The following is a 59,057-nucleotide window of genomic DNA, read 5'->3' on the forward strand; positions in this document are numbered from 1 at the left end:
GTTGTTAAAAGTCTTCTTGATTTTAAAATGACAGCAGGGATTATGTGTTGTATTCCTAATCTAGAAGACTTTGAAAGTCTTCCCTTAGAATATACCAGCTTTCAAAGTTATTTAGCAGAAATGTTATTTGTTTAGGACGGTTGTGGCAGTTTTAGGTAAAATTAATTCCCAATAATAGAATTTGTTCAAACTTTGTACATGAACACAGTGTCATGTTAGAAACAGAATTATGAAAAAAAAATTGAAAGTCACCATGCTTGTTCAGGAGTTATTATGTCTCCCCCAGGAGACATATTGTTTTTGCCCTGTCCGTCCGTCCGTACGTCACACTTCATTTCCGAGCAATAACTGGAGAACCATTTGACCTAGAACCTTCAAACTTCATAGGGTTGTAGGGCTGCTGGAGTAGACGACCCCTATTGTTTTTGGGTCACTCCATCAAAGGTCAAGGTCACAGGGGCCTGAACATTGAAAACCATTTCCGATCAATAACTAGAGAACCACTTGACCCAGAATGTTGAAACTTCATAGGATGATTGGTCATGAAGAGTAGATGACCCCTATTGATTTTGGGGTCACTCCGTCAAAGGTCAAGGTCACAGGGGCCTGAACATTGAAAACCATTTCCGATCAATAACTAGAGAACCGCTTGACCCAGAATGTTGAAACTTCATAGGATGATTGGTCATGAAGAGTAGATGACCCCTATTGATTTTGGGGTCACTCCGTCAAAGGTCAAGGTCACAGGGGCCTGAACATTGAAAACCATTTCCAATCAATAACTAGAGAACCACCTGACCCAGAATGTTGAAACTTGATAGGATGATTGGTCATAAAGAGTAGACAACCCCTATTGTTTTTGGGGTCACTCCGTCAAAGGTCAAGGTCACAGGGGCCTGAACATTGAAAACCATTTCTGATCAATAACTAGAGAACCAGTTGATCCAGAATGTTGAAACTTCATAGGATGATTGTACATGCAAAGTAGATGACCCCAATTGATTTTGGGGTCACTCCATTAAAGGTCAAGGTCACAGGGGCCTGAACATTGAAAACCATTTCCGGTCAGTAACTCGAGAACCACTTGACCCAGAATGTTGAAACTTAATAGGATGATTGGTCATAAAGAGTAGATGACCCCTAACGATTTTGGGTTCACTCTGTGAAAGGTCAAGGTCACAGGGGCCCGAACATTGAAAACCATTTCTGGTCAGTAACTTGAGAACCACTTGACCCAGAATGATGAAACTTCGTAGGATGATTGGTCATGCAGAGTGCAGAGTACAGACATGATTTTTTTCCGCTTTAAAGCGGAAATCCGCTTCTTACTCCCTCAGAGACCGATTTTTTATGATCGTTTCCGATTTTTTTATGACCACTGAAAAATCCGATTTTTGAACCCGTTCGGTATTTTATATACTTTTATCCCCAACTACACTAAAATTTTGTAAGTCGTTTTTATCGGCGAAAATTTCCACCGCCGATGGATTATTAGATCTGAATGTATATCGTGGCCTCAACGCGAAACTAGTCTATCTGCTTCTATTTCTATATACATATAGACTAGTTTCGCGTTGAGGCCACGATATGCGTTCTAACCACCGCTTCTAGAAACGCCGCAATCGGAACATCTCAGATATTACCGTTAGCGTCGGTCATCGGGAATTTTCCTTTCCAAAGAAAAACCTTTCTGTTCCGGAATTATAATAATAAGCCGATTCGCGGAACGAAAAAATCGGAAATATTGTAACTTAAGTGGAACGGCTCACAAATAATTTGCGCGGTCGTCGCGTTCATTTCAATCGACTCGAAAATTTCAATCGCGTTCATTTCCGTCCACGCGTAAACATTTCTGTGCGCCCAACATTTCACTCGCGTTGTTAAATTTCAGTGAAGAAAGTTTGAGATACAAATGAACTAAAGCAGTTCGTTTGGTTCTTTCACGTGCCCAATGTAAAGCATTGATACACGGGGAGGATTTTTTAAGCATCTCCCAAGTGCTTCGAAACAAAGTGCTAATCATACCTTTAGGTGGTATTTTCGCTATACAGTAATATGTATGGTCTGGATTGTGAATTGAGATTTATATATAATGCAATTTAAAGCATTTAAAAAGCTTTTTTAAAAGTCATAAAATAAAAAAACACAACTCTACTTTTGATAAATGACCTTATATTAAGTTTGAAATACAAAGGTCAAAAATAAAGAACTAAATATTAATGCTTAATAAACAACTAAGTAGTGAAAAATACCCATTAAAGGGAGATAATTCAAAAATTGCAAACTACTAAAGGAATAATTATTTAATTAATTATTATTATATCTCTTTTAAATGTGAATGAATTTTTATGAAATAACAAAAAGAACCACTTAAAAAACATGAGTTTTGAAATTGAAATTAGATGCCAGGAGAAGCCTAGAATGCAGGATTTTTCACCATTTACCCAAGAGCTTCTGGGGGCCTTAAGCGGCCCCCAGACCCCCGGCCGTAATTTTCAGCTTTTTTGCCTACGTTGCAAAATCATGTCTGAGAGTAGATGAACCCTAACGACTTTAGGGTCACTCTGTTAAAGGTCAAGGCCACAGGGGCCTGAACATGGAAAACCATTTCCAATCAATAACTTGAGAACCTCTCGACCCAGAATGTTGAAACTTCATAGGATGATTGTTCATGCAGAGTAAATGACCCTTATTGTTTTTGGGGTCACTCCATTAAAGGTCAAGGTCACAGGGGCCTGTTCATGTAAAATCATTTTTTGGAAATAACTTGAGAACCACTTGACCTACAATGTTGAAACTTAATAGGATGATTGGACATGCAGAGTAGGTGACCCCTATTTATTTTGAGGTCACTTGATCAAAGGTCAAGGTCACAGGAGCCTGAACAGTGACTTGAGAACCACTAGGCCACTAGTGTTGAAATTTAGCGGGATGACTGGACATGCCAAGTAGATGATCCCTATTGCAGCCAACCATCAGTGTCTCTTTGACTTTCGCTTCTGACCCCTATTGACTTCGTGCCTATAGGACTTTGCATTGGGGGAGACATGCGCTTTTTTACAAAAGCATTTTCTAGTCTTCCCTTGAATATTCAAATTTGAAGAAAAACCCTGTTTTAAGGTTAGGTAACTCCTAAACAAACATGTTTTTGCATTTTTCTGTTTCTAACGTAACTGTATTCATATAAAAAGTTTGAACAAATTCTATTATTGGAAATTTTTTGCCCCGCTGTCATACAAGAAACTGCAGCAAGTGTCTTTAAAACCTGCTTAAACTATGAAACTCTGGAGAGTCACCATGGCCAACTTGAGTTATGTAGTGAGAACATGAGTAACTTGATTTTGGATAGTTTAGTTAATTACATTCATTCTTTTTCAGCTTGAAGAAGGTGAAATTGATGTTAGACTGAATTCCTTCAAAGGTTGTGTTTCTCAAAGAAAATAGAGGTTCACAGACTTACAAAATATATTCAGTTCCAGTAGTGTACATATCGTTCTGTCAATTTGCTATCGTTCTTGTTAATGATTTTACCTACATGTATGTTTTAATTTCTGTCAAGAACACAAGAAATAATTTTTGCTTTACTGCTAGCACCACTCATAAATAAAAGCAGCTTTCTTGCCAAAGAAAAGACAGAGCAGTGTTTGCAAATTTGAAAAATGGCTGACGATTCAAGAAATGATTTCAGAGGTCCAATAAATCCCATTAGAGTTAATGAGATAGACGGATTAATAAAATACCTACAAAGTATAAACTGGACGGAACCTTGGTTCTGCGGTCTTGCTGCTTTCCATCTTACATGTGCAATATTGACTGTGCTTACAAGAAATAAGGGAGTGCTACAAGCCATTTATTTCAGTGTTTTAATGATTCTGGTATTCTGTGCGGAATATATAAATGAATGGGCAGCTAAGAATTTTAAACTATTTGCCAGTGAGCAATATTTTGACAGTAACGGTTTGTTTATCTCGATTGTATTCTCTATGCCGTTGTTGATGAACTGTTTAGTGATCGTCATCTCGTGGCTGTGGGACGTGGGAATGTTGATTCACAATGTTAAACAGTTAAAAATAAAACAGAGAAGTAGACAGGCTGAGAAACAGAAAGGGAAGGACGCCAAGGAGGAGAGTACAGAAGAGGAAACTGACCAGGATTCGCAAGAAAATCCAGATAGTGAGGATAAGAAAGAGAAGTGATTGTTGATAAATATGCTGGTGTGATTAAAATTTAAAGGCATTTGATTCCTTGAATATGTGTTAGAATATTCAGCAGTTGTGCATACTTTGATATTGTTACATTTTGTGAACCAGAGTAACAACTGTGTTTTGTAAAAGAAAAGATGTTATATGTATACTCGAAGAAATTTTTAATTTGCATTAATTTGTGCATAGTTCAAGATCAAGAAGGAAGGGGAGTGAATTGAGTGAATAAAACACAGCTAGATTTAATCAGTCTTCCAGTAAATCCTGTTAACTGTGTATATATAAATTATTTGCTAGAATTCCATTTCAAGTTCTTCTAAACATGGTTAATTTTGCAAGCTGGTTGATAATTTCAATTGAAATAATGAATTAACATTGGGTTTTATGTATATAAGAGGGTTTAAAGTAAGGAACACTGCATATTGTTTTGGGTTATATGGTCTGTATGTTTGTCACTGAAGCTGAACTATTTTAAAAATTGAAATGGTGCATGATTGTTTTCTTAATTACATGTCATAGGTATCTTGAGTATCCACAAATGCTTTTATTCTACATGTATATTTAAAAAAATAATAAGTGTTAAGAGTATAAACTTCTAGATTTTGTTGGTAACAGAAATAGACACTTGTTCCTTTTGTTTGTGAAGTTTTGGGTAGTGTTTCATATTACAATAAATGCATAATAATATGACATTTTTCAAACTGAGTCTTGTTTTTAGCTCACCAGAGCCAAAGGCTCAGGGTGGGCTATTCTGATCACTCACTGTCCGGTGTCCGTCATCCGTAAACTTTTACTTTAAATGACATCTCTTCATAAACCGCTAGGCAAATTTCATCCAAACTTCACAGGAATGTTCCTTGGGTGAAGCTCTACAAAAATTGTTCAAAGAAATGAATTCCATGCAGAACTCTGGTTGCTATAGCAACCGAAAGGAAAAACTTAAAAAAATCTTCTCCTCAAAAACCAGAAGTCATAGAGCTTAGATATTTGGTGTGAAGCATTGCCTAGTAAACCTCGACCAAGTTTGTTCAAATCATGACCCCGCCCCAGGGGTCACTTGATTTTACATAGGAAAATCTTAAAAAATCTTTTTCTCAAAAACCAGAAGCCCTAGAGCTTAGATATTGGACATGTAGCATTGCCTAGTGGACCTCTACTAAAAATGTTCAAATCATAACCCCAGGGTCAAAATTGACCTCGCTCCAGGGGTCACTTGATTTTACATAGATTTCTATAGGAAAATCTTCAAATTTAAAAAAAAAATAAACCAGAAGGCCTGGAGCTTAGATATTTGACATGTAACATTGCCTAGTAGTCTTCTACAAACTTTGTTCAAATCATGACCCCCGGGGTAAAATTGGGCCTGCCCAAGGGGTCACTTGTTTTTACATAGGAAAATCTTCAAAAATTTTCTAAAACTAAACCAGAAGGCCTAGAGCTTAGACATTTCACATGTAGCATTGCCTAATGGACCTCTACTAAAGTTGTTCAAATCGTGACCCCGCCCCATGGGGTTACTTAATTGTACATAGAAAAATCTTCATAATTTTCTAACAAGAGTGTCATGATGACCCTGGATCACTCACCTGAGTAATATGAGCTACATGCTTCAAATGTCAAACTGATGATAAAATATTAAGAAAGTCAGTAGGTCATATTCATGGTCAATGAAATTCAGTTTTACGATTTGTGTGCAGAACTGTGTATGTTGTCAAAATTTCAAGGCTGTATCTTAAAAAACAAGAAAGTAGGTCAGTAGGTCAAGGTCACAGTCAAGTGACATCATATTACTTGGGGTCATCAGGTAATTATAATTGAACAGTCTTGGAAATAGGATCAGATGATTTTTAGCTCACCTGTTACAAAGTGACAAGGTGAGCTTTTGTGATCGCATGGCGTCCGTCGTCTGTGCTTGCGTCCGTAAACTTCTGTTTGTGACCACTCTAGAGGTCACATTTTTCATGGGATCTTTATGAAAATTGGTCAGAGTGTTCATCTTGATGATATCTAGGTCAAGTTCGAAACTGGGTCAAGTGCGGTCCAAAACTAGGTCAGTAGGTCTAAAAATAGAAAAACCTTGTGACCTCCCTAGAGGCCATATTTTTCAATGGATCTTCATGAAATTTGGTCAGAATGTTCAGCTTGATGATATCTATGTCAAATTCGAAACTGTGTCACGTGTGGTCCAAAACTAGGTCAGTAGGTCTAAAAATAGAAAAACCTTGTGACCTCTCTAGAGGCCATATTTTTCAATGGATCTTCATGAAATTTGGTCTGAATATTCATCTTGATGATATCTAGGTCAAGTTTGAAAGTGGGTCACATGCGGTCAAAAACTAGGTCATTAGGTCTAAAAATAGAAAAACCTAGTGACCTCTCTAAAGGCCATATTTTTCGATGGATCTTCATGAAAATTGGTCAGAATATTCACCTTGATGATATCTAGATCAAGTTTGAAAGTGGGTCATGTGCGGTCAAAAACTAGGTAATTAGGTCTAAAAATAGAAAAACCTTGTTACCTCCCTAGAGGCCATATTTTTCAATGGATCTTCATGAAAATTGGTCAGAATGTTCATCTTGATTATATCTAGGTCAGTTTCGAAACTTGGTCACGTGCGATCCAAAACTAGGTCAGTAGGTCTAAAAATAGAAAATCCTTGTGACCTCCCTAGAGGCCATATTTTTCAATGGATCTTCATGAAAATTGGTCAGAATGTTCAACTTGATGATGTCTAGGTCAGTTTTAAAAGTGGGTCACATGCGGCCTAAAACTAGGTCAGTAGGTCTAAAAGTAGAAAAACCTTGTGACCTTTCTAGAGGCCATATTTTTCAATGGATCTTCATGAAAGTTGGTCTGAATGTTCATCTTGATGATGTCTAGGTCAAGTTCGAAAATGGGTCACGTGCGGTCAAAAACTAGGTCAGTAGGTCTAAAAATAGAAAACCTTGTGACCTCTGTAGAGGCCATACTGTTCTGGAGATCTTCATGAAAATTGGTGAGAATGTTCAACTTGATGATATCTAGGTCAGATTCGAAACTGGATCACGTGCGGTCAAAAACTAGGTCATTAGGTCAAATAATAGAAAAACCTTGTGACCTCTTTAGAGGCCATACTTTTCATGAGATCTTCATGAAAATTGGTGAGAATGTTCATCTTGATGATGTCTAGGTCAAGTTCGAAACTGGATCACGTGCCTTCAAAAACAAGGTCATTAGGTCAAATAATAGAAAAACCTTGTGACCTCTCTAGAGGCCATATTTTTCAAATGATCTTCATGAAAATTGGTCAGAATTTTTATCTCGATGATGTCTAGGTCAAGTTCAAAACTGGGTCACATGAGCTCTAATACTAGGTCATTATGTCAAATAATAGAAAAAAACGACGTCGTACTCCGTTCAAAATGGGTCATGTGGGGACAGGTGAGCGATTCAGGACCATCATGGTCCTCTTGTTTAAGTATTTTTCCTATATTACTCACATAATAACTAAGTGACTTCAGGGCCGAGCCTCTATCTCCAGGGGCATAACTTGAACAATTCTGGTAGAGGACTACTAGACAATGCATCATACCAAATATCAAAAGCCTAGGTCGTATAGTTTCAGACAAGAAGATTTTTAAAGCTTTTTCCTATATAAGTCTATATAAAACTTGGGACCCCAAGGGCAGGGCCTCTTTTCATCCAAGGGGTACAATTTGAACAATTTTGGTTGAGTACCATAAGACAATGCTACAAACCAAATCAAAGGTCTGAGTGTTGTGGTTTCAGACAAGAAGATTTTTAAACTTTTTTCCCTATATAAGTCTATGTAAAACTTGGGACCCCGGGGCGGGGCCATATTTGACCCTAGGGGGATAATTTGAATAATCTTGGTAGAGGACCACTAGATGATGCTACATACCAAGTATAAAAGCCCTAGGCCATGTGGTTTTGTACAAGAAGATTTTCGAAGTTTTCCCTGTATAAGTCTATATAAACCATGTGACCCCCGGGGCGGGGCCATATGTAACCCTAGGGGGCATAATTTGAACAATCTTGGTAGAGGACCACTAGATGATGCTACATCCCAAATATCAAAGCCCTAGGCCATGTGGTTTTGGACAAGAAGATTTTCAAAGTTTCCCCTATATAAGTCTGTATAAACGATGTGACCCCCGGGGCGGGGCCACTTTTGACCCTAGGGGGATTATTTGAACAATATTGGTAAAGGACCACTAGATGATGCTACACACCAGATATCAAAGCCCTAGGCCCTGTGGTTTTGGACAAGAAGATTTTTTAAGTTTTTCCTTTCGGTTGCCATGGCAACCAGAGTTTTGCATGGAATTCAATTCTTTGAACAATTTTGAACGGGGGGCACCCGAGGATCATTCCTGTGAAGTTTGGTGTAATTCTGCCAAGTAGTGTCCAAGAAGAAGATTTTTTTAGAAATTGTTGACGGACGACGGACATCAAGCGGTCACAATAGCTCACCTTGTCACTTCGTGACAGGTGAGCTAAAAATAAACCAGAAGGCCTAGAGCTTAGATATTTGACATGTAGCATTGCCTAGTGGACCTCTACAGAATTTTTTCAAATCATGATTGTACATAGAAATGATTGCTTTTAGAAAATTACTTGATTGTACATAGAAAAATCTTCATAATTTTCTAAAAGTAAACCTGAAGGCCTACTAGAGCTTAGATATTTGACATGTAGCGTTGCCTAGTGGACCTCTACAAAATTTGTTCAAATCATGACCCCCGGGGTCAAAATTGACCTCGGCCCAGGGGTCACTTGATTTTACATAGGAAAATCTTAAAACAATTTCTCAAAATAAACCAGAAGGCCTAGATCTTAGATATTTGACATGTAGCATTGCCTAGTGGACCTGTACAAAATTTGTTTAAATCTTGATCCCCCAAGGGTCAAATTGACCCAGGCCCAGGGGTTACTTGATTTTACATAGGGAAATCTTCATAAATTTGCTAAAAATGAACCAAAAGGCCTAGATCTTAGATATTTGATACTAGTATGTTGTAAATGACATTACCTAGTAGACTTCTACAAAATTTGTTCAAATCATGACCCCCGGGGTCAAAACTGACCCTGCTCCATGGGGTTACTTGATTGTACATAGAAAAATCTTCATAATTTTCTAAAAGTAAACCAGAAGGCCTACTAGAGCTTAGATATTTGACATGTAGCATTGCCTAGTGGACCTCTACAAAATTTGTTCAAATCATGACCCCCAGGGTCAAAATTGACCTCGCCCCAGGGGTCACTTGATTTTACATAGGAAAATCTTTAAAAAAATTCTCAAAATAAACCAGAAGGCCTAGATCTTAGATATTTGACATGTAGCATTGCCTAGTGGACCTGTACAAAATTTGTTCAAATCATGACCCCCTGGGGTCAAATTGACCCCGCCCCATAGGGTTACTTGATTGTACATAGAAAAATCTTCAAAATTTTCTAAAAATAAACCAGAAGGCCTAGAGCTTAGATATTTGACATGTAGCATCGCCTAGTGGACCTGTACAAAAATTGTTTAAATCTTGATCCCCCCAGGGTCAAATTGACCCAGGCCCAGGGGTTACTTGATTTTACATAGGGAAATCTTCAATAAATTTGCTAAAAATAAACCAAAAGGCCTAGATCTTAGATATTTGATACAAGTATGTTGTAAATGACATTGCCTAGTAGACTTCTACAAACTTTGTTCAAATCATGACCCCTGGGGTAAAATTGGTCCCGCCCAATGGGTTACTTGATTGTACATTGGAAAATCTTCCAAAAAATTTCTAAAAATCATTAGTTTGACATTTGAAACATGTAGCTCATATTACTCAGGTGAGCGATCCAGGGCTATCATGACCCTCTTGTTTTACTTTTAAATATCATTTGTAATTGACAAAATAAGTTCTGCTGTTTGGTTCACCTTTTCTCCAAACTTTATTTCTGTGGTTTCTCTTTACATATGACATTATACATTCTAACTTGGCTCAATTTGATCGCCAGGTAAAAAAAAGAAGTCCAAGTTCTGTATATTCTGCATTGACAGTTGATGTGCAAACTGATAAGAGACTATTATTTCATCAGTTATGACATCAAATTGCTGAATGACGTCCAGTTCATTACTATTCGAATAATTGAAGCCAAGCATAACTGTTATGAAAATATTTCAATGAATATGTAAGAATGTAAACAAGGCCTTCTTGTGGTTAATCTTCTTATTTAACACGGTTCCTCGTTCAGATGCTTCAGTATTAAACCACATTGTCTAACTCCCTCGTGGTTCGATTCCTTTGCATCTGAATTCGGAACTGTGATATATTAGACGCCAAACCACTCGAAGACCTTGACTATTTGTTAAATAAACATCAGTCTAAAGATGGTGGCAATAGGAACTTTTTTGTACCCCCTGACAACAAAGTTGTAAGGGGGGATATACTGGTTTCAGGTTGTCTGTCTGTCTGTCCGTAGACGCAATCTTGTGCGCACCATCTCTCCTTATCCCCTTGACAGAATTTAATGAAACTTCACACAAGTGATCAGTACCAACAGTAGTTGTGCATGGGGCTTGTTAGGTTCTTTTAGAAAAAAAATTTGCAGAGTTATGGGCCTTTGTTTTTTTGTTACTATACTGTATACATAGACACAATCTTGTGCGCACCATCTCTCCTCATCCCCTTGACACAATTTAATGAAGCTTCACACAAGTGATCAGTACCAACAGTAGTTGTGCATGGGGCATGTTAGGTTCTTTAAGAAAAAAAAATTGCAGAGTTATGGGACTTCGTTTTTTTGTTACTATACTATATACATAGACACAATCTTGTGCGCACCATCTCTCCTCATCCCCTTGACACAATTTAATGAAACTTCACACAAGTGATCAGTAACAACAGAAGTTGTGCATGGGGCATGTTAGGTTCTTTCAGCGACAAAAATTGCAGAGTTATGGGACTTTGTTTCTTGTTAACATACTATGTACATACAGTCTGCATATGCAATCTTGTGCGTGCCTAATCTACCAAACCCTTGCACACAATTTAATGAAACTTCACACAAGTGATCAGCACCAACCCTAGTTGTGCATGGTGCTTGTTACATTCTTTTAGATAAATATTCTTGATAGTTATGGGACTTTGTTTTTTGTTACTATACTGTATACATACAGTCTATATACATACAGTCCACATAATTATGCAATCTTGTGAGCGTCAAATTGCAACGTACTGTGTCAGTGCATGCGGGGGGTACATTCATCACCTTTAGTGATAGCTCTAGTTAATTTTCAAAATATCTTCATTAGTTTAGAAATGTCATCAGTAATCTATTTTGATGGCCAATTTTTATATTGATAAAAATACATTCTTGGTCATAACTTGACATTAAAGATACTTTAAAAAGATTCTACTACTACCTTCGAGGCTTTAATAATGATGTATTTATATCTGGATCTAGCACAACAAGAGGGCCAAGATGGCCCTAGGTCGCTCACCTGAGAAACACACCATAACAGTGTAAACATGTTTGACCTAGTGATTTAATGGAAAACGAATATTCTGACCAATTTTCATTGAGATTGGACCAAAAATGTGGTCTCTTAAGTGTAAACAAGTATTTTCTTCAATTTGACCTAGTGACCTAGTTTTTGAGCCAAGATAACCTACATTTGAACTTGACCTTAATTTCATCAAGGCAATCATTCTGACCAAATTTCATGAAGATCAATTGAAAAATACAGTCTCTATTGCATACACAAGGTTTTTCTTTGATTTGACCTAGTGACCTAGTTTTTGAACCCACATGACCCATATTCTAACCGGACCTAGATTGCATCAAGGCAATTATTCTGACTAAATTTTATGAATATCCAGTGTAAAATGCAGCCCCTATTGCGTACACAACGTTTTTCTTTAATTTGACTGGGTGACCTGGTTTTTGAACCCTGATGACCCATATTCAAATTCCTTCTAGATTTCATCCAGACAAACATTCTAAAATTTCATGAAGATCCAGTGTAAAATGCAGCCCCTATTATATACACAAGGTTTTTCTTTGATTTAACCTAGTGACCTAGTTTTTGACCCAAGATAACCCATATTCGAACTTGGCCTAGATTTTATCAAGGCAATTATTCTGACCAAAATTCATGAAGATCAATTGAAAAATACAGCTTCTATCGCATACACAAGGTTTTTCTTTGATTTGACCTAGTTTCTGAAGCCAGATAACCCATTTTCAAACTTGACCTAGATTTCATCAAGACAATCATTTTGACAAAATTTCATGAAGATCAGTTGAAAAATACAGCCTCTATCACATACACAAGGTTTTCTTTGATTTGACCAAGTGACCTAGTTTTTGATCCCAGATGACCCATTTTCGAACTTTGCCTAGATTTTATCAAGGTAATCATTCTGATCAAAATTCATGAAGATCAATTGAAAAATACAGCCCGTATCGCATACACAAGCTAAATGTTGACAGACAGACGCCGGACATCAAGCGATCACAAAAACTCAACTGAGCATTGCTCAGGTGAGCTAATAAAGCAGACCACTAGCTTCCATCTAGTTTAAACAAGACAATACACACTGGAAAAGTTGAGCAATGTGCAGTATATAACAGACTAATGTGAATAAACACTGGATGTCCCTGCCAGAATGCCTCAGATCAAAGTCAGTGATGACTGACCTGCTTACGATTTGTTAAAATATGTTTCTAGCTCCCCTGAACTTGAATTAAGGAGAGCTTTTAGTTAGGTGGATGGTCCATTGTCCTGTGTCCCTAGTGCTGCATCAAAATTCTTACTTAAAGATCTTCTTTGAAATTACTGGTCAGAATAAGATCTGAATTGGTCTTTACCATTATGTGGATCTCTTTCCAATTAATTCAAATAGATCCAGTTAGGTGATTTTGGGGGCTTCCACAGGGAAAAAAATCGGGAAAAAAAACCACCCAACTTTTAAATAAGTTTCATTTAACTGCTTAAGGTAGTTCTGCATGTTTGATAAACTGGAAGCGATGGAGTAATGTCATTCATCTGGATAATGTAGAATAAAGCATGGATTCGGTGTACAGAAATGAAAATCATTTTATGAAGTATAATGGCAAGCTGTAAATAAATTTATTACAATGGCACTGTTACTCTCTTTCTAAAGTTAAAATTTGGTATTAAAACATCTAACACATTAAATAATTCAAAATAATACCTTAAAAGCAGCTTGAAATGTGCAGATTATTTTAATCAATCTCAAAAACAAACACATGGACCTATACATTTTATTTCACCATTTCATAAGTCATATGTTTATTTACGACTGTGAGAAGTTTCATTTAGATCTACATTGTAGAAAAATTTCTATTCGCGAAACTGTTACGAAAGTTATGATTTTTCAACAGCCTTCCATTATGAAAACTGGCGCAAGGTCCAATTTTTTCAAATCAGCCTAGCAAAGAATCGAGCACGCGACCTTATCTTTTTATTTGCTAAATTTTCTTAGTATATTCTGGAGTTTTGAAAAATCAGTGTTTAATCAAATTCTACATTGTAGAAATTTTTTGTCCTGAACATGCAGAACTACCTTAATGGATGTTTACCAAACTTAGAAGCAAGGTTAGAGTTCTCCTCCAGGCCTCTAATCTTTGTTTAGCTCCAATTTGCTGTAATGCAAAACTTGATCCGACTTTTGAGGAATACATGTTAGGATACTACAAACAAAGTTTGATGAAGGTCAGGCATGTGGTTCAAGGAAGTCGTTCATGAATTTTCTATTTATAGACCTATGTGCAATAGAGAGGAAGCCTTTTACAGAATAATAAAGACTAGTGAAGACAAATGACTTAAAAGATGTTTTTAGCTCACCTGTCACATAGTGACAAGGTGAGCTTTTGTGATCACCCTTCGTCCGTCGTGTGTCCGTGCGTGCGTGGGTGCGTGCGTGCGTCCGTCAACAATTTCTTGTCTGCACGATAGTGGTTTCATTTATGATTTTATTTTAACCAAACTTGCACACGACTTGTATCACCATAAGATCTAGGTTCCTTTCTTGAACTGGCCAAATCCCGTTATGGGTTCCAGAGTTATGGCCCCTGAAAGGGCCAAAATTAGCTATTTTAACCTTGTCTGCACAATAGCAGCTTTATTTATGATTTGATTTTTACCAAACTGGCACACAACTTATATCACCATAAGATCTTGGTTCCTTTCTTGAACTGGCCAGATCCCATTATGGGTTCCAGAGTTATGGCCCCTGAAAGGGCCAAAATTAGCTATTTTGACCTTGTCTGCACAATAGCAACTTCATTTATGATTTGATTTTAACCAAACTTGCACACAACTTGTATCACCACAAGATCTTGGTTCCTTTCTTGAACTGGCCAGATTCCATCATGGGTTCCAGAGTTATGGCCCCTTGAAGGTCCAAAATTGGCTATTTTGGCTATTGCAGCCATATAGAGACTTCTTTTATGGTTTTATTTGATACAAACTTCCAAAATATCTTCAACTACAATAAATCTTGGATTCCATGACAAATCAGATCCAATCGTAGGTTCCAGAGTTATTTTATATCTGATTACCTCCCCTGATTGTAGTCAAAATGGATTTATATCAGTAAGTACTTATAGGACTTATTTGAAATTTCATTATTATCATTAGTTGGACTAAGACAATCAGGGTAGATAACTATGGACTGATTTTATGTCAAATTACCTCCCTTTATTTCAAATTAAAATGGGTATATCTCCGTAACTAATGAAGATACTGATCTGAAATTTCATTTATGTCAACAGATTTATTTGGCAGATCCTTCTTTTGTTCACTTACAATAATTTTCATTTTAATTACTTCCCTTTTACGTTAATATAAATAGCTTATTTTTAGTAACTTTTTTATTATTGGCCATAGGGAAAAACCGAGACCACTTTTCTGTGGTACAACATGGATGGTACCTCCAATTTTTAGGTGTATTTTGACATATCTGTACCTTGTAAGAATTTTTTTTTCTTTTAGGTTAAATTTCTTTCCTTTGTTGTTCCTGTCCTTTGGACTTAGATATTTTTTCCGAGGACCTTCTTGTCCTCAAGTGCAATGATAACAGGTGAGCGATATAGGGCCATCATGGCCCTCTTGTTTCTTTCTACCTCTTACAATTTGAAAGACATGCAGTGTTTAAGCAACTATAAAGTGAGGGCCATGCACGAGTTTTAATAGCCACCTTGTTGATAAAAATTGTTTAAACTAAATATAACCATTTCTTAAGGTCATGTCACCAACAATAGCCCATAACTGAACTGGTATATACTTTGGCTCTTCATTTTACTAATAGCAGACCAGGGATTCAGTCTAAAACCAAAAGCCTGAAAATTCTAGTACCTGAAATGTCCTCTTCAATAGTTGTATAGGGAAATTCTGGCAGTCAAAGGCCTGAAATCTGGACCAGTCCTGAAAAATACCAGCCAACCCTGACATATGAACCTAAAATGTTCAGACCGCAGACAACAGCCCTATGAAGATATATGTTCATGGCCCATAAAATATTCCAGTCACAGATTAGAAATGTAATTGTCCATGTGGCACCAAAGTTAATAGGATTAATCTATTTTCAACATGTAACCAACTATAGTTTGATGCATGGCTGGCTGCTTAGCTCAGTGGTTAGAACACATATCTAAAGTTCATGGGATCAGCAGTTTGATCCCCCGTCAAAGCACATGTTCTCTATGACAATATTAAGATGTCTGAAGTAAATTCATTCTCCATCTCTTATTCCTGTGAAGAAGTTACAGATCAGTACTACATGTAGTACAGATTCCAAGAACACTGGTTCGGTTATCTGATTGCCATTACATAACTGCAATTCTGTTCAAAAACTGCGCTCTTCCAAAAAATAGAACAAATGGTGCCATTACAGCAATGCCTGTTATTGACCACCGTCAGTTTACAGGTAATTTTAACTTTGACCTACTGCCCTATATATGGATAGGTACTTAATCATATTGGCAATGATAAGAAAGAACAAGCATTCATGAGCTTCTGCAGAATATGATTTTTAGAATACACAAGTTTTATGACTTGATCAAAGAACAAAGAGTGCATATAATTGTATCTACTCTCTTCAGGAAATCTTGATTCTATGATTTAGGGCATGTGTAACAGTGTATTTTCAAGGTCATCCAAAGAATTGCAGTGATTCACCTATGGACATCCAACAAAATTAATTTTTGAAAGATTGCATTTACTGGTAAAATGGAGTTTGTGACAAAAACTACTTTTTGATCACCTCAAGGCTTAGACGTTCTCAGTTTTCTTTTAGTTGGTCCAAGCACTGTGGACATGTGCCTTCCGTCTTAGGTAGAATCATTGGTGCATAGCAAGAAGTGTCAAGTACCTCTGCAATAAATTACAAGCATGCGATCCCCATAGAAAGTAGGTGTGCACAACATGATGAGGCATTAAAGTTATTGCCTCAACTGATCCTAAAATCATACTGTATGCTCATTTTCACTTTAAATGTATGTTGATTACATGTTCCAAGCTTTAAAACTGGAAGTGGTTTGCACAAGATGTCTTACTGTCCTCGATAAAACCCTATTGTGGGTACCCACTAAAATATTTAGATCAATGTGAGGTTGTAGATTAAAAGTTCTTTCGTTAGCAGTTTATCCTCCAGTACTTATAATGGAATGGATCTGAAGTGTTAGGCATAGTAGGCTGTATATTGCCACATCAGCAATTATAAATCGCACATTTTTCTGCCAGTCAGCACAAGCACTGGAAAGTTCTATCTTAAGTTAATATTTTCACCTTCATTACAATTATATCAGTATTTTCTTCAAGGTAATCATCTTGGTAAATAACATAATTTTTTACAGGACTGATTACCTCGAGGATAGGGTGTGAGCCAGGTAAGTCACGAATTCAAGAGCTTGTAACTAATTAATTGTTGTTTGCATCTAAATGTTTCTTTTGTGACATAAAAAATACTTCATAAAAGTAAGTTAAATTCTCCCTACTGAAAATTCCTGTAATTCTCAAAAATAAAATGTTGACAATGACACAAGCTGCTACATGTACGAGTTTCAACAGAAATTCAAAATCTAGGAAGCAAACATGCTTGCAATTTCCAAATTCCAGTATTTCTAGTTTTAAGTTAAAACTTAATGCTAGACTATTTGAATTGTTGTCCGAGAAGCAGGAATATTACCCTAAATACTATAATATCTATAGTGTCAATCCAGTATCTGCATTACTTTTTTGGAGATAGTAATTTGCACGCAAAACTTTATCCAGAGGTTCTAAGTTCATGAGGGGACATAATTTTGCAAAATACATGCCAGTTACTGGGCTTGATGCTATCACTAGTTTTATAACCATAAACCCCCAAAGACAAATGATTGTGAAGTTTCAATTCAATACCTGCATTAGTTTTGGAGACAGTAACTTGCACATAAAACTAACCAGGATTTTCTAAGTCCAAAATGGGGCATAATTTGGCCAAAATACATGTCAGAGTTATGGGACTTGACCCAGTCAGGTTGGTAATTGACCTAGAAAAAGCAAAAACAAATTTCGAAGCTATATGCCTTTAAATGACAGCTATATTTACTTGCATGCACATCTTTAACCAGGGTGTGGCACCGGTGCCGTGCCAGTAGAATAGCGCGGACTATTCTTATAGTCGAGCTGAAAACTAGCTTTGAATGCATGTACCCAATATCAATCTTAGCTGAAGTGAAATTAGACAGACTATAGTCCTAAGCAGTCATTTTCAGACACATGAATGTGTATCACGTGTCTTATTTTGAAATGGCTTGTGTGGTACAACAGTTGCACTTTATTTCGTGGCCATTTAGTATCGTGAACTAGATTTAATATTTCAGCTTCAAACCTGGACAATAAACAGAAGAAAGAACCAACAATATGGAGATTTTGACATTTACTTTTAGACACCATTTACTCTAAATATAATACATGACATTCTTATTGCACTGTCATTCATTCTTAAAATCATTTCATGTTACAGAAGTGACGGAATATCAGCTGATGAAAGGTAGCCAGATATAGAAAGAATAGAGAATATAATACAGAGGTGACACATACAAAAATAATATGAAATTGCATAAAACAGAGGTTTTATCAGTTTCTGAACACATTAGGTGGCACACTTTATGTATATTAACACAGATCCCTACTGTATACATCAATTTCATGAGCACTGAATAATACAATAAACATGTATTTTGGGAAGACAGCCTCACTTCAATACATAACCATACAACAAACCAGGTCAGACTGAACATCATTTATTTTACATTTTTCAGGGAGATACTAGAAAGGTATCGGTGAAATAAAACTGTTACCATCACTACACCTGAATGCAAAAGAATATGAATTATAAATAATGGCAGGTATTAGTACTTCAGTGAAGTTATAGATGTTATGGAAGTACCTACACAGACAAACATTTATGCAATGAAAATGAAATCTAGAATTCTCACAGAACTGTTTCACATCTGTTTCTTTATAGAAAGTGTGATGCCATGACGCAATGCATTAGATGATGCGTGGATATAGTTTAATCCAATGAAAAATATATGATATAAAAAGAAACTTTGTTTACTTTACATGCAAGACTGAAATAAATTTCACTCGTGTACACCATATTTTACATTTTCACTGTCTGCGCCAATTCCTGAAAATATTGCAAGTCGTGTTCATTCAGAGCAATATATATATTACAATCTTACACTAAAAGACATAAATATCTATTTCGTTGTTTTCCTAATTAAAATACTAATAAAATACCTGCATGAACTGGTTATGCTACACAAATTTATAAACAGCAGTATCAATGTTCATAATGTTATCCTTATATAATTGTCTTCACTGGTCCCCTTTGTACTTTCAATGCCCGAATAAATAAACCTGCAAATATCATTAAAGTTCATGTAACCATCAGAATACATAGATTGTATGAGTTTTTGTCACTAGGCGACTTCCTCTAATCTTGCTCTCTTGTTCACTCCAGCTTGCTTCTTTTTAGCATTGGCTGCTTGGTTGTTTTCCTTGCCATCATTTGCCTTGTTTGCATGTTGCACATATCTTGTTACTGTTGACACACCATCCACAAATTTGGTTTTGTAGAGAACATTAGCGTTGTTGAACATCCCATCCTTGAGGGATACAACAATGAACTGAAATAAAAACAAGCAAATTCGATGAATTGATATCCCCTGCGGAAAGGGCTTTTGGTGAGGAATGGCAAATATATAACTGGCAAAAAGTTGAGGATGTTACTAAGAAGCAAATAATTTCATTAGTCAAAATCATTTTAACAGAAAATGAATGTTTTTTGGTTTTTTTTTTTTGGGGGGGGGGGGGGGGGGTGACCAGGTGAGGGTACAAAATTTCACATGTTGATTATAAATACTGATGGAAAATTTAAAAAAAAACAATACAAAAAAAAAACAAGAGCTGTCTCCATAGGATGACACATGCCCCCGATGGCACTTTAAATGAATAGTTATGGCCGATGTTCGAGTTTAGGACCTTTGACCTACGGAGCTGGGTCTTGCGCGCGACACGTCGTCTTACTGTGTCACACATTTATGCGTAGTTATTTTAAAATCCATGCATGAATGACAAAGATATGGACCGGACAAGCCCATCAATGCACTATCATGAAAAAAGACCTTTAACATCTAAGTGTGACCTTGACCTTTGAGCTACGGACCTGGGTCTTGCGCATGACACGTCGTCTTACTGTGGTACACATTCATGCCAAGTTATTTGAAAATCCATCCATCGATGACAAAGATATGGACCGGACACGCCCATCAATGCACTATCCCTTAATGTCTAAGTGTGACCTTGACCTTTGAGATACGGACCTGGGTCTTGCGCGCGACACGTCGTCTTACTGTGGTACACATTCATGCCAAGTTATTTGAAAATCCATCCATCGATGACAAAGATATGGACCGGACACGCCCATCAATGCAATAACCTTTAATGTCTAAGTGTGACCTTGACCTTTGAGCTACGGACCTGGGTCTTGCGCGCGACACGTCGTCTTACTGTGGTTCACATTCATGCCAAGTTATTTGAAAATCCATCCATCGATGACAAAGATATGGACCGGACACGAAAATGCGGACAGACCGACGGTTCAAAAACTATATGCCTCCCTTCTGGGGCATAAAAATGGGGGGGGGAGGGGGTGGGGTGATGCATGCTTGGGGTGGTGGGCATGACTGGGTGGAGGAGTGAGGTGGGGGAATGGTACAACTTTGCATGTTGATAAATATTCATGGAAGGTTTGAAAAAAGAAAAGAAAAAGGAATGAAAAATAATCTTTCTTTTTTTTTTTGGGGGGGGGGGGGGGGGGGGGGGGGGGGGGGGGGGGGGGGTGTGACCAAGGCAAGGTGGTGACCAGGTGTGGGTACACAACTTCACATGTTTATAATAAATGTTCATGGAAAAGAATGAAAGACGTTTAATGAAATTCTACCAATTGGTTGGTTTGTTATGTACAAATCTGTAGATTTTTAAACAATTAAAGGGCAATAACTCTAAGGAAAATTAACCAATTAAAAAACAAGAGTGCCAGAATGTCACAATATACGCCCGTCACAGCAAATTTCTTTACTCTAGCACCTGTATTTGCAAATGGAATTTTAATTTTGTGGTTGTTTAGTAATCATTGTAAGTCATTTGTTTTTCTAAGTCCACAAAAAAACTCCTTACCAGGTAGAGATACCTTAAAATACATCTAAAATTTGAAAGTAACATCTATGTTGTACCACAGAAAAGTGGTCTTGTTTTTTCCCTACGGTCAATTATAAAAAAGTTACAATATAAATTATTTATAGTAACAACTAAGGGAAGATAATCTTAAAAAAAAAAAAAAAAAAAAAAAAAATCAAAAAAAAAATTGTAAGCCCACACAAAAATCTTTACCAGGTAGAGATTAGTCAAAATACACCTCATAATTGGATGTAGCATGCATGTTGTACTACAGAAAAGTGGTCTCGATTTTTCCCTACGACTAGTAATGAAAAAGTTACAATATAAGCTATTTATAGTAACAACAAGGGGAAGTAATTCTAAAGAAGGGAACTGCGCATGACACTTCGTCTCATGATGGTGTATAATTGTGCCAAGTTACATCAAAATCCCTCCATGCATGAAGAAGAAATGCTTCGGACAAAGTCATTCTTGTATCTGACCTTTGGCCTCTAAGTGTGACCTTGACCTTGGGACCTGGTTCTTGCGCATGACACTCCGACTCGTGGTGGTGAACATTTGTGCAAAGTTATATCAAAATCCCTATATGCATGAAGAAGATATGCTCCGGACAAAGTTTTCATTCTTGTATCCTTTGACCTCTAAGTGTGACCTTGACCTTAGACCTAGAGACCTGGTTCTTGCGCATGACACTCCGTCTCATGAGGATGAACAATTGTGCCAACTTTCATCAAAATCCCTCCATGCATGAAGAAGATATGCTCCGGACAAAGTCATTCTTGAATTTGACCTTTGACCTCTAAGTGTGACCTTGACCTTAGACCTAGGGACCTGGTTTTTGCGCATGACACTCCGTCTCATGATGGTGAACAACTGTGCCAAGTTTCATCAAAATCCCTTCATGCATGTAGAAGATATGCTCCGGACAAAGTTTTCATTCTTGTATCCTTTGGCCTCTAAGTGTGACCTTGACCTTAGACCTAGGGACCTGGTTCTTGCGCATGACACTCCGTCTCATGATGATGAACAATTGTGCCAACTTTCATCAAAATCCCTCCATGCATGAAGAAGATATGCTCCGGACAGTCATTCTTAAATTTGACCTTTGACCTCTAAGTGTGACCTTGACCTTAGACCTAGGGACCTGGTTTTTGCGCATGACACTCCGTCTCATGATGGTGAACAACTGTGCCAAGTTTCATCAAAATCCCTTCATGCATGTAGAAGATATGCTCCGGACAAAGTCTGTGGACGCCGCCCGCCCGCCCGCCAACCTGCCCACCCTCCCGCCCGCCCGGGGCGTTCCCATAATACGTCCCGTTTTTCAAACGGGCGTATAAAAAAATGACGGGCATCATCGAAGTATGTTGGTTCATATTTATTTCAAGTTTCATGAAATTCTACCAGCCTGTTACTGAGAAATTGCTGCAGACGTGGATTTTCCATTAATTCAAGGGCAATCACTCTAAGGGAAATTGACCAATCAAAAAAAAAAAAAACTTGACGGGCATCATCACAGTATGTTGGTGCATGTTTATTTCAAGTTTTATGAAATTCTACATGATAGTTACTGAGAAATGGCTGCGGACGGACATTTTTCATTAAATCAAGGGCAATAACTCTAAGGAAAATTGACCAATCAAAAAAAAAACTTGACGGGCATCATCGCAGTATGTTGGTTCATGTTTATTTCAAGTTTCATGAAATTCTATCAGCTAGTTACTGAGATATGGCTGCGGACGGACGCACGCATGGACGGACAACGCCATTTCAATACCCCATTCCCGATTTCATCGGCGGGGGATAAAAAAATCAAAATGTTTATTAAACCGCTATTTTATATGATAGCAATTTCATGTGAAAATGCCATTTATATATGGGAATCAAGAGAAGTACCAGTAATTCTGCAATCAAACATTTTTAGAGGCGTCATGAAAGAGAAAGTTGTAGACTTCATGGAATTACGTATGAATTAAGAACGCAAGGGCAGGAAAGAAAACAAGAGCTGTCAGAAGCGACAGTGCACTTGACTATTCTACACTCGATACTGAAACAGGGCATATTTAAGAAAACAAGAGCTATCACTGGAGTGATTAACACCCCTGATGCGACTGATGATGTAGGACAACAGTAAAGTCTGAGTCAAATCCATTTAGTAATAACCGAGATAATATGTGAAAGTGCATATAAACATTTAACTGGATTTCTAAGCATAAAAGGGACATAAGTATAAAACAGACATAATCCATTAAATATCTGCACCACAGTTATAGACCTTGTATCATATAATGTTGGTGAGTGTTATACGTCAACTTTTTTAAGTTAAAAGTCAAATTCATTCAAGTAATTAATAACAGAGATAAAGTGAGAATGTATCAAAACTTAAACCTGAAATTCTAAGTAAAAAGGGGGCATAATTCATAAAATACTGGTGCAACAGTTACAGACCTTGTGTAATATGATGTTGGTGATCATGCAGATCAACTGTTTTAAGTTAAAATCAATAAAAAGAGATAAAATGACACTGCATCAAAACTTTTGACACTGATGCCAGCATAAACTGGATAGCTCTCCAGATATTTAACACTTGAGCTAAAATTGAGGTAGGTCCTGTTCTTAACCGGATCAATTTATTCTCTGTAACTGTTCGAATATTTTGTATCTAAACTTTCAAAATACTATAAAACAAGAAGCTGCGTTCAATAAACGCTTGATGCCCCCAGTGGCATCCTTGTCGATACAAAGCAACCTAAGTCCAAAACGAGGTCAAGGTCAAACTGAGGTCAGGTGATGTCTGAAGATGAGGAATGGTCACAGGTTACATCTGCATTAGTATCAAGTCATTCTAGTAACACATCCTATTACCTGATGTCCACCACGCCGAGGGAGGCGGCTGCCACAGAGGTCAGAAATCAATAACGATGAGTAGTGGTGTTAGTCTTTTGAGCTGTATTTTTTCATTTCGACTTTCCATGAAGATATTCTGGTGCAAGCATACGTGTAAATGCCTTAACATATTATATAATTAATCCTGGTCGCCAACTTTGCGAAATAAAGAAGTATTCAGCAGTTTAAATTGGACGTTTATTAAAATTGATGCGAAAATCATATTCAACGGCCCAATTCGAAGTGTTTACAAAATATTTTGATCGAATTTACCTCACAAGTCAAACGACCAATCATCTGGGGATAATCCTGGCAAGTTTCAAGTCTGTCCGTACGTCTACACCGACGTTATGACCCTCCAAAGGGACCCGGGTATAGTCACGTATGATAAACTTTACCGCAGAGGGCATTTTTAAATGATGCCCATCCCACCGAGGAGTCAAAATATAGGATACCGTTTACGACAGAGGGGAATTTGGTGTAAAAAACGTCTATTTTGGCTGATTGTTTCGCTTTTAAGTCTTGGGAGATCATGGAATTATTTGCAGTATGCATTGTTTATATACTTATGTTTAATAATGGGCGATTTTCAATGGCGAACACCGCTGTAACACAGTGTTAATCAGTCTAGATTGTATTTCTATCTCCGACATTGCATACTATCTGCTACATGTATAGATTGGTTCTGCTGCTGACTGTAAATGTTCATTTTGTAAATTCATTTTTGTTTCAATTTCTTTTATGATGAAATATACAGAAATAATGATATCTTAAGTCCTGATACTTGCGTTCTTGCAGGATTCTGTGTTGAAGTTACGGTTAATATTAGGTATTAAATCGTTTTGCATTTATTTATACAGCTTTCATTTAAATACACATCAGATCATATAGTTAAACACATTTGTCGAGTAGTATATTTAAGCATATATATTTGAAATGCATGAGAATTGTTTAAAAAAAGCTAAGACACGGATTTGCAGCTTACGCTAGAGTGATTGACCATTTAAGTACATGGAACTGGAATAAGATGAAAACATTTGGAATGCTGGATATAGGACAGAAAACATATACCGACGTGATTCCAAATGAAGGTGAAATATTCATTTCTAGTGACCAGCGTGTGGGCATGTATCGAAGTTATAGGGCAAAATATCAAAATTGAATACATCTTTAAAGTTTTCAAGAGAGATCGATCAGAATGAAATCTTCTTTTCAGATAGTAACTCGGTAATAACGGATGGTTTAGTTATTTCCATTGCATTTTGATAGATCTCTCTTGACATGACAATTAATTAAATGGTCAATCACTCCAGTGTTTACTTCAAAATCATTGTTACAGTAATAACACGTGTATGCCTTCATCTTTGGTTCTGAATTGAATACAAAATAAATTGTTTAGAACATTTCTGTAAACGATTAATGAATAACAGCTTTATTTAGAACGATCACTTGACTTATGCCACTGACAACAAATATATTTAAATTTTCTAGCCTACGGATCTTTTATGTAGAACTTGTTACTATCAGTAGCCTCTTAGTATGAAAGCTTGATAATGCAAAACAATTTGATATTTATATTAACCTATATTCAACACTGAATCCAGCAAGAACGCAAGTACCAGGACTTAGGATTTCATTGCTGGCAGCAAATGTCTGTATATTATGATAAAAAAGAAACAAAAATGATTTTACAAAACAAAGACTTTCAGTGGCAAAACAACTCTATACATGTACAGTATCAGATTGTATGCAATGTAGGATATATATATATATATATATATATATATATATATATATACAATCTAGACTGATTGCAAAACGATTTATCATTTAATATAAACCGTAATTCACACTGATTCCAGCAGAACGCAAGTACCGATTACCATCAGGACTTACGATATCATTATTTCTGTATATTTCTGATAAAAGAAATTGAAACAAAATTGAGTTTACAAAACGAAGACTTATAGTAGCAAAACAATGTCGGAGATAGACAGAAGTTCAATCTAGACTGATTACCACCGGGTTACAGCAGTGTTCGCCATTGAAAATCGCCCATTATTAAACACAAGTATAAACAATGCATACTGCAAATAATTCCATGACCTACCAGGTCTCAAAAGCAAAACAAACAGCCAAAATAGACATTTTTACACAAAATTTCCCTCTGTGGTAAACGATATCCTACATTTTGACTCCTCGGCCGAATGGGCATCATTTAAAAATGCCCTCTGCGGTAAAATTTATCATACATGACTGTACCCGGGTCCCTTTGGAGGGTCATAACGTCGGTGTAGATGTACGGACAGACTTGAAACTTGCCAGGATTATCCCCAGATGATTGATCGTTTGACGTGTGAGGTAAACCCGATCAAATTATTTTGTAAACACTTCGAATTGGGCCGTTGAATATGATTTTCGCATCAATTTTAATAAACGTCCAATTTAAACAGCTGCATACTTCTTTATTTCGCAAAGTTGGCGACCAGGATTAATTATATAGTATGTTTAGGCATTTACACATATGCCTGCACCAGAATATCTTCATGGAAAGTCGAAATGAAAAAATACAGCTCAAAAGACTAACACCGCTATTCACCGTTATTGATTTCCTACCTCTGTGGCAGCCGCATCCCTCGGCGTGGTGGACATCAGGTAATAGGGTGTGAGTAAGGGGTATTGATGCTAGACGAAACGGTCCCATTTGGTTAACCTCGTACGGACGGACGAACGAACGGACAGGACAATCACTATATGCCTTCTGCATCAGTAGATGCCTGGGGCATAAAAATAGATTGGGTAAAATTTGGTGTGTGTGCGTGTGTATGTTTTTCTTAAGATTTGTAAAGCAGGACTTCTCAATTTAAAAGATTGTTGAACATTAACTAAAATTATGTCGAAATACCTCACCAATCGGGAATCGCAAACTACAAAATAAACCCTATAAAAATAAAACTACACAATCTACAATATAAGTAAGAAGGAAGAAGAAATTCTTACCTGTGAATGTTTGAAGTGAGATTTGATCATCTGTCCTATATTTTGTGTATGTGAGATATCTAGTGCAGCGTCCACTTCATCCAGGATATAGATAGGTGCTGGCTTAAACAGCAACATGGCCAAAATAAGTGACAACGCAATTAGAGATCTGAAATGTATATAGTGTATTCAACTTGTAAATCAATGATGTACTTCTTACAATAAAACAAACCAATAGCAGTTCTTATTAACTTCTGGCATTTATCTATAAACACTATGATAAAAAGTGACGGAAGATGAAATGATAAAGAGCACTAAATAACATGTTAATTAGGTAGAAAATGAAGATCAGCCCACTGACTGCATGAAGTACTTTTTGGGACATGATATGAAACTGAACAATTTAGTGGCATTTTTTTTCATTTGGAAATGGCAACATTTATCACCTCTCCTCAAATGTTATCCATACTACTACTGGAGAATATCTCCATACTTCACTTCCATTTACCAAACCTATCTTACCTTTGTCCTCCTGATAATTCTGACAGAGAATCTTTCCACACATCACCAAAGCCCACTTTCACCTCCAGTCCATCCAGGACGGTCTGACCCTCTGGAGGGGCAAGCTTGGCTCGAGCACCAGGCAGCAGAGTAGAGTATATACTGCCAAAATCCTGAAAAACCAGAATATGTCTCAGCTAAAAAGTATGCCTATAGGTTTCTAAAATAAACAAGAGGGTCATGATGACCCTGGATCGCTCACCTGAGAAATATGAGCTACATGTTTCAAATGTCAAACTGATGACTTTTAGAATTTTTTTGGAAGATTTTCCGATGTACAATCAAGTAACCTGGGGCGGGCCAATTTTACCCCGGGGGTCATGATTTGAACAAAGTTTGTAGAAGTCTACTAGGCAATGTTACATATCAAATATCTAAGATCTAGGCCTCCTGGTTTATTTTTAGCAAATTTATGAAGTTTTCCCTATGTACAATCAAGTAACCCCTGGGGCTGGGTCAATTTGACCCTGGGGGGGTCAAGATTTGAACAAATTTTGTAGAGGTCCACTAGGCAATGCTACATGTCAAATATCTAAGCTCTAGGCCTTCTGGTTTATTGTTAGAAAATTTTGAAGATTTTTCTATGTACAATCAAGTAACCCCATGGGGCGGGGTCAATTTGACCCCGGGGGTCACTATTTGAACAATTTTGTAGAAGTCTACTAGGCAATGCTACATGTCAAATATCTAAGATCTAGGCCTTCTGGTTTATTTTTAGAAAATTTTTGAAGATTTTCCTATGTAAAATCAAACTAGAGCTATCACTAAAGGTGATGAATGTACCCCCCGCATGCACTGACACAGTACATTGCAATTTGAGCACACAAGATTGCATAATTATGTGGACTGTATGTATATAGACTGTATGTATACAGTATAGTAACAAAAAACAAAGTCCCATAACTATGCAGAATATTTATCTAAAAGAATGTAACATGCACCATGCACAACTAGGGTTGGTACTGATCACTTGTGTGAAGTTTCATTAAATTGTGTGTAAGGGTTTGGTAGATAAGGCACGCACAAGATTGCATATGCAGACTGTATGTACATAGTATGTTAACAAGAAACAAAGTCCCATAACTCTGCAACTACTGTTGTTACTGATCACTTGTGTGAAGTTTCATTAAATTGTGTCAAGGGGATGAGGAGAGATGGTGTGCACAAGATTGTGTCTATGTATATAGTATAGTAACAAAAAAACAAAGTCCCATAACTCTGCAATTTTTTTTTCTGAAAGAACCTAACATGCCCCATGCACAACTACTGTTGTTACTGATCACTTGTGTGAAGTTTCATTAAATTGTGTCAAGGGGATGAGGAGAGATGGTGCGCACAAGATTGTGTCTATGTATATAGTATAGTAACAAAAAAACAAAGTCCCATAACTCTGCAATTTTTTTCTCTAAAAGAACCTAACATGCCCCATGCACAACTACTGTTGGTACTGATCACTTGTGTGAAGTTTCATTAAATTGTGTCAAGGGGATGAGGAGAGATGGTGCGCACAAGATTGTGTCTATGTATATAGTATAGTAACAAAAAAACAAAGTCCCATAACTCTGCAAATTTTTTTTGTAAAAGAACCTAACATGTCCCATGCACAACTACTGTTGGTACTGATCACTTGTGTGAAGTTTCATTAAATTCTGTCAAGGGGATAAGGAGAGATGGTGCGCACAAGATTGCGTCTACGGACAGACAACCTGAAACCAGTATACCCCCCCTTACAACTTTGTTGTCGGGGGATACAGTGACCCCTGGGGCGGGGTCAATTTTGACCCCGGGGGTCATGATTTGAACAAATTTTGTAGAGGTCCACTAGGCAATGCTACATGTCAAATATCTAAGCCTTCTGGTTTATTTTTTTTTAAAAAATTGAAGATTTTCCTATAGAAATCTATGTAAAATCAAGTGACCCCTGGGGCGGGGTCAATTTTGACCCCGGGTCATGATTTGAACAACTTTAGTAGAGGTCCAATAGGCAATGCTACATGTCAAATATCTAAGCTCTAGGGCTTCTGGTTTTTGAGAAGATTTTTTAAGATTTTCCTATGTAAAATCAAGTGACCCCTGGGGCGGGGTCAATTTTGACCCCGGGGTCATGATTTGAACAAAATTGGTAGAGGTCCACTACGCAATGCTTCACACCAAATATCTAGGGCTTCTGGTTTTTGAGAAGAAATTTTTTTAAGTTTTTCCTTTTGGTTGCCATGGCAACCAGAGTTCTGCATGGAATTCAATTCTTTGAAAAAAATTTGTAGAGCTTCACCCAAAGAACATTCCTGTGAAGTTTGGATGAAATTGGCCTAGCGGTTTATGAGGAGTTGTCGTTTAAAGTAAAAGTTTACGGCCGGACGCCGGACGGTGAGTGATCCTAATAGCTCACCCTGAGCCTTTGGCTCTGGTGAGCTAAAAATCAGTAGAAAAAGGGTTTTTTGGGGTACTTTCAATTATCTCTAAATTATCTACATGAAACTGGCAAAAACATTTTGGCTGAATCGGGCCACAGCCAATTCCCCGAAACTTCCAATATGCGGAGCTGTGGCAGTTTTGTAATGCAATCACCAATGCAACCATATCACATAAGATGATCAGTATGTCAAGTGTTACACATTTTAAGTATTATGTGTAAACATTCTGGAAGAGCACTGACAAGTGACCAGTTTTCACTTCTTAACACATATGCTGCATGTATACAAGTGTCCAAGGTTATAAAACTAAGACTGAAGACCAGTTTCAAAACTCTGGCTTCTGATTGGTTGATTTTGAATTAAGTCTGGAAATTAACCAATGACAAAGCTTAGTTCTGAAACTATTCTCCAACCTTCGACCCAGAATATAAATAATTCTCACTCCATCTGTTAAGTTCCTAGTCTGTTTCAGAATGTACAACAGTATCTTACCTTATTCACTTGTTCCCAGGCTTTCTTCAGTGCCTCATTCTTCTTCTGATCCAGTTCAGCAATAACCGCCGAGATCTTGGCCTTGTCATTCAGTACAATCTTACGTTTCTTCATCAGATCTTGGTACTATAAACATACGTGTAAAACTGTTCAACTATGTGTGTTTAACAGTCAACTTGATGATAAAAGCTATAGTACCTCTTTAAACAACGCATCCAAGGAGTAAATATCTCTCTACAAAGCTATTATTTAACACTGGACAACCCCTGAACAACATACAAATTTTACTTTTCTCTGTTGTGTTGCTCTGCAGAGGTTTCAGTGTACTGTGAAGGGGAGAGGATGAAATACTTCTGATAAAATTGTTACCTGATGGAAGTGACAAATTTTCATCTTTTTCCGAAACAACTATCCGAACCCTGTCAGATAAATGAATGAATGAGCTGGACCATCTCACTACTTTGATGCAAAAATGTCATGTATCATAAAATTCAAATTACTGCTGCAGTTATCATTTCGTACACTATTTTAAACCTTTTTATGTATATAATGTATTTCAGTTGTATTTACCTGTTCCTCGGCTTTTCCCAGCATGTTCATGGCTCTCATGTTGACACTCTTAGCAAGCTTCTCTTTCGTCTCTGTAAGTTTCTGGATCCTTCTTTCACTTTCTTTCGGGTCATTTACCTTAAAGTCGTATGCCGTGTTTGGCTGGTTGAAATATTTCTTTTCGTCTACAATCCAGTCATACGTTTGTAGCATGTTCTCAACCTGTATTTAAAGATACGACAGAATATTTTGTAATATATACTCTAGACTGTGCTTCTTATTGAGTTTTTGTTTCACTAATGAACACTTGAGCCATATATTTACTAAAATCATCCCATATAGCCGGTTATAATTTAAGAGAAAATGCTTCTTGGTCTTTCTGAGACAGGCACAGGCCTCCTAGCAGGCCTGAAAAAAAATAAAGGTTTTTATAAAGGCTCCAATCTATGGAAATAAAGGCCTTTTAGTGTAAAATATTAAAAAACAAGAGTGAAAGAATGTCACAATATACGCCCGTCACAGCAAATTTCTTTACTCTAGCACCTGTATTTCAAAAAAAAAAATTGTAAGTCCTCACAAAAATCTTTACCAGGTAGAGACTGGTCAAAATACACCTCAAAATTGGATGTAGCATGCATGTTGTACTACAGAAAAGTGGTCTCGATTTTTCCCTACGACTAGTAATGAAAAAGTTACAATATAAGCTATTTATAGTAACAACAAAGGGAAGTAATTCGAAAGAAGGGAACTGCGCATGACACTTCGTCTCATGATGGTGTATAATTGTGTCAAGTTACATCAAAATCCCTCCATGCATGAAGAAGAAATGCTTCGGACAAAGTCATTCTTGTATCTGACCTTTGGCCTCTAAGTGTGACCTTGACCTTAGACCTAGGGACCTGGTTCTTGCGCATGACACTTCGTCTCGTGGTGGTGAACATTTGTGCCAAGTTATATCAAAATCCCTCTATGCATGAAGAAGAAATGCTCCGGACAAGGTTTTCATTCTTGTATCCTTTGACCTCTAAGTGTGACCTTGACCTTAGACCTAGAGACCTGGTTCTTGCGCATGACACTCCGCCTCATGGTGGTGAACACTTGTGCCAAGTTATATCAAAATCCCTCTATGCATGAAGAAGAAATGCTCCGGACAAAGTTTTCATTCTTGTATCCTTTGACCTCTAAGTGTGACCTTGACCTTAGACCTAGGGACCTGGTTCTTGCGCATGACACTCCTTCTCATGATGATGAACAATTGTGCCAACTTTCATCAAAATCCCTCTATGCATGAAGAAGATATGGTCCGGACAAAGTCATTCTTGAATTTGACCTTTGACCTCTAAGTGTGACCTTGACCTTAGACCTAGGGACCTGGTTCTTGCGCATGACACTCCGTCTCATGATGGTGAACAACTGTGCCAAGTTTCATCAAAATCCCTTCATGCATGTAGAAGATATGCTCCGGACAAGGTCTGTGGACGCCGCCCGCCCGCCAGGGGCGTTCCCATAATACGTCCCGTTTTTCAAACGGGCGTATAATAAAGAGTAAATAAAGGCTATTTTTGTCGGAATTCTCGTTGAAAACACATAAAATATATAGGTATTTACTACATGTATGTGGTCTGGTGAACACAACTGTTACAGCATCCTGAAAAACTCAAGATGAAAGATACACAAGCAGTATCCTAATAACAACACTTAAAAGGGGGGAAGAAATGCAGTAGTATAACCATTACTTGCTTTAAACTGGCACGGCAAGCAGTCTGAACAAAAATATAGGTTTTGAGTGAAAATTACAGGCTATTTGGCCATTTTAAAGGTTTTTTCAGAAGATTTAAAGGTTTTAAAGGTTTGCTCTGAAATTAAAGGTTTTTAAAGGTTTTAAAGGTTTCACTAGGAGGCCTGCAGGCAAGAAATACTAAGAAACAAAGAAAAAACTATGTTAACCTGTCTCAGGTGTAGTTACAAAGGTGTGAATTTACAACTTCAACAAATTCTCTACACGTTGTTTAGGTAACTGTAAAACCTCTTTCTGAAAGTTCTTTATTATAGTAGAAAATTTTCATGTGAACAGTTTGAAAATGCATCTTGTATCACTTAATAAAGACGTAAGCATATCATTTTGTGTTTTGAAATCATAAATTTGTACATTATTTATACATCTTTCAACTGTATCAACTGCTGAGGCCCTATCTGGATTTTTTTCACACAATGTCAAATTTGACGCCAGTAAAACGGGCCATGTTTTGAAACAGTGGTTGTTACCATTTTTGCAGCATCTTTGGAATCTTTCTGAAACTTGACAATTTTGTTATCTAGTTCTTTAATCTTGATCTCAGCAGTATGATGCTCCTTCTGTAAGGTTTTCTGTTCCGCAACTTTAGCACCAATATCTTTATCACATGCTTTCAACAAAGCTTTCTGTTTGTTCACTTCTTCCTGGGCTGCTTTTACAACATCCTGTAACACAATCGGTAATATAATTCGTCCCCTTAATGCAAAAAGGTACCATGAGCATATGAATAAAGAAGGCACTTGGTACCTTTTTGCATTAAGGGGACGAATTATTATGTAGATAGATAATTCAATGCAAAGATGCTAAAATTCAGAATGAGTGTATACTTTAGATAAATTATTGAAAGACTTACATTCCAAGATCTATTGCATTTGGTTTGTGAAATTATTAAGTTTTAAACAAATCTGAGTAAGACTGCAGTTTCATGTTTAAGTTTGATGAAAATCTGGCAATTTATTTCAGAAAACTAACAGCTTGCAGTGCACTTCAACACTTCTAAATTATGCATAGGTCTATTTTGACATACAAATGACTAATAGCACGTATGACATAGGAAATTGCCATAATGCTTGTGATATCTTAATCTTATCTTCCTGATCAGAAATACTTTTTTGCACATGCGAACATAATACATGTACATAGTTTTTTTCTGAAAAACAAGAGCTGTCACTATTGGTGACAAATTCCCCCGAAGCATGCCCAAGAATGCTACAGTTGTCTGCACAAAAAAACAAACACACATCATTTTGTGACCTTGACCTTGACCCAGGTCATAAGCGTGACACACCTTCTCAATATGGTTAACATTTGTGTCAAATTATTTTCAAATACCTTGATAAATGGCAGCTATTGACCAGACAAGAAACACCTTTGACTTCTAAGTGTGACCTTGACCTTGGAGCTAGGCTCTGGGTCTTGCGCATGACATGTCATCTCAATATAGGGATCATTTATGCCAAGTAATTTCAAAATCCCTTCATCAATGGCAGAGTTATGGACCGGACAAGAAACAGACCATGTTAACCTTTAACCTCTAAGTGTGACCTTGACCTTAGAGCTAGGGGTCTGGGTCTTGCGCATGACAAATCGTCTCATTATGGTAAACATTTATGCTAAGTTGTTTCAAAATCCCTTCATGGATGGCAGAGTTATGGAATGGACACGAAACAGACCCTGTTAAACTTTGACCTCTTAAGTGTGACCTTGACCTTGGAGCTAGGGGTCTGGTTCTTGCGCATGACAAGTCATCTCATTATGGTGAACATTTATGCCAAGTTATTTCAAATCCCTTTATGGATGGCAGAGTTACAGCCCGGACAAGAATTTACACGGACAGTGTAATTTTAATATGCCCACCTTCGGGGGCATAAAAACTATGTTATACATCAGAAAAAAACTATGTAATACCCACCTTGGCCTCAGCAGCTTTTTCATCTAGTTCCTCAAGCTGCGCCTGGTACTGTTTGATAGTTTCCTCAACTGTCTTCAGCTGTTCATCATATGAGGTGATTTCCTTCTTCAATTCCTCAACCTCAAGCTTTATGCTGTCTACCTCCTACAGGATAAATGGAATCTAAATGATTATCCTATCAAATAATGTATTTTTTAATGGGACAGTTGTAAACTTTCATGTAAAGAATGTGAAATTTTTACCATCTACATTTGGAAACCTGGTTAATAATATTCTCCGAGCTATGAATAAAACTAAAATAAACTCCTGTTGTAAGTATTCCAACAATAAATTACTGCATCCAGCAAGAATTAAACAATATCAACTTAAATTTTAACCAGTAAACATTATAAATATGAAAAATATACAATTAACTATGTTAACTTATTGTTCTTCTCTCAACTGATAAGAATTAAAGATGATGCTTTTTTTATAAATAAAGGAAATGTGGCAGTGAAATTATATATAGAATAACACAAGCAAAGAAATTTTTGTTTTAAGTATTTTGTTTGTTTGTTGGGTTTAATGTCACACCGACACAATTATAGGTCAAATGGCAACTTTCTAGCTTTGATAGTGGGGGAAGACCTCAGTCGCCCCTCCGTGCATTATTTCATCACGGTCAGGCACTTGGGTAGAGCCACTGACCTTCCGTAAGCCAGCTGGATGGCTTCCTCACATGAAGAATATCAATGCCCCGAGTGAGGCTCGGTGAGGGGCAAGTGATTCAAAGTCTGACATTAACCACTTGGCCACTGAGACCCTTGTTTGAAGTATACCTGTGATTTTTGTTTCATTATTTTGCTAGACTCCTCCGTCTTTTTCTTTGCTTTTGTGACCGCTTGTTCAGCATCTTTCAGTTCTTTCTCTCGTAACTGTTTGGCATTCTTTATCTTGTTCTCAAGATCTTTCACTTTAGTTGAGTTTTTCTTCTTAATTTCTTCCGTCCTTTTTGCCGTTTCTTCATACTCAACTGTAAAAAGTATCATCAGATAGAAATGTGTAACTTGGTTAAATTAATGCCAATATTAGGTCACAATTCAAACCTGATATACATGTAGGTAATTTATCTTGCCTTCTACAAGTTTACTGCATTTCTATTTGTCAATAAACGTCATGTACAGACAGGATATATTCCATATCCTGCTAGTAATTTTCCCGACATGAATTTTGATTAAAACAAAATGGCTGCCGCATCGGTGGCATAATCAAATCAAATCACAAATCAAGAGTATTAGCTCCAGCTGTGATTTAGCTCCAGCTGTAGATATCATTTCCGACAGTAAATTTAGTGTTTTCTTGCCGTTTTTATTCTCTTAGTTTAGGTTCATGAAACCGTAAGACGCGGAAATAGAACAATAACTCTGTATTGGAGACATGGCAATGGTTATGTTGAACTGATGTTTTAAGTTAACTCATCGTAAAGCAAAGGAATTAACATATTAGTTACTCAGCAGTTTGTTGTAGGATCATTAAAGCTACGTGCAAGATAAAGGATTTAACAGGAAATAGGATGAAAGCCGAAGTTTCAAGACATTTCTGACATCGTGAAATCTGATGATTTTCAGAAGGATGGAACATAAAGATTTTTTGTGTTAATGAATAAAACCAGTTCATAACCTGTATAAATGAGCTTTTGTGTTTTGTGATTCAGTCAAAATACAGTTCATTGTGCATTTTATGGCTGGTGTTAATCATCTATAAACAAAACACAGTGTCATAACACATATTATGATTGCAAGATTCCAGTCTGCAATGTGTAAGTAGCTTTGTTAAAATACAAAATGTGTTGACTATACCATTACCCATCAGTTTGATAATATTTAGCCTGTATCATTTTATGATCACTTTCCATTTGGTTGTCTAAGATTTATTCAACAAATATTGATGTATAGAGAAGTCGCCAATATAAGGATTTTGTTTATTAGTAATGTCCAAATTTAGAAAATACTGAAGTAAAGGGTAGTGGCAAGATAAAATACACAGCTTATTGCTGACAGCATATGGGATATACGCTGTCTCGAAAATCCATATCAGGCTTGAGTTTCACTCCCGCCTGATATGGACTTCCTCGACCGTATATCCCGTATCTTGTCACCAACAAGCAGTGTAACTAATAATATATGAAGACACCCCACCCCGTAACTTCTGAAGAAATTTCTTTCCAGACTTAAGCGAACCAGAAAGTACCTAATTTTCATAACACTAGTTACAGTCGCAGCAGGCAATAAATTATAGTCATTTTTCACCTTCTCCTAAGAAAAGAACACATGCAAATCATGGAGAAATGTTCTCAAGTTGAGAAAATAAACAATAAAATAACTAGAAGACGCTTTTGCAGAAAAGCACATGTCTCCCCCAATGCATAGTCGTATAGGCAAGAAGTCAATAGGGGACAGGAGCGAAAGTCAAAGAGACACTGATGGTTGGCTGCAATAGGGATCATCTACTTGGCATGTCCAATCATCCCACTAAGTTTCAACATTCTGGGCCTAGTGGTTGTCAAGTTATGAATTAGAAACAGCTTTCCATGTTCAGGCCCCTGTGACCTTGACCTTAGCTCAAGTGACCCCAAAAACGATAAGGGTCATCTACACTTTAAGTCCTATCACCCTATAAAGTTTGAAGGTTCTAGGTCAAATGGTTCTCAAGTTAATGACCGGAAATGGATTTCCATGTTCTGTCCACTGCGACCTTGACCTTTAATAGTGAGGTCAAAATCAATAGGGGTCATCTAATCTGCATGTCCAATAATCCTATGAAGTTGCAACATTCTGGGTCAAGTGGTTCTCAAGTTACTGACCGGAAATGGTTTTCCATGTTCAGGCCCCTGTGACCTTGACCTTTAATAGAGTGACCCCAAAATCAATAGGTGTCATCTACTCTGCATGTCCAATCATCCTATGAAGTTTCAACATTCTGGGTCAAGTGGTTCTCAAGTTATTGATCGGAAATGGTTTTCCATGTTCTGGCCCGTGACCTTAACCTTTGATGGAGTGACCCCAAAAACAATAGGGGTTGTCTACTCCATAAGCCCTGCCACCCTATGAAGTTTGAAGGTTCTACGTCAAACGGTTCTCAAGTTACTGATTGGAAATGGTTTTCCATGTTCAGGCCCCTGTGACCTTGACCTTTAACAGAGTGACCCTAAAATCAATAGGGGTCATCTACTCTGCATGACCAATCATCCTATGAAGTTTCAACATTCTGGGTCAAGTGGTTCTCAAGTTATTGATCGGAAATGGTTTTCCATATTCAGGCCCCTGTGACCTTGACCTTTGATGGAGTGACCCCAAAAACAATAGGGGTCATCTACTCCATAAGCCCTGCCACCCTATGAGGAGACATAATAAATACTGTAGTTTTGGTGAGATTGCCAAAATCATGTTAAAACAAACAAAACATGCTTTTAATGAGACTACCAATATTTTCTTTATGTCTGTTAGCCAGGTGTTGAATCAAGTTCAGGTTTGCGACAACTTACCAATATTTTCCTTGAGAGTGTTGATTTCCTCAAGTTGTTGATGATGTGACCCCTGCTCTAGTTTCTCCTTCAGGTGCTCCACTTCCTGTTGTTTCAGATCATACTCCTGCTTCAACTTAGTGTACCTAAATATAGAATGTACTTTAAGGTCACAAATGCCCTGCGTTTGTTTTTGTTTTGTTTTTGTTTGGTCTAGCGTCACACTGACACAATCACAGGTCATATGGCGACTTTCCAGCTTTTTGATGGTGGAAGAAGACCTCAGGTGCCCCTCCTGGTATTATTCCATCATGGGCAGGCACCTGGGTAGGACCACGGACCTTCCGCATGCCAGCTGGATGGCTTCCTCACATGAAGAATTCTACACTCGGAGCAAGGCTCGAACCCACATCAGAGGGCCCTGGGTTTGTGATGTTTCGACACAGGAGTGGGTGTCCTGTGAATAACTGCACTTTAATAAAATGGAAAAGTTCAACACTTCTTGCATGTAATACATTGTTATGTAATGGTGATCATTTGTGCATTTATTTTGAAATCCCAACATGGTCAGCAAAGTTTTCAGCTAGGCGCAATTTTTCCAAAGAGAGACACACATGGACACAGACATATGTAACACCATATTCCCTTGTAAATCATGGCAAAGGCAATAAGATGTATGTAATTTAAGCACTGCAATATGAGGATTCTGAAAATTTGCATTCCATCTCCGATGAGTTTCTAGTGGATTCCAGGGTAAAATAGCTATGTATACCCTTCACATGTCCTCACCATGCTGTTAGAAATGTTTCTTTAAACCTTGGAGTCAGTTTGCTTGTGTACCAATATTATCTACTTTGAATATATTCAATTCTGTAGTTTTAGTAGGGGTGGCAAAGGATGCCAAATATTTACCATGTGTCTCAAATATCCTATAGTACAGTTATCATTTGTAAGCATTTCCATTACATCAACACCAGCAGATTATCTAGGATTATTTAGTAGCTTGCATGTATTTACTATCACTATCAATTTCTAATGTGAAAGCTACCTTTGTGCAACACCTCTAATGCCATGAAGTTCTTGCTCAACTCTAGCCAGCTTGTCTTGTTTGTCTCTCAGCTGCTTTTCAACTTCAGTGAACTCTTGAAGTTTCTCCAAAATTGAGCTTGTCTGTGCTCTAGCACCTGTATAAAATCATTAGTGAGCACATTAGAACAGTAAATGCCTGTGATACCTTTTTTTTAAACAAAATAAATAACTTCAGTTGAAACCCGGTATCTCAAACTTGCTTATCTCAATATTGAAGCTATCACGAAGAAATTTTCAAGTCCCGTCCCAAAAGCATGTGCATAAAATATAACTTTATGTCAATTTTTTCTTCTTCTTGAAGTAAAACGCTCGAATCCTTGTAAAACGTTAGAACTTTGGAATTGGAAATATTGAGTTTCAACTGTATATATCTGACTTTTAAAATAGCTAATTCTAGATGATATTTACTCACCTCCAGTCAATGTCCCAGCAGGATCAAACGAGTCACCACCCAGTGTCACTGACCTCTTTTGTACACGATCATCAAATGTCACTTTCTTGGCATTGTTCATGTCTGTACATACAAATGTGGAACCAAACACAAACTCCATAGCGGCCTGGAGGTTACGGTCAAAGCCAATCAGGGAAAGTGCTGTATGTACATTATCTTTTCCAACCTATTGTGGAAGATAAAATTTTAGAATCTCTTTCTGGTAAGAAATAAATGGTGACTATCAATGGTACTTACTTTTCTGAGACAGAATAAACCTGCAGATTTTACAGATAAAAAAGCATATTTCATTTAATATTTTAGTGTAATTCATATTTAAGCCAAGACTGTTGGTAAATTTACCTTTCCAAGCTAAAAACGAAATACTTTAGTTATCTGGTTATAACTAGGAGTAAATCTATTTGGTCTTCTTTCATTACAAACTTCTATATAACTATGACTTTTGGTCATTTTAAAAATTCCTTTCTTTTCATCACCATAAATGTTCCATTTCCTTGCTATATTTAAAACTAATCTATACCTCAGCAAACCAAACATTTTCTAGTGTCACCAAAATCGAACGATTAAGACATACCAGCCCTTCAGCTCTCTTCACAACATCATTAGGTATAGATCTGGCAGAAATTTTGTTGAGAGGTATAATGGTGTATCTTCTACGAAGTTCTCCTTTCTGTAACAGCTGTTTGCCTGTCTGCTCTGTATCCACTACTACATTATACAACTGAAACATAACAGTTTGACATTTCTTCATGTTAAATATTGCATTACATTGTTTGTTTCTGTTTTTTTTGGTTTCAAGTCACTAATACAGTTACTTACACTAATATAGTTCCGGTCATATGGTGAATTTCTAGCTTTTTAAAGTGGTAGAGGACTATAGGTGCTACTCAAGGCATTATCTTAGACACAGACAAAACAATCTTCTACAAACCAGTTTGATGGCTTTGTCACCGGGCAACCTGAGCAAGACTCAATGGCTTCATTCCAATGATTACAAGTCAATGACCATAGACCCCTTCACACTTAATGCTTATCTATCAAATGCAGTCAAATAAATATGATAAAATTTACCTAAAATTTGTTCAATATCAAGTTTGTTTTCATTCAAAGAAAAAATATATATTGTAATTTCAGGGTTAGCATGCGGTTTACAGCAATTCCTTTAAAACTTCTTACTCAAAAGAAAAAGCTTCAATGGTCAAGCCACCCCATTTTACTCCATAAATCTGTTGTATTGTCTTTAATATACAAAGACAAACTTTCTGAAGAACATTAATGAATCATACTTGTTTCTTTTTGGTTTTTATTTAACTTAATTACCATGTTTGTTAAAATGAAATCCTATGTGTTTGGTTATAACCTAACAATAATCTTACCTTCCCTCCTGCAGCGACTTCAAGAGCAGTGGCCGTCTTCACATCTTTTACTTTGATCAGTTTACACACTAAACCAGACACTTTACTACGGTCAAAATTCTTCTCCGGGTTTCGGTAGTCAAAATGAAGGTGTGGAAATCTGTTACAGTAGAAAAGTTCATGAAAAGCTATGATCAACAAAACTGTTTAGAACAAAATGACCAAGATTTTAACATCAACAACTTTGTCCTTGTCAAGTCTGTGTTACAGTACCCAAGTTTGAATATTTGGTCAATCTTAGTACAATGTATATGCAACAGAATAGAGTATAGCAAATGAATTATCTAAGTAATACACTATATACAAGAGGACAAATCAAACACACTTTATACAATCATGAAAACCTTGTAAAATCATGCAGGAAAAAGAATCTAGAAACTTTTGAGCATTTGCAATATGTCATGTAATTCTGACCTACATTCCAACTAAAACTTGCAGTCAGACCAAAACGAGGTGGATTCTATGTTTTTGTAAACAAAATGGCATAACTTCAAAAATAAACTATGATGATTTAGGAGTTCAATAGACTTTTTGGATATACGGATGGACAAAAATACAAATCTCTACCTACCATTCCATTATCAGGGAAATACAAAAATAAATGGCTCTTTGTAAAAAAAAACTTAAGATACATCTGTATTTCTGACCTACATGTTATATATTATTAAACTGAATCATAAGCTGAATGAAGGCTCACCTAGCTTCAAGAGTTTCCATTTTATCCTGTAAGTGGTTCACTTCCTGAGATAATGTTCGTCTCTGAGTTTCTAACATTTCATCTTTACCTTCTTCATAGTTCAACTTCTTCAGTTCATCCTGAAAAATACCATTTTTAATCATCATTAAATCTTTGTTAAAGACAGCAAGTTTGACAAAATGAAAAGAGAATGCGCTCATCAAGTACAGCATATTGTGACAGGCTAAAAATATTTTCTCAATGTACATCAGTAAACAAGAGGACCATGATGGTCCTGAATCGCTCACCTTTTCCCACATGACCCAGTTTTGAGTATGATGTTGTTTTTTCTATTATTTGACATAGTGACCTAGTTTTTGAGCTCATGTGATCCAGTTTTGAACTTGACCTAGATATTATCAAGATAAAAATTCTGACCAATTTTCATGAAGATCCATTGAAAAATATGGCCTCTAGAGAGGTCACAAGGTTTTTCTATTATTTGACCTATTGACCTAGTTTTCGAAGGTACGTGACCCTGTTTTGAACTTTACCTAGATATTATCAAGGTAAACAGTCTCACTAATTTTCATGAAGATCTCATGAAAAATATGGCCTCTAGAGAGGTCACAAGGTTTTTCTATTTTTATACCTACTGGCCTAGTTTTTGAACGCATGTGACCCAGTTTCGAAACTGACCTAGATATCATCAAGGTGAACATTCAGATCAATTTTCATGAAGATCCATTGAAAAATATGGCCTCTAGAGAGGTCAAAATATTTTAATAATTTTAGACCTACTGACCTAGTTTTTGACCGCAGCTGACCCAGTTTCAAACTTGACCTAGATATTATCAAGATGAACATTCAGACCAACTTTCATACAGATCCCATGAAAAATATGGCCTCTAGGGAGGTCGCAAGGTTTTTTTATTATTTGACCTACTGACCTAGTTTTTTAAGGCACGAGACCCAGTTTCAAACTTGACCTAGATATCATCAAGGTGAACATTCTGACCAATTTTCATGAAGATCCATTGAAAAATATGGCCTCTAGAGAGGTCACAACGTTTTTTCATTATTTGACCTACTGACCTACTTTTTGACGGCACGTGACCCAGTTTCGAACTTGACCTAGATATCATCAAGATGAACATTCTGACCAATTTTTATGGAGATCCATTCACAAGTATGGCCTCTAGAGAGGTCACAAGGTTTTTCTATTTTTAGACCTACTGACCTAGTTTTTGACTGCACATGACCCTGTTTCCAACTTGACCTAGATATCATCAAGATGAACATTCAGACCAACTTTCATACAGATCCCATGAAAAATATGACCTTTAGAGAGGTCACAAGGTTTTTCTATTATTTGACCTACTGACCTAGTTTTTGATGGCACGTGACCCACTTTCGAACTTGACCTAGACATCATCAAGATGAACATTCAGACCAACTTTCATACAGATCCCATGAAAAATATGGCCTCTAGAGAGGTCACAAGGTTTTTCTATTATTTGACCTACTGACCTAGTTTTTGAAGGCACGTGACCCACTTTCGAACCTGACCTAGATATCATCAAGGTGAACATTCTGACTAACTTTCATGAAGATCTCATGAAATATATGGCCTCTAGAGAGGTCACAAGGTTTTTCTATTTTTAGACCTACTGACCTAGTTTTTGACCGCACGTGACCCAGTTTCGAACTTGACCTAGATATCATCAAGATGAACATTCAGACCAACTTTCATACAGATCCCATGAAAAATATGGCCTTTAGAGAGTCACAAGGTTTTTCTATTATTTGACCTACTGACCTAGTTTTTGATGGCACGTGACCCAGTTTCGAACTTGACCTAGATATCATCAATGTGAACGTTCTGACCAATTTTCATGAAGAAATTTTGAAATATATGGCCTCTAGAGAGGTCACAAGGTTTTTCTATTTTTAGACCTACTGACCTAGTTTTTGACCGCACGTGACCCAGTTTCGAACTTGACCTAGATATCATCAAGTTGAACATTCTGACCAATTTTCATGAAGATCTTGTGAAATATATGGCCTCTAGAGAGGTCACAAGGTTTTTCTATTTTTAGATCTACTGACCTAGTTTTTGAAGGCACGTGACCCAGTTTCGAACTTGACCTAGATATCATCAAGGTGAACATTCTGACCAATTTTCATAAAGATCCCACAAAAAATGTGATCTCTAGAGTGGTCACAAGCAAAAGTTTACGGACGGACGGACGACGGACGCTGCGTGATCACAAAAGCTCACCTTGTCACTATGTGACAGGTGAGCTAAAAATGAAGAACTTATTTTATGATATACCATTTTTGTGTATTTTTCTTTGCATATATACATGTATAAAGTGTAATCAGTGAAAAACATTCAGTGAAAAGTGAGAACCATTTATGCCAAATATTGGCAAACAAGACAGGATCATGCTAATGGAAATCATCTAATTCTTATTTAGATCGAAAATTTATTTCACTATCAGAGATCAGACCATTTAATCTAATATTTATTGTTACCTCTAGTTTCTTCAAGTTTTGGACAACATTATCATATGCTTGTTTGTCCTTTCTGTAACCTTGTTCTGTCTTCTTCAAATCTGATTCTTTCTTCTTCAACTCTTGCTGGGCATGTTTTAACCTGGGATGATACACACAGGTTTATTACTTATAAGTGTGTAAGCATATTAACAGGGGATTCATTAGTTACTGAAGTGGAGGGTGGTTAGTTGCAAAATAGAGAGGGGTCTGGGGGCCCATCCATTAATGATTTAGAACTTACTTTCTATAGGAAGGGTTTCAGACCACTGGCCAGGAGAATGCAGAGCCTGAGTATCACCTGCAAAGTAGCACTCCAGTGGATTCCCATTGTGCACTTGCAGGCAATGAAGAGGCAGACCAACTGGCTTTGCTAGGAGCTCAGTCAGAACAACCACAAAAACATGGGGAAATCTCCATCCCCTCCAGCTCTTAATAAAACCCCTGTTTTAATATGTATAAATTGTGTGCACACTACTATTAAGCAATAAGAATTTCGCATGAATGATTGTTGCCGTTCTAAAAGGGCAAATCTTTAGTATTTACTCGGTGATCGATAACATTACTTTAAAATATGCATGCACCAAGACATTCAGAGAGATACAAAAGTGTATATTAGTATAGTGTAGAATATATGATTATAACTCACTTCATTGAAGCTTGTTTTGCCTCAGTCTCTGCGTTGCTGATTTCACTTTTTGCAGCTGTAAAAGGAAACACTAAATTAGCAACCTAAATATCTAAATGAACAAAATAATGTACATTATCTCCAGCAGTTCTTGAGTGTTTAATAGAGTAAAACATAGACTCTAAATACATTTTAACATAAAACTCTAACTAAATACAAGTGCAGAACTTCAGCAAAAAAGAGCATTTGTAAATTTTAGGGAACAGCCAAGAAATCATCTATTATATATCCCTCTTATTTCAAAGTTCATTAGAGTTTGCCCATCCTGAAACCCAAATATTAAAATTAACTTGATGATATATGACAGACATTTTTTTTCAACACAATTTAGGTTTTGTAACAGGAGTCAGATAACTTCTCTTTATATTCCTGGATTCTGAGGCCAACAATTACTAGTTCTCCACAGGCAACTGAAAACTTCCTCATATGAATTAGCAGTTAACTTGTGCATTTTGCTCTACTTGCTCAGCTTATGGATTTGCACCATGAACAAAGGTACCTGTTGTTTTCAAGGGGTTTCATTATTGAAGTAGGAGGAGGAAGTTGTAGAGAATGGTCTGAGGGTCTTCCCATTTACAACTTTATTTACTATTTTAAAGTGAGAAATCTCATCCCCTAGCCCTAAATGAAACCCTACAAATCATCAAATTGTCAAATGTTTTCAACAGGTTACATTAGTTGATAATAAAATCAGAAGCAGTGATGCAATGGTAAATCATACATAGACAAATACTTGTCGTTGTTGTGAAGAAAATAATTATATTGTGTTCAAACCAATTTTCAAATTCCACTAAACTGTGACAATGCAAGGGAAGTAAACCAAAGACATCTTGCTTGTTGGTACCTGAGAAATTCATACACGTGAGGCAAGCATGTTCATTGCTGTGATGTAATTGAAGTTTTGACCAAGAATGAAAACACCAAAACAATTGATATTCTTGATAAAAAATATTTATTTGTAATGAATAACTCACTAATCAGTTGCTCATTGAGTGTAGCAGCCTGTCCATCGTCGTTACTCGACAAGCCAGCACTGACAGCCTGGTAGTGTTTTTGGGCTGCAACATGAGCATCCTGGTCTGCCTCACTCTGTTTCTGCAGAGCTTCTAATTCCTTTGCAAGTTTTTCAAGGTCTTTTTCTCTACCTTTGATAGCTGAGGTATTCTATGCAATAGAATTAAATAAAGCCTAGTAGCATAGTGCTAAGAACAGCTTTCATGAACAAGAGGGTCATCATGACCCTGGATCGCTCACCTGAGTAATATGAGCTACATGTTTCAAATGTCAAACTGATGATAAAAAATTAATAAAGTCAGCAGGTCACATTCATGGTCAATGAAATTCAGTTTTACGATTTGTGTGCAAAACTGTGTATGTCATCAAAATTTCAAGGCTGTATCTTAAAAAACAAGAAAATAGGTCAGTAGGTCAAGGTCACAGTCAAGTGACATCATATCACTTGGGGTCATCAGGTAATTATAATTAAACAGTCTTGGAAATAGGATCAGATGATTTTTTAAGTATTTTTCCTATATAACTCACATAATAACTAAGTGACCCCAGGGCCGGGCCTCTTTTCACCCCAGGGGCATAATTTGAAAATTTTGGTAGAGGACTACTAGACAATGCATCATACCAAATATCAAAAGCCTAGGTCGTATGGTTTCAGACAATAAGATTTTTAAAGCTTTTTCCTATATAAAAACTATGTAAAACTTGGGAACCCCTGGGCGGGGCCATATTTGACCCTAGGGGGGATAATTTGAACAATCTTGGTAGAGGACAACTAGATGATGCTACATACCAAATATCAAAGCCCTAGGCCATGTGGTTTTGTACAAGAAGATTTTCAAAGTTTTCCCTTTATAAGTCTATATAAACCATGTGACCCCCGGGGCGGACCCATATTTAACCCTAGGGGAATAATTTGAACAATCTTGGTAGAGGACAACTAGATGATGCTACAAACCAAATATCAAAGCCCTAGGCCATGTGGTTTTGTACAAGAAGATTTTCAAAGTTTTCCCTATATAAGTCTATATAAACCATGTGACCCCCGGGGTGGGGCCATCTTTGATCCTAGGGGGATAATTTGAACAATTTTGGTAGAGAACCACTAGATGATGCTACACACCAGATATCAAATCCCTAGGCCTTGTGGTTTTGGACAAGAAGATTTTTAAAGTTTTTCCTTTCGATTGCCGTGGCAACCAGAGTTCTGCATGGAATTCAATTCTTTGAACAACTTTGAAAGGGGGCCACCCAAGGATCATTCCTGTGAAGTTTGGTGTAATTCTGCCCAGTGGTTTTCAAGAAGAAGATTTTTTTAAAAAATTGTTGACGGACGACGGACTACGCACTACAGACAACAGCTCACCTTGAAGTGACAGGTGAGCTAAAAAAAACTTTTCCACTGTTCAACTGCTAGCCTAACTTTAGACTTGTGAAATTAAAGAATCTAGTATCCCCAAAAGGATTATCATTTATAGAGTCAACAGATTTCACCTTGTACCTTGTAATAACAAGCCTGAAAAATTAACTAATAATTCAACTGGCTATTTTCTGCAAGATGGCAATAATTTGATGCAATGCATGCATCCAGCCCAGAAAAAAATCACAGGCCTTGTTGAGAACTACAGAAAGACTCACAAATCTCCACTTCATTTTTCAAATGCAAAATTTCACATATAACCTAGAGTCAAGGCCTGTGTATTCCATACTAGACAATACAATTTTCCAGGTTTTTTGTTAGCCCCGAATGGTAATTCATAAATAAATCTAAAAACTCTTACATCATTTGAGTTCTTCATCAATTCTTTCTTCCGTTTATTCTCAGCTTTAAGACCATCTTTCTTATCGTCGACTGCACTCTGTGCCAGGGCTTCCTGCTTCTTATTATCATTCAGTGTTGCCTCAAGTTTCTTCATCACGCTGCCAGACTCCTCGTCTCTCTTACGTTCTAACTCAGCGATTACACCATCCAGCTCTTTGACTTTTTCATCAATCTGAATTAAAATTGTTTACATGTTTAAATATGTCTATAAATCAATTTCCTGTATTAAAATTACTAATTTATGCACAGACCATTTTCTATTAACATGATACAAAATAAATATTTCATTCTCATATCAAAACAAATTTACTTAATAAAGATTTAAAACTATTTATGGCAACTTGAACCAGTAATGATGACTTGCATTTCATTAATGTAATTAACTCTATATGGATATGGATGGACAGAAAATTGTTTTGATTCTTTGGAAATAATGTTAAAGGTAGACTACCTAAACTGACAATTCCCAATTTCTGTTATAGTCTCAGTATGCAATTTTAATATTCACTGTCCAGTATGGAAAGAAATATGCACATATGACCTATATTTACTACCTAATTGTCAGTTGTCATCAGCATCATTGGCCCATTACTTCTGCTTTTAATACTTTCACTAACTTAGTTAAACTAGTCTATCTGACCAGTCCCTGGTTAAGTTATAAATCTCAACCATTCTGTCTTGAATGTTCGAATTAATACCACAAACCTCATTCTGTTTTCAAGTTATCTCTTTTTTAGGTTGAAATAAGTTACAAACCTCAAACATTCTGTCTTGAAGGTTTAAATAAGTTACAAACCTCAACCATTCTGTCTTGAAGTCTTTGCATGTTCTCCTGCATCTGTGTCAGCTCCTCTGCTGACCTCTTCTTCTTTTCCTGTAAATAAAGAAGGTCTTTAATGTCATAATTCAGAAATTTTCCAATGATTTTGCATAAAGCAACACAATTTTTATACAAAGAGAATACAAGGCTTTTACTATTCTAATATGCAATAACAAGAGTGCCAATGCTGAAACTGCAATGCCAGACAAGATATTTAAAAAATTTAACTGCTTCTATCCAGGCCAACCAATCTATTTTTACTTTCACCTGAAGCAGCAACAATATAAACTGTAAACTCATTTTAATTCGTGGGCATGAAAACTTTATGGTTTTGGCCAAACTGATTTTTTCATGGCGTTATAAGTTTGTGAACTTTGATTTTTAAGATAAAATCACGGGAATTTAATCATTGTATGTTTGGATTAAATTTAGTGGATTGACTCAATTAGAAAATCAGTCCCCATGAACAGTAATTGTTAATCAGTTTAATTATACTGCATGGACTGGTCAATGAGATTGGTAGTTATGGCATACAGTGGTTACAGGTTCAAGCTCTACCAAAAATGCCTCCTCACCATGTTATACCGGTATTAGCTTTTATAGAAAGTGGACCTGAAAGATATTCAAATGAACCTTCTTTGCAGTTTAGCTGAAATGTCGTTATCAATTGGTATAAACTGAATGTTCCTACCTCTGCACAGAGGAACTGATAAGCAATATACAGTTTATTGAGATGTTCCAATTCTCGGTTGATTTTCTGGAATTCTAGGTACGAAGAGCGCTCTTCCTTCAGTTTAGTTATTGTTGGTGTTATGTCTTCTTTCAGGACCTAGTATCAAACAGAATACAAACATATGAAGCTGTAAATAGAACATCAACTTTATATATTCAAACAATGAAATGGTGCAAATTCGAACATTTCATTTCAAATACTCACCACTGAATGCAGACATATTTTAATACAGAATTAAAGCTATGCTAAGCAGTATCTTTATTCTTTATTTTGGGTGATAAAGCTTCTATTTTTCTAAAATGCATCACAGATGGCAAAAAAAAAGCAAGAATACTTTCTATGAAAGTCGCAAAATCACATTTTTCTCATTTCATTAAAAATACAATTTACAGCTTGTATAAGGTTTGACAGTCTGCATTAACCCAAAGCAGATATATTTGTATCTGTTAAAAAGTTCTTTAAAGATAAACTAGATGAAAGCAAATGATTTAAAACAATTCTGTTATCCTCATACTGTGTCGATTTCTTTCAGCTTTGCATCTTTCTTTTCAATAGTTCTCTGAGCTGCCTCTTTTTTGCTTTCATACAACCTGGTCCCTGCTGCCTCTTCTATCATTGACAAAATCTAGAAAATAAAACATAATGAGCTGCGTCATGAGAAAACCAACATAGTGTGTTTGCGACCAGCATGGATCCAGACCAGCCTGCGCATCCGCACAGTCTGGTCAGGATCCATGCTGTTCGCTAACAGTTTCTCCAATTCCAATAGGCTTTAAAAGCGAACAGCATGGATCTTGACCAGACTGCGCGGATGCGCAGGCTGGTCTGGATCCATGCTAGTCGCAAACCCACTATGTTGGTTTTCTCATGGCACAGCTCATATTTCAAACATGATTTGGGTTTATTTGCCTTATTTCATATTCTGAAAGTCTGTATCACAATGATAGAAATCTTGGCATCTTTTTATTATTTCCTGGTGCAAAGTTAGACCATCTGCACTTTCAGTGATCATTTTATCATGATTAAAACATTCAAAGTAAACACTGCAAGGGTTATTCATTTTTTACAACACTATGTCAGATAACTCTTACTTTTTCCTTGCTGGACGTCGGACATTACTGTATCCAGATACAAATCCAAAACCCTGTCACTTACCTCAGGTGGCTTCATGTTGAGGACTTTGGTGATTCTGCCCTGCATGATCAGGAAGTGAGGGTTGTTCACATTAAGCTGAACAGATCGGAACAGATCCTGTACTCTTGTGTTGTTTGCATTGCTTCCATTAATGAGATATTTGTTTCTTCCTCCAACAACCACCTTAACACACAGACAGAATTGTTATCAAGTATTTCTAAACCAACAGTAAGTCAATCTCTAATTCTGACCTACATCTATAGACTGTCATATATTACTGCACTCATCTACAGAATGATACAGCTTTAAAAATTTTCCATACACTAATTTTCACATTTTGACATCAAACATTCCAATCTGTTTTGCCTATTAAAAGGAATTTTCATCAGTTTTTAAAAAAAAAATAAATTAAGAAGAGTATGGCCGAGACTCTGACATGCCGAAAAAGAAACAGTTCAACTGTTACAAATTATGTACATCTGCGACGGAGTTGCTGGTGGTTCAAAATCTACAATTAAGACATACATGTACACACAGGATTAAATTAAACAAGAGCTGTCTGTATTACAGCATCCTTGACTATTCAGAAAAAGTTATTACAATGTTATGACACTGATCAGAGGTAGAATTTAACTTTTTCTTTGCAGTCAATTAGAACTTTTTCTTTGCAGTCAATTAGAGCACGGTATCAACTTAACTTGCAATTTCGTTTAACTGTTTTTGACAGGAAATCTATATACATGGTATTAATCCAGCAGAGTAGAATAGCTCTCATTAAAATACTTAATTCTGCTTATTAAAACTTAAAAAAAAAAAAAATCCTCATGTTTATACTATTATAGGAAATTACCTGTCTGGTAATGGTGATTTCATCATATTGCTCATACCCAAGTGGACTCTGTTTCTTGTCCAGATTATCAAACGTAATGCTCACTGTAGCTTTTGTGATTCCAGCTTGTCCATTTTTGTATACAAGCTCTTGCAAATTTGTTGCACGGACCTAGAATAAACATTTTATAGACATATTGACAGATTCAGGTACTCTAGGTAGTATCAATAGTGCATTGTGCATACAAAAATATGAACTTAACATTAATATCATTATGGACAATATCATTATGGACTGGAAATCACTGGTAATAATGTAATTATTTAGGCCAGGGAAGACATTTTGTAGATCTGGTGCAGACTGTGAAAATATTTAGTGTTAGCCTTACTCATTTGGCTTAATGGGACGGCTTATTTTACGATCTGATATGTTATAGCTGCCATCCCTCTATCATGCTGTCCCGAAACGTCATATTATTTGGTGTGTAAGATCCCAACATGAGACTGACGCGAAGCAGATGGAATAAGATACCTCAGATTTTTATGGGCAAATAGGCGATAAAATGTTAGGCAGTTCTATCAATACGCCAATTTTAACACATCATAAAAATCTGCATTTGCATGATTGCATCGTCTGGATACAAATATTTCTAGTCGCAAAATATTAGTCTAATTCACCAGATGTTTACAAATTGTATTTATATGAACAATAGGGATATAAACTAGCTATTCTTATTTAGGGGCATTGACTGTCAAAAATAATGTTTAACATTAGGTATAAGGGCATTTCCTCCAATAATTTAGGGGCCCAGCCCAAAATCTAGGGGCAATGGGTTACTGGGCCCCTGTTAATTTATATTCCTTAACAACTAAATTTTATCACCGGCTTCATCACAAGGCAGTTTATTTGCTATTTCATTACAGCTGACAGGCTATTTTAGCCAAAATAGCTGTATTTTCCCCTAAAATTGTTATATTTTCCCTTCAAGATGGTAATATTTCCTCCCTTGGAATTTTAAGAAAATGTTCTGCAATATGTATAATAATTTTACGAATGTCTTGAGTTTATGTTTTTTCAACACCAATTTCCCCCATGTTGCTTCAAATTTACAACTTGAGCAGCTGTTATAATGGACTGATAAATGTCACACTAATTATGATTACTTCTCAACAGCAGCCAAATTAATATTTTTTCCCACCACTCTCCCTGCAGGACTAGTAGCCAGCAAAATCTAACTGGGCTCAGTGAATGGTCACTTGCACTGAAAAAAGTACACCTATTTTAATGACTTTTTAATAGTGTCACTTTTACTTTATTGAAATAAGTATTATGAAAAACAAACAAATTGCAAATATAACACACAGTAGACAAATAATATTCTCTTGTACACTATGTTCCCTTGTTGTTATTAAAATCGTTTTGCTCATATTTTCTTTTCTCAGCAAGACGTTTTTCTTTTTCTTCCTACCATTTTCTGTCATCTCCAACACCCAGTCATTTTCCAAATAAACTTTGGATGTTGGTTTGTTTGGATGTTGAAACCATGCTTTGACAAAGTATGGGAAACTAACAGTCTAGCGTGCATCTGTTAATGAACTTAATCATTATTGTTGTGGATTGAATTCAAAAGCATCTACTCATGCAGATTGTTTATTTCACAAAGGAATTCAAAATGTTTTTGTTGAATTTTGGTAAGTTATGATGTAAAAAGCACTCTCCAAGTCAGTTGTGTATACTGCGAGGTCCACTCATCCTATGACAAGGGAAGTTTATACCCCTGCATTATTTGCATGTTCTTGCAGATTGGTACACAGGTACCCTGCGGCAGGATGAATGGCCACCCTGTTGACTGCCTGCTGTGATTCGGCCGATATTCATCTTATTGAAATTGTTTACACATGTTGTCACCAAACCAACCAAAATTTTCAATTTAAAGGCTTTTTAAAAACATTCTTAATTCACTGATAAGGTAGCTCTCGTGCCATATTTTTCAACCAACTGAAGTGGAATATCCAGAATCTGATTTGTCAAGGAGCCCGGCTACCCACTTCAAGAACATACGCGCAGGCTGGGAACCTCGCTGTTCAATTGATGCGCCAATTTCAACGGTCTTTTGACAGCAATCTGATAGCTTGGGATTTTTTTTGGGAAATCAGCATGACATTGACAATTAAGTTAAATTTGAACGTTGTGTGCATAGTTCCAGTGAAAGATACCAGTAAAAGGTATTTTTGTTGACAATTAAGAAAGAAGATTAATTTGAACAGCAAGGTTCCCGGCGTGTGCATACATTTTCAATGAGCAGCTGGGCTCCTTGACGAAACGGATTCTGGGTACTCCACTTCCCATGTATTCCGTTGGTTGAAAATAGGAAGCGGCTATTTTTACGGTCCCGTAGAAATTGCCTCGGAGGCTATTCTTACAGCTCTCCCATAAGAATAGTGAAAAGTCCACTGATTGAATGGGAAGAAGCCATTTAATATACATGTTTTCAGTAAAGAGTGATGTTTTTCTAATGTCCTTAACATTCTTAAAACACAAATTATATCAATATTTTTTATCAATGGAAAGGTTATAAAACAAGCAATTTATTGTTTTTTATTATTATTTCAAAATAAGATGGATTAATTATGAACGCTTAACAGTTTTTCTAAAAAAAAGTTTTGGACATCACTATGCCGCTATTAAAATTATATCATTTTAAACGGTTATTCATTTTAAAAAAAGATATTTTAATATGAAAAACACAAAACTGCTGTAGGATTAACCACCTTCGGGCTTTTCAGTAATCGTATCGGAGAGCCGTAGGAATAGACACCTGTGGACTTTTCACTAAGAATAGCCTGCAACGCTGTTCCTACAGGACTGTAAGAATAGCCACTTCCTTGAAAATATGGCGTGAGAGCTACTTTGTCATTTTTTTATAATCATCAGTTTAAGAATATTTTTAAAAGGCGTAATTTTGTTTTATTTGGTGACATTTTTAAATGATTTCAACAAGATGAATATTGGTCAAATCACGGCGGGCAGTTAACACAGCGGCCATTTGTCCTGCTGCTGCAGGGTACCTGTGGAGTGGTATGTCGTGACAGCCATATACGGTTGCACAAATTTATTAAAGAATTCCATACATAAAGTACTTAATGTTCTTACATGAGACAAATTTGTGATTCCAAGGAGAAAGCAAATCGAGTCTAAAATATTGGATTTTCCGCTACCGTTCAGGCCGGTGATCGCATTGAACAGTTGATCAAACCCATAAATTTCCGTTCTCTGGGCGTACGACTTAAAGCCGTCGATTACCATGGACTTGATATACATATCTATTTATTGTATTGTCGATAACATGTTACAATATGATCAAGAATTCCAGTTTTATTTAAAAATTGAATTTTGCGCTTAAATTTTGTTATTTGTCAGTGCGCATGTCCGTGTCAAGGTCAGATAACTTACCCAAAGAAATATATTAACCAAAAAGAGACATACGAAAATATTTAAAATCGGAAAGTGCCTGTAAAGTACGGAAAGGTGTTATTACACATCTTTATGCGTCATACGGTGGAACTTCAGCGGTACCCTAGAAATCGGTTAGTGGACTGTTAATGAGAATCAATAAAATAAATTAACAAATTTGTACCTTTTGTTCCGACCAGTGTTAGACTGCATGCTTTCATTTTGATGTTACTGTGCAAGCTTTCATTAGTTTATGATTTGCCTGTTCTGATTGACAATTTTTGATATACAGTATTCCTGTTTGTTACCTCGCTACTCTATGTGCACCACTTATTTGTGCTTAATGCTTACATGTGCTTCATTTTAGTGATCTAAAAGTATTAACAACTGTGCGTTACTGCTTTATATTTACTGTAATCTGGTGCTTAATAATTATGTATTTCTTAACCGTGCTTGATTGCTATATATGTGTATATGTGCTTTGTTTACTCATTCTGCGTATAGTCTGTGCTTGATTGTTCTGCATGTGAGTCAAAAGTGTACAATATGTATTTATAATATGATGCATGTTGCATTTACTTTTAGTATGTAATCTATATTAATATCATCTTAAGTCTTTGTGATGCTTTTAATTGATGGAACAACTCTTATTGACCCTCCCCCCCCCCCCCCCCCACCCCCCCTCCCCACACACACACACCCTTAGAGTAGTGCTAATCAGTTTACCTCAAATCTGATTTGAGGTAATAATCTTTTTTAAATATTTTACAGTCTGTATGTTGTTTTTTTTCTCGCGGGTGTTATTTTGTTACTTTTTAGAGAAGTTTTAGGCCCTTGGTTAAGATTAGTGCAATTGTCACAGAATTTAACATGTATTTATATTCAGTGCACATGCCCATTTTGTGAAAATATGTGTGTAATAACTTTTATGTTGATTCGCATGTTACTTGTTTTGTTATCTAAGCCGGTAAATAGCTATACATAGCTAATGTTTTCTGTTTATACATGCACCGAATTAAAAAAAATTTGTATTGTATTGTACTGTCGTGACTTCATCGTAATGCTTTCATTAAAGTTTGCATTAATTTATATTTGTTAATTTCTTTTATTAATTTTCATTAACAATATCTATGTCATAATAATTCACTTGGTAAGAATACTGAAAACAGCATATCAAGCATCTAAGACAGGGTACGCACCCAGAGTAGTTGGTTTTTATGAAAAGTGTCATTAAAAGGTAACCTTTATTTATCGATGCTTTGTGAAAAAATGAACATAAGCTCTGTTGAGCTTTTGAGCGACCCTATTTTAAGAACTGTTAAAACAAATACTACATTAACCCCAGCAATTTGCTGGTACCCATTCACAGCAGGGTCGACTGAGGTAATTGTGATAAAGTGCCTTGCCCAAGGACACATCGCAATGGGGAGTGCCAGGAATTGAATCCGAGGCCTTCACCTCCTTAGGAAAGCATCTCAGCCCTTTCGTCCAGTGCGTCCACGTAAGTTAAAGTTAACGTCGAATCCCGGATTTTTTGTTTTCTCCCACGACCATCGCTGTCTTCTGTAGTAATTCTGGGCCACTTGCGAATCATCCGCACCACTTGAAGATAAAGAAAAAGATGATCTATTTTTGAACAGCCCTCGTACATGATGTTGTAAATTGTATTACGCGTCTTAACTGTTTGGATAGTTTTTGTGTTTGAGCAGAAAAGCGATACTTTTAATAATGCACATGAATTCTACAGTTAGATCCATAAAGGGAGGTAATAAAAACAATAAATTCAATAAAACTTTCTACTTTGGCAAGTAGTTTAGAAAACAATTATGGGGAGTATGAATTAACAAGAAATTAATATATTTTATGTTCATAACGGACAATCTGGCAGCAACAGTTTAAACAATGGGGTTATGAGCCTTTAAAGGATTTTTAATCGAATTTTTACTAATGTGTTTTCCCGTAATGAGACTGTGTGCATAATGCAACTCAAATCACCCTTCTATTGAAATGGTGCCTTATTGTTCGACATTCACTTTATAATTTATAGTATCTTTTTTAAGACATAAATGAATGCCCTTAATTGTAAAACAATGTTCTTAAAAGAAATTGTTATTACCAAATAAAGTATTTTATGATAAACTGCTATCATCTTTTTTAATCACCATATATGAGTAACAAAATTCTTTGCAGCGTTAATCACAATCAGATTCATTCACAAAATTTAGAAGACATGCTTAGACAACTACTTTTTTCTTAGTAATATCGAAATATCAATCTTTTATATTCTAAAAACAGGGTTAAACTCTTATCATTGTTTAAAGAAAACGCCATTTATCCATTTACAAACTTGAAAAGAAAATGGCATTCTGTTACAAGCTCAGTCAGTTTTGTTAATTTCTCGAGGTATAATAGTATTTCATGTAAAATAAGTATCTCTCCTGTCATGAACTCTTGAAAAGAGGTCATAACCATTAAAAATCCATAAACTAAACATATCAATGGTCAGCTATGTATCTCTTGATTACTGGCATGATGTACCAAATTATCTAGGGGTAATTTAATAGCCATAGTTGCCAGTCAGTTCTTCTAGAGCATTTCGGATGATATAGACTGATAATATTACAATCACTTCTCTGAGCAAATCTGACTGGCATTTGTCACTGTAACATAATTTTTTTTTTTAAAAATCACACTTTCCTTTAAATTTGTCACAAATTCTTTATTATCAGTCTTTTGGCTAGTCTAGCATTCACCTGGCGCAAGGGGATGACATGAGGTGGTATGCTGTAAGGATAAAGTGAGCGAAATGTTTCGCTGTAACAAAAATGGCCGTGCTTTAAAACCGAAAGCAAATGTTCCAAAGGAATGTTTGACCAGAAATGGTTTTGTTTTACACTTCACAAAATAAATGGTCTAGTGCTGTGGCGCAATGCATATTCTTTAGCGACATTGTCTTTATAGCGGGATAACTCTAAAGACAAAAAAGTTTTATGGAAGATTTTGGACCCCGATGCAATGTTCACAAGTAAATCTCTTGATTTTTATTACATAATGTTGCCCCTTTCCCCTATAAATGTGACACTTCTCTGCACATTATAAAAGATCCTTCGTGCAGCTATGCCCTGTTTTCAAAACTACACAGTCACCCTGCACCTCCGCTAGATGTCCACACAGGGATTTTGTGGAGTATCATCTTTAAAGTTAAAGTTGAAATTATGGCTCTACTTCTACTGCGCACAATTTCTGGCCAATTTCTATTATAGTAGGCTCATTGTTTGGTAGAGTGAAAACATATTAGGTGTATTTAATCTATTTAATTCAACTGTAAACATGTGTTTGTCAAAGCAGTTTTGTTTTTCTGAACTCCTGGCATTTCCAGCGATTATTATTGATCATTTATATTTATTTGAGGTGTCATAAATATAATGGCTAGATCTTCTATTTCATTTAGGTGGATATTTAGCATTTAGTTTAACATAATTAAATGGCATTTTAGTTAAAAGTGCATCCATTTTTATTTATCCGGATAATGGACTCACAGTGCTCGTAATGAACTATTCTGTGAACTCTCAATACCAGTCATCTGTCCATTTCTTCATAATACTTAAAACGACATTTCCTACATCACAAATGAACCTATGTAAGTCAGAAAAACTATAAAACCATAATTCTTTCCAGCCTATTTAATACAGATGGAGTCATTTATGAAAAATCAACACACTTTGATAATACAATTTATTAAAACCTCTCCAAGAGCTTGAACCTGAGGGTGACATTATTGGCAATAAATTCATATGCACGCATCACAATTAACTTAATAAAATAGAGAAAAGTGGAAACTTCACAGGTCGCTCAACACGACAAAAACGAAAAGGTTGCAGGCTCGGTTTCATTGAGCCTGTTCATGGACGGTAGTGGAAATGCATGCTACCGTCCACGCCCTCTAGCCCCGGGTTGAGCAGAACTCAACATTAAACCTACCACGAAGGAACTCTTAATGTCTGACGCTAGGTTATGCCAGTATCTTTTTATCTGTTTGACCGAAGATTTCTTTTAAAATTTAGATGTTTATTAAATGCGCTCGATCCATTTCGTGTGTGTTTGCTTTGTATGTGAATGTGTGTGTTGTAAGTGCGCAAGTCTGTGTGCTGTGGAATTCGTTTTGGGGAGGCTACCTTTTTGGAACGTGGCATTTCCTGTTTGATTTTTATCTTTGTTTTAGGCACTATATGACGTAATGCGTTCCTAATATACGTTTACACTCACTTATTCCTTTGACATTTACATAAAAGGTCGGTATATATTTGATCGCACTAGTGGGGAGTTAGAAAATGTTTTGACTGATT

The 59,057-nt window shown here is 36.5% G+C and overlaps 2 protein-coding genes across 2 annotated transcripts; one reads left to right on the top strand and one right to left on the bottom strand.

Annotated features, from left to right (window-relative positions):
* Positions 1-3,394: 3,394 nt before the first annotated feature.
* On the top strand, positions 3,395-4,309 carry LOC128551414 (transmembrane protein 18-like). Its single transcript, XM_053532265.1, has one exon. It carries the CDS (start codon positions 3,660-3,662, stop codon positions 4,194-4,196), a length of 537 nt encoding a protein of 178 aa, XP_053388240.1. The 5' UTR covers positions 3,395-3,659; the 3' UTR covers positions 4,197-4,309.
* A 13,812-nt stretch (positions 4,310-18,121) lies between these two features.
* LOC128551415 (structural maintenance of chromosomes protein 2-like) lies at positions 18,122-54,684 on the bottom strand. Its single transcript, XM_053532266.1, has 24 exons — positions 54,412-54,684; positions 51,280-51,429; positions 50,451-50,612; positions 49,810-49,920; positions 49,254-49,391; positions 48,539-48,616; positions 47,702-47,914; positions 45,884-46,073; positions 44,871-44,925; positions 44,204-44,324; positions 41,687-41,805; positions 40,951-41,089; positions 40,149-40,295; positions 39,536-39,740; positions 39,083-39,218; positions 38,056-38,180; positions 35,351-35,544; positions 34,533-34,676; positions 33,091-33,285; positions 30,847-31,047; positions 30,277-30,402; positions 27,332-27,483; positions 26,831-26,978; positions 18,122-19,392 (listed from the first exon to the last, which is right to left on the bottom strand). The coding sequence occupies exons 1-24, from the start codon at positions 54,577-54,579 to the stop codon at positions 19,186-19,188; spliced, it is 3,624 nt and encodes a 1,207-aa protein (XP_053388241.1). The 5' UTR covers positions 54,580-54,684; the 3' UTR covers positions 18,122-19,185.
* Positions 54,685-59,057: the final 4,373 nt, after the last annotated feature.

This window comes from Mercenaria mercenaria, unplaced genomic scaffold, assembly GCF_021730395.1.
Source record: "Mercenaria mercenaria strain notata unplaced genomic scaffold, MADL_Memer_1 contig_1071, whole genome shotgun sequence".
Classification (NCBI taxonomy): Eukaryota; Metazoa; Mollusca; class Bivalvia; order Venerida; family Veneridae; genus Mercenaria; species Mercenaria mercenaria.

What these genes read in the sequence shown, in the direction of transcription:
- LOC128551414 (XM_053532265.1), top strand. Translation starts at nt 3,660, where the DNA reads ATGGCTGACGATTCAAGAAATGATTTCAGAGGTCCAATAAATCCCATT.
- LOC128551415 (XM_053532266.1), bottom strand. Translation starts at nt 54,579, where the DNA reads ATGTATATCAAGTCCATGGTAATCGACGGCTTTAAGTCGTACGCCCAG. An exon ending in TAATGAAACAAAAATCACAG is followed by an intron (nt 34,677 to 35,350) that starts GTATACTTCAAA and finishes TTTATCCTGTAG; the next exon opens with GAGGTAGACAGCATAAAGCT. An exon ending in TGGGAAAAGCCGAGGAACAG is followed by an intron (nt 30,403 to 30,846) that starts GTAAATACAACT and finishes GTATGTTTATAG; the next exon opens with TACCAAGATCTGATGAAGAA.